The sequence below is a fragment of the Eretmochelys imbricata genome, chromosome 2, assembly GCF_965152235.1.
Source record: "Eretmochelys imbricata isolate rEreImb1 chromosome 2, rEreImb1.hap1, whole genome shotgun sequence".
NCBI classification, from domain to species: Eukaryota; Metazoa; Chordata; order Testudines; family Cheloniidae; genus Eretmochelys; species Eretmochelys imbricata.
Window position 1 is genome coordinate 113,957,342 of NC_135573.1, and position 60,948 is coordinate 114,018,289.

General features: G+C 42.9%; 1 protein-coding gene across 1 annotated transcript; it reads left to right on the forward strand.

Annotated features, from left to right (window-relative positions):
* The first annotated feature begins 2,127 nt into the window (after positions 1 to 2,127).
* Positions 2,128 to 53,153, forward strand: ELOVL2 (ELOVL fatty acid elongase 2). The gene is made up of 7 exons (XM_077809116.1): positions 2,128 to 2,185; positions 9,861 to 10,048; positions 32,062 to 32,139; positions 33,531 to 33,702; positions 40,837 to 40,961; positions 45,435 to 45,569; positions 53,025 to 53,153. The coding sequence occupies exons 1-7, from the start codon at positions 2,170 to 2,172 to the stop codon at positions 53,151 to 53,153; spliced, it is 843 nt and encodes a 280-aa protein (XP_077665242.1). The 5' UTR covers positions 2,128 to 2,169.
* The last annotated feature ends 7,795 nt before the right edge of the window (positions 53,154 to 60,948 follow it).

A 60,948-nucleotide genomic window follows, 5' to 3' on the forward strand; every position in this document is an offset into this window, starting at 1 on the left:
AACAAAAAAAAAATTTCAGAAACAGACTTCAACAAGAAACTGCAGAACTGGAATTAACTGGCAAACTGGACATCGTCAAATTAGGCCTGAATAAAGACTGCGAGTGGAGGGGTCACTACAAAAAGTAATTTTCCCTCTGTTGATACTCACACCTTCTTGTCAACTGTTGAGAATAGGCCAATTCCACCTTGATTGAATTGGCCTGGTTAGCACTGACCCCCCACTTGGTAAGGCAACTCCTATCTTTTCATGTGCTGTAATATATATACACTACCTACTGTATTTTTCACTCCATGCATCTGGTGAAGTGGGTTTTAGCCCACGAAAGCTTATGCCCAAATAAATGTGTTAGTCTCTAAGGTGCCACAAGGACTCCTCATTGTTTTTGACGTGGTAGTACAGCAGATGTACAGATCACTGATGGGAGCTAGCATGGCATTTTCCAAATGAAAATGGGCCAAGTCTTCCCTTTCATAAAACTTTAAACAAATAGGGGACTGGATAGCTCAGAGATACGATGATGGGCGAGAGTTTCCAATCTGCATCATTTGACTAAACTGTGGTGGCTCAGTAGTGATGCCTGTTTGAAATTAGTTTGCTGGTCTCAGAATAAATTTCTAGCAGACATCTCTCTGTTTCACAACCCACCAGCACAGCAGGTATCTTGCTGGCAATCTCAGCAGAAAGCCCCAGCCCAGGCTGGAACAATCCTCCAACTTCAGAGGTCGCTTCCAGCTCAGTGCAGGGAAAACTTTGGCTGCTGGTATTGGTATCTGTTCTTGGGAGAGATGCCAGTTTCTAGTGCCCCCCATCATCAAGCACCTTTCAAAAAGGCTAAACTTCTCAGCAACAACATTTGCCTTATCTCAATGATCCCTTTGATTGGAACCTTTCCCGTCATTTGTAAATATAAAACTAAAAAATGAAATTGGTTTTTGTTCTGGTTTTGTTTTACTGAGATCAGATGAACCACGCAGCATTCTGTAGAGATTAATTTCTTCACCCCCTTCACCCCTTCTGAGACATTTCCCTTAGACCTGGAGCAAGTTATGTGCAAAGATGGGTGCAGAGAGGTACACATTTATTCCCAATAACCAGCCAATTCGTTTTTAACATCTGGAGTAACCCAAATCCTGCCCGGTGATGTGCAAATGCATTGGCGGGTAGAGAACTTCGGAAGTTCTCCTCCAGAGTGAAACAATTGCGCAGCAGTACAGTATTGCTACGCAACAGTCAGGAGAATTCAGAGGGCACAGCAGGGCACTTTGGCTGGCTGGTCCCCTATTCTTTCAAGATTGTGATCTCTTGCAAGGGATTGGACTGCACTGCATGGGAGTATATGAAGCAATAGGTGTCTTTAGAAGGATGGCGTCTCATTAAGACAGTGCACTAGAACTCAGGAGAGAACTCTTCAATTCCCAACTTTGCCAAAGACTTCTGGACCGCCTGGGATAAATCAGAGTAGTTCTATTAACTTGGGCCTTTGGCAAATCACTTAGTCTCTCTTTGCCTCAGTCCCTCTCCTGGAAAGTAGAAATAATGAAACTCAGATGCTCACATTGTGGTGATGAGGGACTAAGGATGTGGAGTACAGAGATTTTGCAGGTGGAAAAAAAATCTTCCCTCTTCAACACAGAGCATCAGTACATTTAACTAGTACACAATCACATTGCTGCTGACAGCAGGTGGCTTCATAAAGCAGATCAGGGATACTGACTGCTCTTTTCTCAAATACAGATTTTAATGGGAAAACTACAAAAGCAAGCATTGCTGGGGTTTGAAGAAGGCCAAGGCATGCTTTCTACACAAAAAAAGGCACCTGCTACAGATTAGGTTCATTTAAAGACTTGCTCATTTTCATTTCTAAAATCTCCATCTAAATTGCTTTCCTCAGGGGTCGATTGTGGTAGGTACTGCTACTTCCACTAATGAGGTTAATGGGAGCTGTGGGTGTAGCCACAGCAGAATAGAGTCCTAAATCCTTTCATGTCAAAAGAGCACTTTTTTAAAATGGGGATGATTGTTGTCAGGTACCTTGAGACACTTGTGTGTAAAAAGGCTCTCTGCAGGTTTATTTTCTATGTGAGGCATGAGATAACAATTTGTCATGTGTCTTTGTAGGAGCAGCTGAAGGCTTTGGACTGGGAAATAAACACATTTGTGGATTATATGTTTGGAACTCGAGGTAAGTGTGCTTTTCAGGACTCAGAATGCATGATCTTTTAATGTGCAAACAAAAGCTGTTTGAATCATCTTCAGATGCAATATAATAACTGAAAATAAGAAAAGCAGTTGTTTTCCTGAAGACAGTCACCAAGATGTTCAAAGCTGACTAGAAATTTTGAATGCCTCACTGCAAATGCCGTAAAGAGGCCAGGCTGGATTTTCTGAAAGTGCTGAGCACCCACCTTCTGGAAAATCAAGCCCTGGAGTCTCCTGGATTGTCCTGGAGTCTCTGGGAATTAAGATTATGTCATGTGATAAAACCTCCAGGAACACGTCTGGCCAAAACTGGCAACCCTATCAAGCCCTGTGAGGTGTCTCAAGTGAGGCATTCCAGAATTGTCTCCCAAAATCACCAGTTAGTTATTTAAGAAAAAAGTCTTTAGCACATAGTGTAGTTAAGAAAGAAAACCAAAAATCTGTTGAAAACTCAGGAACTCTAAGTTAGTGTCAAAAACAGCCTTAATTTTAGCTCATCCTCTAGCTAATCACACACCACTTGTTTACACCCAGATATATCCCATTACGTCATCATCATCTGCATTTCCATTCTAGCCCACAAATAATATCCAAAGTGTTGCACTACAAACCACTTCTCCACTTATCAAATTTGGGCCACTGACCCCACTACAAAGTTTCCCTCACTTCAGCCATCTAATACGTTGGCCATATACCTAGGGTAAGCAGGCTTGAAAAGCACCTTCCTTCCACCCCTAAACACATCCTAGGACCAACCTGGCCCAGAGATAACTAAATCTGGAGGGAAAAAATGATTATAGAATAAACAGAACGTACTTCTGTTACTGACAGCGCTCCTTAAGTATTCACAGAATATAATATGTAGCTGTGTTTTCATGCACTCAGATGCTATGGTAATGAAAGCCGTATAAACACAAATCAGACACTACATATGAGTTTTTCCTGTCTCATTAATACTTGCATGGTATTGGTCACTCAGATTATATCGCCTCAAAAATGTGTATAATAATATGAGCTGGTCAAAATTTTTCTTACGGAATAGTTTTCCGTCAGAAAATGCCAGCATGGCAAAATCACTATGTTTTGTGAGAATGTGTGCATTTGATCTGAAGTTTCATGGAAATTAATGAGATGTTTGGTTTCAATACGGTCAAAATGTTTCATTTCCACTTTGTTTTGATTTGTCATATTATTTATAATAAAATAACTCAAAACATTTTGATAAAGTCAAAACAAAATATTTTTGGAATGTTTTTCATGAAAAATTCTATGATTTTGACTTTTCATCCTGAATCAGTATGAAACCAGACTTCAAAATCTCCAAATTTTCTGCACAAAGGAAATGCCATTTTTTGACCAGCTGTAATAATAATCCCATCTTCATGTGGTTCACCTAATTAACAAACTGATGAATCCTGAGAGTTGCTGACTGCAGTGAAAGTTATGGGCATCCAGAACCCCTCAGGATGAGATCCAAAATCTCAGCAAACCTGGTGTAGATTCAGAGGTCACTTCTTTCTGGTCTTTGGCTACTTGCTCTACTATCACCTGAGGAGGTCAGACTTGCTTCCTGAATCAAAATATGAAGACCTATAGCATAGTGTAATCATAAAGTATAAATTATATTATAATACGTTTTCAGATGCCTCATGCTTGCATTTCATCAGATTCTTCAAATCTTAACATTTCTTCCTTAAAGGGAAAACCGTTACAGGATTCTTAAAAACTGGAAAGTAGTATTTTTTTATTCCTCTGAGAGTGGCAATCACCTCCATCAACTGTGAAGCATATATGATCTTTGCAAAACTTTGGCTTGCACAATTTCTGGATTTCTACCTGAATCTATTTTAAAAATGAATAGAATGGCTTCCTAGAAAATACTTGTAAAATAGGTCTTTAATACTAGCAAGCTAATGCAGTCCAATAACCATATGTGTGAAGGTTTCGTTCCTTTTTACATACATAAAGGCTATGCCTTTTCAGCCTTCTCTTTCCAGTGCCTCCAGAGCCAAGTCTTTGAGATGGATGAATTGCGGTTAATATAACTGCATAGCAAATACTATAGCTCCACTGAGTCTTCAGAATGCACTTCAGTAAAACAAGTACTGCCTGTACCAACTCATTCAAAGAGATTCACGGTTGGCATTTGAAAAGCAAAGTCTCACAGGAATGACTGCCATTTGAAAGGAATTGAATGTTAATAGCCCAAGTCAACCAGAGAAACAAAACCCTTTGAAAACATGTGTAGTGCTCAGAGAGATGGGTCTAAAGACATTCATGCACAGACACACATCCCAAGGAACTTATTGGAGGAGAAATAAAATGGGACTTCAGTCCCTCAGCATGACAGGATCTAGTGTCACTCTACTTCCATGTCAGTTGCTTCAAATACTTTCCTGAGTTCACCTGTGCTCAAATGTCAGGACTTTTCCTTTTCCCTCATTTATTGCTGAATCGCCTCTTACCAGTTGGGAGCAGGACCTCAGTGACATCTTACTCTAGCTCTTGGGGCTGATCCTGGTCCTGACTATGACCAATTTTCATTGATCCCACTGCTCTAAATTGCATCTTTGGACACAGATTGGCACCCAGAGACACCACGATCAGGGAAGCTTAAAGGTAGTTTACAGCCTTCCTTCGCCTTGGCTGTGTTGGATGCAGAAGGGCCAAAGCCAAAGACACAGCCCTTTGACTTGGACATATTACCCTGTGTCCGACAGATATGCTGTTAGCTGTTTTTTTATAAATGTGCTGAGAGGCCTTCAGTTATGAACACCTCTAAGTTGAAACAATTATTTGCCTCTAAATCCCTTCAAAACTGGTATCTCTCCCTGTTGTACTAGTTTAACCCAGCAGAGGGTAAGGTTACAAGTTATTTTGAAGCACCATATTACTGAAGGAATGCTTCCATGTTGCTATTTTCTTCTCAGCTGGCAACAGGCTTACTTTTCATCTCCTTTTCCTCTCTCTCTGCTACTTACATCTGCTGGCAAGAACAGAACTGCAGTGTGTTCAACAGTGAAACGGCAGCCCAAGTGGTGCAATTTTATACTGTATTTCTGAATTTACCTGTGGCATTAAATTGTGCAATCATTAGACCAATTAAGCCACTGGACGTAGCTATGCTAGTACAATTACAACTAGAAACGAGTGGAATTACAAATGGCAAATTGTGTTTTAAAATACTCAAATACTATCAATTCCATCACATCTCAAACACTAGCATTGAAAATACAATCTTGTTTGTCTACGGTCCCACACAGTAGCATGCACTTTTGCTTTAGTGGCCTGTGTATGTATAATGACACAGTGCAGAACAACATGGCACCCTGTAAAATGGTTATATAGACAGATGACTCACAAGAAGTTGCTGGACTGACCCTGAAAGAGAAGTTCTGATGAATTCTAGTGAGCTTACCTAAAAAGGCTAAAATAACAAAGCATTACAGATTTCTTTCTATTAGCTATTTTCCACCATTATCTGCTCTTGGTTTGACAGCAGGCTATCTGAAATACACGACTACTCTGTAAATCCATCTTTTTTATTTTGCTTTATTTTTAGACAATAGCTATTTAGGTGACAACCAGGGCAGTTCTAGGGGCAGGTAAGCAGGGCAGTCACCCTGGATGCCAACTTCCAGGGAGTGCTGAACTGCTGTGCCACTCAGCCTCCCCCCCCCCCCCCCCCGCTCTGCTCCTGCTTGGTTGGATTTGGAGGGGCAGGATCGATGCACCAAAAGTGTTTTTTGCCCTTTATAGACCAAACATTACTTTCTAAAAGCAATTTCCATTGGTGATGTTGAAACTCAGCAAACACAGGCTGTGATCCTGCAATGGAAGGCAATGGAATCTCTGCCGTTAATTGCAATGAGTACCATCAAGCTCCTGTGTGGTTCTGTCTCCTGATGGCTACATCTCACAAAGCAGTTTAAATTGGCTGCAGCTTCTGAATTAACCCCCCTTTTGACTCAAGCAGTAGAATAATGCTTAGCTCTTATATAGCACTTGTCATCCACAGATCACAAAGCACTTTCAGAAGAGGGTTAGTATCATTATCCCCATTTTACAGAGGGGGAAATTGAGGCACAGAAAGGCAAAGGTGACTTGCCCAAGGTCCCCAGAACACCAGTAGCAGAACTGGGCATAGAACCCAAATATCTTCAGCCCCAGCCATGTGTTCCCCATCCACTAAACTGCACAGCCATGCTTTTAGATCCAGAGGTCCTTAGTTCAATCCCTGTATACCACACTGTTACAGTGAGGTGCTTGCCCTTATTTGCTTTAGATTTTCTTTGATGTATATCAAAACAGGAAAGGCTCTCTGCTCAGGACACAGTGATCATTCAGGTATAAGGATCAAAATGGGGCTTGCTCAGTTTGATCCTTTAAACAGGATTCCACCATGCCTCTCTAGTACTGCAGGTGCATTTATTAGTTTTTATGTTAAGGAGACGAGAAAAGTAAAAAAAGAAAGGATCATGACATAGCTATGTGTTGTGGAATGACACTGGTTGCAGGAACTACAGCCAGTGGTTTAGTTTGTTTTATTCATGTACAAAAACAAATTTAAATTGGCAACATATTGAGAGGGGATATAATTTTGGAGAAGTATGATGAAGTCATACTAACATACCCTTTATGATATGTATTTTGCCATTAAATATTAACAGCATCAAAAACCCACTCCAGAAATCCATACCCCCAGCCACTAAGAGATTCAGATTCTTCCCAGATACAAACAGGCCGCCACTGCAAGTGACTGAGTTAGAACCCAGAATATCTAACCACCTGGGTAAAGTCTCAGTGCCATTATTTTGCCACTGAGTTCAGTGGTGTCAGGATTTCCCTCCAGGGCTCTGGTTCATCACCATTTTTAATTGGAAGTGAGTTAGTTTGAGATGGAATCTGAGCTTGTGCACAACTCTCTCTCACCACATATAGTGTTCCAATGCTCTTGTAGTGCAGTGTCACTCACTGCTCTCGTCTGGGATTCAGTCGTTGGAATGATTCAGAACTGTCAAACTAATGGTATGTCACACTTTCCCTCGTAAGTGGATGCATTTGAACCTGTTTGAACATAAAGGAGCACTGGGAGTCTGACAGACGGTAGGCACTAATGTTAACTTCTCTTTCTCTTATTCTTTTTGTCAAATCCATACATTTCCCACCAACCCTCCCCCCAGTAATCCTGTGCTGTTTTTCTAAAAAGAAAACAAAATCAATCAAAACCAAGAGCCCCGCATTTATGGGCCCCCTTACTAAGAGGTAACAAGTGTGACTGTGTGCGCATAAGGAGAGGCAGTGGGAAAAAGGAACAAGTTTCAATTTCAAGAGGGAGCACCTAAAACCAATAGTAAGACTTAAAAATTATGTTTAAGTTGCCTGTTAATCCAGCCATAGGTCACTTTGCAGTTATTAAAGTGTTAGAACATGAGCTGTGCTCTTTTAGCAACAATGGGAAAACTTGCTTTCTGTGCTTAGAGTAGAAGCTGCTTTCATCACTTATCTAATTTTCCACTTTAGCTCAGCTCATCATGGGATTTCTACCAGTTACTTTTCCTCTAGTTGCAAAGGCAGTTTCTGGTTACCTTCTCACAGTCTCCTGTGGAACGCCTTTGCTCTGGAGACTGTATGCACATGTAAACTCTCTTTCAAAATCAGTCTTCCAAAGCAGGCAAGACTGGTGTTTTCTCTTTTTTCTAAAGGTACATTCTGTCAAGCTTTGTATGGCTTGAGTTTAATTTACCTTTATTTTCTTACGCCTTATCTCTTTTGTTTGTACTCTCATCCCATGCATTGGATTATGGCCCAAGATCATCGTGAATATGTCTGGTCATCTTCCAGAAGGACAGAGAACTTTTTCCAATACCGTCCTAACTGTTAAGACTCTTATGTTCTTGTATAGATGGTACTGTGTCTTCGTACAATATGCTGTCTTGGAACAGACAATGCTAGTGCCAGGAGACATGCTGGATATTTATTAATTACCACATCTAAGAGATCATAAACACATTTTCAGATTCCAAGGAAGGAAATAGCATTCTAGCTTGCTAACACAGAGTGATCTGAACTGACAAAAGCAAGGAAATCACAAAGTGTGCAGCTCCATTACTTTTTAGGCAGATTTATTCTGCAGCTCTCTCAATAGTGAGAATGAAGATGCTTCTTGGGAGCCAGTTGGGGGTGGGGGAAGACAGATGCAGAGTCTTCCAGCTTTAATAGATCTGGCTGACACAGTCTGTGCTTTGAAGAGCTTACAATCTAGTTGAAGACAAAATTCAACTAATGAATATAAAATAATAAGAGGGAAGCAGGGAGGAAGGCAGAAGGTGATAGGAACAATAAGAACACATATTTCCATAGGCTTGCTGTTCGCAACAGGATAGTTCTAAGTCATTTAAATTTTGTTGTTAAAAATAAGATTTTCTGATGAAAAAATGCATTTAACAAAACATTAGACAATATCTTCCCCCCCACCCAGAAAACCTTTTAATGTTTGATTTAATCATCCCCCTGAAGAATTTAAGCCCAGCTTTGAAGTATTGTGCAAGAGTGAAAAAGTGAAACCGTAAACTCACGTAGTATTTCACTGTCCAATTTAGCAAAACAGAAAAAGTAAACATGAATGGTGAAACAGAGGTAGTTTTTTTTAAACAAATCCAAATGATTAATAATGCAGTTAAGGGTTGTTTTAACATACTGTATGACTTTTTAAACCATAACTCATGTTTTAGATAGAGAATATCTTTTGGAAAATTGGACAGACTTGAAAGAGAATAGCATATATGATGAAGCAATTTCATTTACCCATAAAGTCTGTTGCTGAAGGGATTTTGCTGTAGTAAGATTGCTTTCCCTGGAAACTCAGTCTCTCCATTTGCAGATCCATTGGCAGGAGGGAAATTATAATTCTTTGCTGCTGGCATCCCTTTGTTGACCTGGAAAAGAATGATGCTGCAGATTTGGCATATGAGGCTAGATCATGCTCTTCTTATTCAAACAAGTGTTCTTATTACTGTAAATGAGATTACTTGTGTGAATAAGGCAAGCAGGATTTGGCCTGAATGCTTTATTTCAGGATCAAGCAAGTGTACCATGTGAGCTAATGAAGGAGCAAGCCTTTGGTTTAAACAAAAAAATATATTTGATAATCAGCAAAACACTGAAAAAGTAATGACAAATGAATAGATTTAATGTGTTTGAAAGTTTTCAAAAGCCCTCCAGTAAGTAAATAAATAACAAACGTGTAATAAAAGTGAAGAAAGTTGCTACTGTCTGTGAAGTAATAGTTTTTCAAATGTGCATTTTTGCATGTATAATACTATTAAAAATGCAGGCTATTTGTCCATTGAACAGACTATGATTTGGTATTTAATTTAATTTTCATTTTGTATTTAAATTTTAACCACAGATCTATGTTGAAATGAATAGAGCATCTGTCAACTCATTACCATACATAGCATATCCTTTGGAATGTTACCTCAGGTCATTTGCAATGTTACAGTAGCCATATTGGTCCCAGGATATGACAGATAAGGCAAGTCTTGGCACATTCCCACTTGTGCTTTTAGCAGACACTCTTCTGAATATGGGCAGCCTCCTTTTAGCAGTACTGAGCAAGCCATTTTTAATTGCTCACTGCATTTGTTTCTGTTCAGATTCCAGGGTCAGAGGATGGTTCCTGTTGGATTCTTACCTGCCCACGTTTTTCCTTACTGTAGTATATCTACTTTCCATATGGCTGGGTACCAAGTTTATGAAGAACAGGCCTGCATTCTCTCTCAGGGGTCATCTCATTGTGTATAACCTTGGAGTTACAGTGCTTTCTTTGTACATGCTCATAGAGGTAAGTTTTTTTTTTTTTTTTTAAATGCAGCACCACATCCGAGAAGGCCAAGTACTAAGTCATTTTTCACCACAGAAATATTTTAGTAAAACATACTTCCAAGGTAATCTGGGCTTTCAAATTGCAACCTCTTTCAGCCCGTTTAACAATTGATCTGTGAGACTATGTAATAATTTGATTTGTATAGCACCTTCTAGCCACGGATCTCAAAGTCATCATTAATGAGCTATTCCTCACACCTAGAGTTAGTCAATTTCTGCTAAAACAGAAAGTTTGCAAATATGCATTTGAATTTTCAGTGACTGCTCTGTTCAACTATGTCTGTGCCTTTTTGTTCACCATTTGTGAACATTCCCATGAATTATGCAGTGCAGTTGTACCATGTTGGTCCCAGGATATTAGAGGGACAAGGTGGGTGAGGTAATATCTTTTATTGGATCAACTTCTGTTGGTGAGAGAGCTTGAAAGCTTGTCTCTCTGACGAACAGAAGTTGGTCCAATAAAAAATTATTACCTCACTCACCGTGTGTCTCTAATTCCCGTGAATTGGGGTTTTTTTTATTTGCATGTACATCTCTGGAATGGCTATTTGTTCAAATACCCATAATTGCATGTGACTGAACAGATTTATGTAGAAGAGTATGTGCTAATCATTCATTATTTGCTATTCACTGTCATTTGTTTACAAACATGTTTAACAGGGTTCTAGCATCCAATCATATGCTATGAAAAGCAAAAGTTCAGCTTACTGTGAGAGTTTAAGAACCCCTAGCCTGACTGTTCGTTGACTACTTATCAGTAAAGAATACACTCTCAGAAATTATAAGCTATTAATGAAGAAAAGAGGGTTCAATTTGTCTGATGATTTAGTCAAAATGAATAATTCAACCAGCTCTGATGTGAAGTACATTAGTTTTCTTATTTTACAGATTAAATGACTTGCCCAGAGTCTCACAGGAAGTTTGTGGCAGAACTAGGGATAGAACCCAAGTAAGCCTGATCCACAAGGGCATTTACTCCCCCATTTAGGTGATGTTTTGAGAAAGTGCAGCCTTGCATTCTTGCATCCATGTTCACTCTGATCCCTTTTAGGAAACTACACTGGTTTAGAAAACTTCATAGTAACATATGTGTGGTTCCATTCCCAAATGTCCGTCAGTTGAACAAATTAAGATCTTGGCTTTAGCACCTAGTGCTGACCCTGGCTTGCTCAGGCTTGTGCCCATAATGGACACTACTGGGTGAGCAATTAGATAGATTTTGAGCAACTCGTCCTCCCTTGCCGGTTAGAACATGTGCAACTGATGAGAAATGGCAACAGCAGCATAGTGGCCCCTGCAGAAACACTATGCCCTGAGTTCATCAGAAAGGTAGAGAATAGGAGAAGGGTCATAAGTCTGAAGTAACAAAACTGGTGTTATTTGGTAACCACAGTTCTAAACTATCCCGCATTTAAGATGTGTTGGGTTTCCGACCAGTTAATTGTTATGGATAATTCCAGTTACTTGACCTTAGCGTTAGCATGCTAAAAATAATCCTCCCATGTTTGTTTGATAAATAACCTAGCCTGATGAGACAGACAGGCTGAATTATGTGCTTGTTTTTGGAGTGACCTCTGGAGGTGCTAGATGACATTCCTTGTTTAGACTACCCGCGCAGCATTCCAGGCTTCCCAGTGTCATGTAGGGTACCAGGATCGAGTCATCGACAAGAGAAAAACAAATACTGTTTGTTCTCTCAACAGAATGGCAAAACATTGCTTTGCTCAGAAGTCAAACAGGGCCTCATGAAAACTTTCAAGTTTTCGGGGAATTAATTTCTTTTGATCTTAACAAGAGGCAATTTGCCTGATCAAAACTATGGGCTCAGTTCTGGCTTGTGCAGACACACAAGGAGCTAATCCCAAGAGTCTCATCCCATTCAGAATTCACACAGGCTTCAGCAATTCTTCTGGGTGCTTGAGGAATGCAGGATCAAGCCCAAAACATGGGAGAAATGAGCACAATCCCCCTCACTGGATGGTTTGGTCTCTACACGACAATTTGGCTCCTTAATAAAAGTAACACTTCAGGGTTAACATTTAATTTGTGGTGGAGGCACACAGAATGTTATCCAAATAGTAAGGTTCAAAGAAAATGCAGCATAATACACAGAAAAATCAGAACCCTGCTCTCCTGTGCCTGCAGGCAGGCTCAGCCCTCCACTGAGCAGCTGAATATATCAGAACTTAGCAGGTGTAAGTTATACAGATGAAGTGCACGTATCTTTGCTGTAAATGCATTGCACAGACTTCCTTTAGGTTGCCTGATCTTTCACCTTCTGAAGATTGTTTTGCTGTACACAAAACTAATTTGTCAATGCCCCTCTGATTATTCAGCCAGGCCTCACTTCTGCAACCCATGGCTCATCAGCTTTTGTATCCCGTTCACACACATGATTTCTGTTGTTCATTAATTACAGTGACAGAGCTTACCGTTCCATGTTCTACATCTGTTATGGATCAGTTTGAGGACACCCCTTAAATCATTTCCCGTACCTTCTAGCCAACCCTGGTCCCAATGCCTCTTAGAACTCCACCTGGCCACTTCTGAGTTGTGTCACTGCTATAGGGTCCTTAACAAATACTACGCCAGAAGTTGCTCCACTGCACCCCCTCCCCACCTGTCCCTTCTCCCTGCTCCAGGTGGAGAGGGTACAGAGATGCAACAGAGGCAGCTTCCCTCCAACGGGAGAATTCTGTGCTGGGCCTTTGCAGCTGGATTGTGGCTCCGAGGTGCTTGCTGAGTGGTGCACAAGGCTCGTAACCCAGCTTGAATATCTGGCTCACAGTCCGAATTTCATCAGTTCACTAACACTTGGCTTATTTTTTTCTTCCCAAAAGATTTTGATTTTTGAAGAAAAATCCAAATGCTGATGGAAAGATTTTTTTCAGGAGTAGCGGTGGTGGTGGTGGTGGTGGTGGAGGAGAACCAAAATGCAAAACCTCTGCCCAACGCTAACCAGCATCCTAAATTGTACCCAGAAATGAATAGCGCGCCAGAGCAATCTGGGGAGCACTGCAGTAACATGCTGTCTCTGGAAAATCCCATTAAGTAGTCAAGTCCCCGGGCGTTGCACTGGACATAGATAACTCCAGCAAAATTCACATCAGAAAGAAACTGTTACAACTCTCATGCTACATAAAGACAGTAACAAAGACACTTTTGACTACAGACAACATTTGGTACTCCAGTAGCCTGGAAGCTCAAAACAGAATCCTGAACTGTGACTTTAACAATTGGAAGCTAGATTTCCTTAATAATGGGAGCAGCCATGAAATCTATCAAGTTCTTGAGTTGTTTCCCTCAGCAGTCAGTGCCATCTCTCTCCTGTTTAGATTAAACCTCACCCAGCAGGCTCTTATCCACATCCTATCTTGTTCAGGCACTGAGAAAACCGAGACACTGCACCACCTGGGTCAAATCAAGACGACGTGTAGAGCAGAGAGGTGTGTCATCAGTATATGGCTGCCATTGCAGCTCAGGCTGCCTATCTACCCTGTGGCTTCATACACTTATTAGTTCACCTGCACCAGTGAGGCATGTGAATTTTACGTGAGGGGAGGTAATAGACTAGACCACCATGCATGAGAACCCTGTCCTCAGAGTAACAGCTAACAGAGCCTCTTGGGATCTATCTGAGAGGAAAGAACAAAAACACACCTGAGCAAGCCTATCACGTCTTGCCAGTTTTCACAATTAAGTCAAGATAAAAGGTTGCCAGTATAGCTAAAAGCAGCCTATGAGCACCCTCTCTAGAAGGAGGTCATCAACCAGCAGGTTCAGTATTACAGACAAGCTTGAACCCAGATTGACAGGTATAAAGACAAACTGAGGATTCCCAATAGCACCAGGAGTTGCCTCCTAACCACTTTTTTCAGTTACTTTACCCAATAGAGGCAGAGCGGAGACAGAACAATCACGATATTGCAGTCAAGTCATAAGCCTTATTAGTTGGATTGTGTTGGTCTTTGCAAGCAAACTTTGGAATTACGATGACACCTCACAAATTGGTACTAATGAGCAGATAACCCATTAAAATATTTGAATTTGGCACAATAGTGAACAAGATAAATAAAAACAAAAAAGGGACACTGCATCACAAAATATATTTTGTTCATTTATTTTGGTAGCTGAAATTTTAATTATTTGCTTCAAAACGTGCTGAAGTAAATTTTGCAAGAATAAAGAGGCCTCTACTCCACCTAGCCTGTTAAATCTTTGCTGAGCAGCGGGGCAGGGGACAGCATTTTTAATACAGAAAGTTAAGAAGAGGGCAAATCTGTGAGGTTTTAGTGTATAAAAGACCCCATGCAGGCTCTCCTGGCACTTTAGTGAAAGCACAGTTCTAGAGATCAGAATTCGGATCTCTGTGGAAGTGCACTGAGCCTGAAATAGGTGAAACCTTTTATTAGTAGGTTTCGGAGTAGCAGCCGTGCTAGTCTGAATTCGCAAAAAGAAGAGGAGGACTTGTGGCACCTTAGAGACTAACCAATTTATTTGAGCATAAGCTTTCATGAGCTACAGCTCACTTCATTGGATGCATAAAGTGGAAAATGCAGTGAGGATGTTTTATACACACAGATCATGAAAAATGGGTGTTTATCATACACATTGTAAGGAGAGTGATTGCTTTAGATAAGCTATTACCAGCAGGAGAGTGGGGTGGGGGAGAGAAAACCTTTTGAAGTGATAAACACCCATTTTTTCATGGTCTGTGTGTATAAAACATCCTCACTGCATTTTCCACTTTATGCATCCGATGAAGTGAGCTGTAGCTCACAAAAGCTTATGCGCAAATAAATTGGTTAGTCTCTAAGGTGCCACAAATACTCCTTTTCTTTTATTAGTAATGAGAGGCCATCCCTTCCCCACAGCAGGTGACCAAAGCAGCTTTCACGGACTCTAGAGTGGTCTGAGGAAAGGGAAATGGAGGTCCCATTGTCACAAAAAGGAAAATTCCAGTATGCATTACATGACTGCAATTCTTTGTGCGAGGACCCAATCTTGCAAGCTGCTGAGCACTACTGACTGAAGTGGGAGTTGATAGTACTTGGAACTTTAGAAGAAGATCAGAGCCTTATGGAAGAGTCCTATATAATTTAATAGGGATAAAATTAATGGGGCTGTACAAAAGTTATTGACAGTCCTATAGAATTTGGAGGAGGCTAATATCCAATAGGGGTCTGATTGTCAGAAGTGCTGAGCAGCTACAGCTGCTATTGTCTTTAATTGAAGTTGTGAGTATTTGACGGTTTTAACCCCCAAGCATCCTATAAAATTCTATAGCAAAGGTCTAGATGTCTTTATTAAGTTCTACAGGATGGTTTAAAAAAACCCTATGAAAAGTTGCCCTTTTCCATTAAATGATACAGGACAGATTAACACATAGGTGGGGAGTAGTGAGGTGGGTAATAACACCTGGCCAAGAGAGATCTGTATCTCAGTTGTGCCTGAGTCCAGGGCTCACATAAACTGAAAGCTTACTAGGTGTGCTAAGCATAGCTGCTGCTAATTTCTCATTTAATTAATGCAGAAAGGCCTTATTCAGTCTTGTAAGAGGAGAAGCAGCAGGAAAGGGAGGAGGGAACCTGGAGAAAGCCAATCGAGCAATCTTTTGTAATTTGGAAAAAAAATCAAAGTTCTGCATTTAAAATCATTTCCCATAGTGAGTGAAAGGTCACTGAGGACACAACACAAAACAACGACATGCGAATGTTTCTATCGGGGCGAGAACCCTGCATGGTTACGGTTCCTTTCTCGGGCTGTTCTTTCTTGAGCTGAGTCAGGAGATCTCAGAGGCTGACTTTACTGATTTCAGTAGCCGTTGTACTAGCTGAACATGCCATCCTTATTTCTCTCTCTCTCGCAGTCCCATGTGAAATAAATTAAATGGGTTGTGTCTTTTTTACTGACCTTTTGAGCTCCATATTTTAGGTAGAGCATGATATTTACCCCTTTCCTCAATAAGGCAATGCTCAGATTTACAGACCAGCTCTTATTGATTTCAGTGGGAATTATATCAGGTATCCAAGGACAGATTTGATATTAAATCAAATACAATTAGCTTTTCAAATGCAGAATTGCTATTACTTTACCAGTACCAGAGAGTTGCATGTAAGATCTGCTACTCTGAATAGCTCCTATAACCATGAAGATGTAAACATTCATATAAGCACTTTACATCTTCAAGGTTACTTGCAAACATCAGCTAACTAATCCTCATTCCACCCCCCGTTTTAGTTAAGGCAATATTAACCCATTTTAAATGGGGGGAAACTGAGGTACAGCAAGGTTATGTGACTTGTCAAGGCCAGACAGTCAGTGAGTGACAGTGCTGGAATTAGAACTCAGGAATCCATGTCCCCCAGTCCGAGGCTGATCCACAGTGTTGCCTCCCTAGATAGTTTGCAGCTCTCCTGACAATAGAGTATTTGAGGTCTTCAGGACACATGAGCAGCAATCTTTAAGTCCTGACTGCACTGCTTCTCAGCTGCCTATGTAAAACCTTGGATTATAGTGTGATTCTTTGAGACTCGTCTAAAAATAGGCAACCTACATAGACACACTTCCATGGATAGCATAGGGTAAATTTGCATCTAGACATGCAGGGATTTTATTACACAAGTCTGCAGGTGTTGTACAAGTAAATTTTGCACCCACAAAGCATATCCAAGACCGTAAAATACATTTTTTGTTCATGATTTACTTAATCACAAAAGAGGGATTAAAGGTCTTTTCCCTGTTTATCTACTGAAGAGGCTTATTAGTAAAATGCAAGCTTCCCTCCATGCTCCACCAGCAGGTCTCAACCTCATCCTGATGATGCTATGTCTCAGGGTTGGAAGGTAGTTCAGTCTCCATGCCCAGTCAGTCTCAAGTCCCTGTATACAGGCACTGCTCACAAGAGTGTTGATTAATGTTGAACAATACATATCTCATTTTGAACTATTTTTCCTGTAGTTTTTGATCAGCTGATGGCTACACCATCTGAGCTCTCTCTTTGTTCAGGAACCACACAAAAAAAAATGTTTTTTTTAAAATGTATTCACAACCAATATGAGAAACTACTGTTCAGAAGACAAGAAAAACAGATATTTCCTCACCAAAGAGCCAGCATATGCTAGCTGTCACTTTCCTACCTTATAGTATGTCTGCATACAGTGTGGCTATAGTATGGATAGGCATACCCCTGCTAGCTTTAATCTAGCTAGCATGGTAACATGATGCAGCACCACAAGCTTTAGCCCTGGCTAGCAACCTGAGTATGAACCTCCTGGAGACCCTGTGTACTCCTACTGAGATAATTCAGACCTTACCTGCTAGATCCAATTGTATAGTGTGACAGGGTCGGGCCAGATGGCTATAGGAGAGTAACAGAAGGCAGATATATTAGCCCCAGGCTAAGTAGGTCCTTTTCCTTGGGTAAGGTAACAGGGAAGGTTCCAGAACAATCAGGAACCTTCTGGAGACAATTAAGACAGGCTGATTAGAACACCTGCAGCCAATCAAGAAGCTGCTAGAATCAATTAAGGAAGGCTAATCAGGGCACCTGGGTTTTAAAAAGGAGCTCACTTCCATTTGCGGTGTGCATGTGAGGAGCTGGGAGCAAGGGGCACTAGGAGCTGAGAGTGAGAATGCGGACTGTTGGAGGACTGAGGAGTACAAGCATTATCAGACACCAGGAGGAAGGTCCTGTGGTGAGGATAAAGAAGGTGTTGGGAGGAGGCCGTGAGGAAGTAGCCCAGGGAGTTGTAGCTGTCGCACAGCTATTCCAGGAGGCACACTAGACAGCTGCATTCCACAGGGCCCTGGGCTCGAACCCGGAGTAGAGGGCGGGCCCGGGTTCCCCCCAAACCTCCCAACTCCTGGTCAGACACAGGAGGAGTCGACCTGGACTGTGAATTCAGAAAAACAGCCAAGCTGAGGGCTGCCGTGAAGCTCCAAGGCGAGTAAATCCGCCAATAAGCGCAAGACCCACCAAGGTAGAGCAGGAACTTTGTCACAACTGGTGTCGGAAGTGGGATCTGGTGTCTACAGTGCGGTGGAAGAAGGAGGGTGTTTGAAGGGGGGGGGGGGAAAAAAAAAAGAGGGAAGAGGATCTATTTTTATTTTTTTTCACCACAATGGAGGAGGTACTGCAAGCACTGATACAAGCCATGGCTGCCCAGCAGGAGGCTACTCATGTCCAGGCAGCCGCCCAACAGGAGGCAGTGCGGCTGCAGCAAGAGACTAATCGCCTGCTGATGGACCAGGCTGCTCAAGACCGGGCTATGTTGCGGGAACTGGTAAACCAGGTAAAGGCCCTTACAGAGCTGAACCACGGCCATGATGAGACACAGATCATGCGGGCCAGCAATTGGCTGCAGAAAATGATGCAGGAGGATGATGTAGAGGTATACCTCCTGGCCTTTGAGAGGACAGCCCTGCGGGAGGCTTGGCCCCGAGAACAGTGGTCTGGCATCCTCGCTCTATTCCTGTGTGGGGAGGCCCAAAAGGCCTGCTATGATTTGCCTGAAGAGGCTGCAGCAGACTACCCCCAGCTGAAAGCAGAGATCCTGGCCAGATCTGGGGTAATGACCACAGTGCGGGCCCAGTGATATCATGAGTGGAGGTACCAGGAAAACAAAACCTCGCCGTCCCAATTATATGACCTCATCCATCTCGCACGAAAGTGGTTACGAACTGAGTCCCAGAGTCCAGAGGAAATACTAGAGGTTCTGGTCATCGACCGGTACATGAGAGGACTACCGCCAGACCTTTGCGCCTGGGTAAGCCAGAACGAACCCTCCACTTACGACGAGGTTGTCACGCTGGTAGAAAGGCGAAGGACAGTGAGGGAGCTGACCTGACCAGTTAAGGAAGAAGCACCCTGAGTTAAACTAGCAGCACCAAGCCCTAGAGCTCGGGTGACTGGGCCACCAGGAGAGCCCAGGTGGAAAGAGAGAGGGGCTGAAGGCCCACCAGTAGCCACAAAGAGTCGGAGCACTGAGGGGGAAGAGGATCGTGATGTTAGACTACCCAAACCAAGAGACTGGGGAATGCCTAGAGCTCCATACAGGTGTTACGCCTGCAGGGAGTGGGGACACATAGCTGCACAGTGTCCCAATGCAGAGGAGCCTATGCAGTGTAACCTGGGGAACTGGGCAGACCCATGCTCCCTAATCCACCTTGTGGGGGTCTCACTAACCCCACATATGTACACTAGACCAGTGAAGCTAAATGGGATGGAGACCACAGCACTAGTTGATTCGAGGAGTGCTATCACGCTTGTCTTGGGGAAGCTCCTGAAGCGTAGTCAGCTGCTGTGGGCTAAGCGTACGGGGATAACATGCATCCATGGGACAGTTGGTTATTACCCCACCATCCCAGTAAAAATCGAGATTCAGGGGAACACTACTGAGGTAGCAGCAGGTGTAGTCCCTAAACTCCCATACCCGGTGCTCATAGGGAGAGACTTCCCAGGATTTGGAGACTTACTCCCGGTAGGGGAATTGGAGAAAGGGGGAAGCCCTGAAAGTAGTGAGGCATCCACAGTAGACTGTCAACCCCAAACCTTCTCTGAACTATCCCCAAATTTGTTCTTCACTCCCAGACAGCGTAGAAAGACGAAAAGGGAAAGAAGGGCAGCTAAGGCCTTGGGAACCCGAATACTTGCCCAAAGCCAGAGGGTTGCTCTCGTAGGTAGGTGGACCCGAGCAGCTGAAAAAGAGGCCACCCAGGAGGGAGAAGCACCCGAGTCGGACCCACACCCTAATGCCTCCGAACCAGTAGAGGCAACAGAGACTGGCCCCCTAGATCTTGGGCAGATTAGCCCCAGGAGAGGAAATTTTGGACGGGACTAGGCAGAAGACCCAAGGTACGACAACATTAGGAAGGAGGTGACCAAAATAGATGGGGTCCCCGTGGAAGGGAAAACCCAGGGACCAGGACCCTACTTCATAATGAAGAAGAATCTCTTATACTGGGTTGCACCAGTACAGGGGCAGAAGGTACAGCAGATCCTACTACCTCAAAAACACCACAATGCTGTACTAAGTCTGGCCCATAGTCATCTTTTTGGGGGGCATTTGGGGGTAGAGAAGACCCTGGCACAGGTTCTGAGACGATTCTTCTGGCCTGGAGTACCTGAAGAAGTGCAGAGGTACTATGCGTCCTGCCCGGAGTGTCAGCTGCACAGTCCCCGTCCCCACTTGAGGGCACCTTTAGTACCCCTTCCCATCATAGAGGTCCCCTTCGAGCAAATAGCCATGGATCTAGTGGGACCCCTGGAGAAGACAGCCCGGGGCCACCAATATATACCTGTCATTCTGGATTATGCTACTCGCTACCCAAAAGCCGTCGTCCTGCGGAACACGGCCTCTAAAATGATAGCTAAAGAGTTGGTGGGGATCTTTGCCCGAGTGGGGCTACCAAAGGAAATATTAACAGACCAAGGTACCCCATTTATGTTGAAGCTAATAAGGACCTGCTCCACACGCTGCTCCATATACATACCCTGAGAACTTCAGTCTATCATCCGGAGACCGATGGGCTGGTAGAAAGTTTTAATCGAACCCTCAAGGCAAGGATAAGGAAAGTGGTAAGTTGAGACGAGAAGGATTGGGACACCCTACTACCCTACCTTATGTCTGCAATCCGGGAGGTACCTCAGGCCTCAACTGGGTTTTTCCCCTTTGAATTATTATACGGACGCCATGCCTGTGGCATACTAGATATTGCAAAAGAAATCTGGGAAGAGGAACCCAATGAGGGGAGAAATATAATTGACCATGTGTTGCAGATGCGAGAACGGATAGCTCGGGTCACCCCTATTGTACGGGAACATTTGGAAAAGGCGCAGGAGGCCCAGCGAACCCATTACAATCGCCAGGCAAAAGTCTGACAGTTCTAACCAGGGGATCGGGTGATGGTGTTGGTACCCACGGCAGAAAGCAAGCTTTTGGCCCAATGGCAGGGGCCCTATGAGGTGGTTGAACCCGTGGGGGAAGTAACCTACAAGGTGCGGCAGCCAGGACGCCAGAAACAAGAACAAATTTATCACATTAACCTCTTAAAGCCTTGGCACCAACGAGAGGTGTGTGTAGCCCAAGAGACCCCGATCCAGGGAAATAATATGTAGGAGCAGATCAGGATATCCACTGATCTGACACCAAACCAGAAGAAGGAGGTAACTGAGATGATCAACCGATACCAGGACGTGTTTTCAACCAAAACACTGAAGCATATCACCACGTTATCACAGACCCTGGGGCAAAGGTAACTTTAAGGCCCTATTGGGTCCCAGCAGCAAAAAGGGAGGAGATCAAAGCAGAGGTAAAAAGGATGTGGGAGCTGGGAGTCATCAAAGAGTCCCACAGTCAGTGGTCAAGCCTGATTGTGTTGGTGCCCAAACCCGATGGCACCACTAGGTTTTGTAATGGCTTTCGCCGGCTGAATGAGAGATCCAAATTTGATGCATACCCCATATCGATGGGTTAGTTGACTGCCTGGGCAATGCCCGATTTTTGACCACCCTTGATTTAACAAAAGGGATACTGGCAGATTCCCCTTGCCAAAGATGCTGTCATAAATATAAAGGGAAGGGTAAACCCCTTTGAAATCCCTCCTGGCCAGGGAAAAGCTCCTCTCACCTGTAAAGGGTTAAGAAGCTAAAGGTAACCTCGCTGGCACCTGACCAAAATGACCAATGAGGAGACAAGATACTTTCAAAAGCTGGGAGGAGGGAGAGAAACAAAGGGTCTGTGGGTCTGTCTATATTCTATCTTTGCCGGGGATAGACCAGGAATGGAGTCTTAGAACTTTTAGTAAGTAATCTAGCTAGGTACGTGTTAGATTATGATTTCTTTAAATGGCTGAGAAAAGAACTGTGCTGAATAGAATAACTATTTCTGTGTATCTTTTTTGTAACTTAAGCTTTTGCCTAGAGGGGTTCTCTATGTTTTGAATCTAATTACCCTGTAAGGTATCTACCATCCTGATTTTACAAGGGGATTTCTTTATTTCTATTTACTTCTATTTTTATTAAAAGTCTTTTTCTAAGAAAACTGAATGCTTTTTCATTGTTCTCGGATCCAAGGGTTTGGGTCTGTAGTCACCTATGCAAATTGGTGAGGCTTTTTATCCAACATTTCCCAGGAAAGGGGGGGTGCAAGTGTTGGGGAGAATTGTTCATTGTTCTTAAGATCCAAGGGTCTGGGTCTGTAGTCACCTAGGCAAATTGGTGAGGCTTTTTACCAAACCTTGTCCAGGAAGTGGGGTGCAAGGTTTTGGGAAGTATTTTGGGGGGAAAGACGTGTCCAAACAGCTCTTCCCCAGTAACCAGTATTAGTTTGGTGGTGGTAGCGGCCAATCCAAGGACGACGGGTGGAATATTTTGTACCTTGGGGAAGTTTTGACCTAAGCTGGTAAAGATAAGCTTAGGAGGTTTTTCATGCAGGTCCCCACATCTGTACCCTAGAGTTCAGAGTGGGGGAGGAACCTTGACAGATGCAAAAGAAAAGATGGCATTCTCTACACCAGAGGGTCTGTTTCAATACACTGTTCTTCCTTTTGGACTGCATGGGGCACCTGTCACCTTCCAGCGTCTTATGGACAAGCTCCTTCGGCCCCATACCAGTTATGCAGCGGCATACCTGGATGATATGATTATTCACACCCCCGACTGGGAAACCCACTTAGGAAAGGTGGAAGCGGTTCTGGACATGCTAAGACAGGCTGGCCTCACAGCCAACCCAGCCAAGTGTGCTATAGGGCTAGTTGAGGCTAAATACTTTGGCTACATTGTAGGAAGGGGCATGGTCAAGCCCCAACTAAATAAACTAGAGGCTATCCAAAATTGGCCTTGGCCAAATCGGAAAAAGCAAGTCTGGGCATTCCTGGGTGTGGTGGGGTACTACCGATGATTTATTCCCCATTTTGCTACCAGAGCAAGTCCCCTGACAGACCTGAAAAAAGCCCAGGGTCCAGACATGGTGAAGTGGACAGATGCCACAGAGAAAGCATTCATGGATCTACAGACAGCCCTCTGCAGTAACCCTGTGCTTATAGCCCCAGACTTCAACAAAGAATTCATTTTATAAACAGATGCAACTGAAGTAGGATTGGGAGTGGTCCTATCGCAGATGGTTGGAGATGAAGAACACCCAGTCCTCTACCTCAGCAGGAAACTCCTCCAGAGAGAGCAGAAGTATGCCGTGGTTGAAAGAGATCGTCTAGCTGTGAAATGGTCCATGGAAACACTATGTTATTACCTTCCGGGACGACAGTTTACCTTTGTGACCGACCATGCACCCCTCCTGTGGATGCAGCGAAATAAAGAGAAGAACGCAAGAGTGACCAGATGGTTCCTGTCCCTACAACCTTTCCAATTCACCATACAACACTGGGCTGGAAGCCACCATGGCAATGCAGATGGCTTGTCACGAGTACACTGCCCGATGTCCCAAGTTGCCCAACCCCGTAGTGTTGAGCAGAGCAGGGGGATATGTGACAGGGTCGGGCCAGATGGGTAGAGGAGAGTAACAATATATTAGCCCCAGGCTAAGTAGGTCCTTTTCCTTGGGTAAGGTAACAGGGAAGGTTCCATGCTGCAGGAACCTTCTGGAGACAATTAAGACAGGCTAATTAGAACACCTGCAGCCAATCAAGAAGCTGCTAGAATCAATTAAAGAAGGTTAATCAGGGCACCTGGGTTTTAAAAAGGAGGTCACTTCCATTTGTGGTGTGCGTGTGAGGAGCTGGGAGCAGGAGGCTCTAGGAGCTGAGAGTGAGAACGCGGACTGTTGGAGGACTGAGGTGTACAAGCATTATCAGACACCAGGAGGAAGGTCCTGTGGTGAGGATAAAGAAGGTGTTGGGAGGAGGCCATAGGGAAGTAGCCCAGGGAGTTGTAGCTGTCACACAGCTGTTCCAGGAGGCACTCTAGACAGCTGTATTCCACAGGGCCCTGGGCTGGAACCCGGAGTAGAGGGCAGGCCCGGGTTCCCCCCAAATCCTCCCAACTCCTGGTCAGACACAGGAGGAGTCGACCTGGACTGTGAATTCAGAAAAACAGCCAAGCTGAGGGCTGCTGTGAAGTTCCAAGGCGAGCAAATCCACCAATAAGTGCAAGACCCACCAAGGTAGAGCAGGAACTTTGTCACAATAGACAGCACTCTTCTGTGACTGCTTAATCCAGACCTGGAATTAGAGACAGTGTGGTGACACCAGCTAGCTCAGCCTGGGGGAGCTAGCACTCCAGGGAAAGTGACAGCGTCCTCTTGCCTCAATGAAGAATGACAGTTATATTCATTAGAGTCCTGACTCTCCTCACACGCAGGATCCCATCATTTGGATCAGACTAGCTGGCAGCAGCACTTCCTGTTGATAACTGACATGAGCTGCTGCTTTGGGCAGGGAGGGTTTCTTGTCTCCCTGCTTCTTTATTTTCTTATTCTTCTCTTTCCTTTGTTCTATCTGCTTCTCTCCCCCCGCCCCATCACCTTTTGCTTTTTCTCACCCCCTTCTTCCCAGACTCCCTTCCCTTTTCTCCTCCACTTTTTGTTTCTTCCTATCCCTCTCCTGCTAGACCTTTTTTCTCTCTATCCCTGTTCACTTTCCCCAGTACTCTTCCCCCCCCCCCATGGGTTTCCTAATGACTTTTTTTAAAAAGTAAAATATATATATATAAATATGCATAATGCTCCTTTTCAGAGGAAGCCGAATGGTGCTAAAGTAATCTTAAATTAAACTGAGATGTCCTTTTGTCCCCAGTGTAAATGCCAAATCCAACATCTGTCCTAGCTCATAATCACAGCTGAGAACATGCTGCAGGAGCCTGGGCTTTTAGAGGGGCTGTAGCAAGGAAAACAAGAAAACTTGTGCTGGAGATGGAATCTGGAGTCAGTAGTCAATGGGGAATCCATCTGATGGGAGGCTCAGTAATTATTGTGCTTGGATGCAATGCCTCTCTCCTCTCCTTATGTTCTGGCCCAGGGGAAGCAACCTGTCTTTAAACCATGATTTGAGGACTTCAGTAGCTCAGACATAGGTGAGAGGTTTATCGCAGGAGTGGGTGGGTGAGATTCTGTGGCCTGGATTGTGCAGGAGGTAAGACTAGATAATCATAATGGTCCCTTCTGACCTTAATATCTATGAATCTATGGCTGTTGGACATGTGCTTACGAAGCCACACATGGGAGGCTTGCAAGGTGTTCCACTTCTTACTTTCACAGTTAAAAGCAACTGTTTCGGTCCAGAAATCCAGTGTTAAAGTCCATATAAAAATCACAAGTATTGTAGTTCAGTAATTAACATGTGATTCTCTCTCTTCTAATCTAGTATTAGAGGATAGTGCACGAGAAAGTTGTGATTATGTGGCTGTAATCCCATCAAGGGGGATCCGATGATGTATTAAACTCCAGTAGTTACTTTGTTGCTTATTCTAGCATTCAGCCAGTGGAGAAATTTCAGCATCAGTCTCCAGCATGGCTTGATCTGCCTCAACAGTGAGCCTGTACTGACAGACCTAACTTTGAACTGTAACAACACAATTACTCTTTTTAAACAGGCAGGAGTAATATTAATGTGTGGCCTCAGCTGCACAGGAAGGAAAGGATTAGATCTAGTGGTGTAGTGAGGACACCTGGTCTGCTGCTGACTCACTTTGTAACATTGGGCACATCACATAGGAGGATAGCGAGGCACATAAGATAAGTCAAATAAATATAACGCTGGGTGGGAGGGTTAATTGAACCCCCAACTCTGCGTGGGCAGCTGCAGATTCAGCCCACATCCCCCTCACCCACCATACAAACTTTTAAAATATCCAGAAAGGATCCATTAGGTACTCCCCAAAAGGAGTCCCAGTCTTAAAAACTATGTCACAAAGCAGAATGACAGTCCATAGCTGAGGAGGCTTCTTGTCCATTCCCTGAAGGAGACAAGATGGCAGGCAGGCAACCTAAAAGCAGAATGAAGAGATCATCACTGCTACCAAAGCTAAAATGACAAAGTTTTTAACAGAGATTAAGGCACTCACAACCAATTTTCACTCCAAGCTGCTGGCTATTAAAAAAGGCTGACCTGGGTGACATGGACAGTGCAGCTGAAATTGGACTTGGGGGTGGGAAGATTGCTTGGTGATGCTATGTTGAAACTTTAGGCCAGAACCAAACAGCTGGAGAGACAAGAGCATATGATATGATCTAGAACAGGGGTTCTCAATCTTTCCAGACTACTGTGCCCCTTTCAGGAGTCTGATTTGTTTTGCATACCAAGTTTCACGTCACTTAAAAACTACTTGCTTACAAAATCAGACAAAAATACAAAAAAGTGTCACAGCACACTATTACTGAAATATTGCTTCTTTTCTCATTTTGTCTGTATGACATTTTAGTTTGTACTGACTTTGCTAGTGCCTTTTATGTAGCCTGCTGTAACACTAGGCAAATATCAAGATGAGTTAATGTAGCCCCGGAAGGCCTCTACATACCCCCTGGGGTACACATACCCCTGGTTGAGAACCACTAATCTAGAAAACTGATAATATGGTGAATTCTGCAAGAAGGAACAGTAAGAGCAAATAAAAGCCCCTGAGAACATGAAGAATGACAATCTTACTGCATAGTGCAGAATATTAGAGGGGTTTTGAATCTGAGCCCAGTAAGAAATAGGGCCCTCTTTCCCTTTGCCCTCTAGGAACTGTGGGGATTCACAGTATCAATGCCAAAAGTTCAAAAATCATGAGGTAGGTCCCAAACAATCATGAGGGTTTTTTTTTAAATTAACTCTTGGGTTCTTTGTCTTTCCCTAGTGGTTTCTGAGCCACTAGAGTCACATTTGCAAGATTTTCTCTACCATCAACAAGGCTAGAAATTTACTTTTACTTTTTTTTTTATTTGACAAAAGCTGAGACTGTCACATTCTCACTTGTCTCCAGGAGGCGGGGATTTAAGTAAACCTCAAATAATGCAAGATTCATGATAAAAAAGTCACAAGAGTTGGCTACATAGGCATTACCAAAGTGGCATAATTATAACAAAAAGATCTGCTGATGAAAAAACTGCACAGAGTCTGAATAGAGCAACTGGGAGACGCAGCAGAAGAACTAAGTGGGGAAAGAATGTAAGCAGCAGTAGGAGCTTTCTTCCCTTTGCAGCTTTATCTTCGGGCCAAATCTTGCAACTGGATCCTGGTTGGCCACCCTCTGACTCTAGTTGCAAGATCCCACTATTTTAGGAGCTGGGGGAGGGAGAGGCAGAGAAAAACTACTATTATGAGCAATAGCAATGCTTCCTTCCTTCTTGTTTTCATTAGCAATATTAGTGGTTGAAGCTTTTAGCAAAACTGGTTGCATTTATTTGACCCAGCCGAAGACATTCCTTACTGGAACTCCTAATGTCATCGTCAGTAAAGCGATATCCTATTCAAAATGCTTTGCTCAAATGAGATCCTATTACTCCAGTTCTGTATCTGTTGCCAGTCAATGGCAAGATGACAAACTGAGGTTCTTCCAGCATGTCTGAAATGACAAGGTAATGACTAATCAGCTGATCTAAGAAAGCTTGTTAGTAAGACTTTCTTGCCTATACAAAAAACGGAAGTACCCATTCAGGCTCCTATGCTCCCCTCTGCTTTGCAGAGAAAGGCAAAGCTATGGGAAACTGTTAGGAAGGGCATTGAGAGAGGCTGGACAGAAAGGCAACTAGGCACTAGCATCCCTCCCGCACCAAGTAATTGCCTCTGCCAAATGCCACAGGGGAGCTCAGCTCTGCATGGTCAAAGTGATGCGTAGCAGGGGGGACGATTGGTGAGTTAGGGAACCTCCGTTCAGTGCAGTAAATTCTCTGTTCAGAGGACTCTAATTTACTATCCATTTTGTATTGCAACTCCCCCTGTACTGTTTAGCACAAAATCCAGGAGGGGGTGGGATCAGGAAGGTGGTGGAAAGCCAGCCAGTAGCAGCATGCCAGGGCAGAGTGCTGTGATGGGAGAGAGGAACGCTGCAGTAGAGGGTGGGTCAAAGGTCTTCTACTGGTATTAGTTTTCCCACAGATCGAGGCCCAATCACAGCTGTGCTGAAAATGCCCCTGCTTTTTCTATGGTGCCGCCAGCCCCTCCACTTTAAGGGGGAAATGCAAAGCCACAGGTTGAATAAACCTGTTGAGACCTGGGGGTCTTTTTCCACCCTCTCTTCCACAGGAGAGGAAGTGAGTACACACAGGCCAGAGAACACAAATCCTGGAGGTTCATGGTAGAATGCAAGAAATGGGAACTGAAGCTCTTTGGCAGAGCATGTTGTGTGACCTCAGCTGCACCAGGCATTTGCAAAGAGTTCTCCAAATGAATATTCTAGGCAATGGTCCCATTCTGCCAGTTTTAGTGACCAGAAGCACACATTGTAAACAAAACCAGTGGTATTTGGACTGTTCTAAAGGAGCGGGGGAAATCTTCTCTCCCGCCGCCGCCCCCCCCCCTTTTTTTTAAACACAATACTGACCTGGAAAAGTATTTAATTATTGTCACTTCATAAATCCACTTCTCTAACACCCATCCTTGCAGCACCGCAGATGCTCTAAGGCTTGTTTTGTCAGGTGCCTACAGCCATTTTAAAATTAAAGGGACAGCATGAGACTTCTTTTCATATGTATTTATAAAAAAATATGTCCTATTCTATTTGCCAGTGCTTTAGATATATTAAAACTGAAATAATTCTAATTTAGTTTTCACTATTAATGGCACTGGTTTACATTTGAACTTCACTCAGTTTGAACAACGCAACTGGATTAGTTCCCCTCTCTGAGTTTCACAGCCAAAGCATAAGGTGGCACTGCCTGGGTTGCAAACTCTGCTGGAGGCTTTAGTTAACTCAAAAAGGTGTCGGTGGAGCAGGGGACACTCTGGTTTCACTGACAAGTCATTAAGATATTTCAATAAATTTTATAATAATTTTAGAAAGCGATTCTCTCTCTTTAAAATAAAATATCCTAAAAGTGTGAACTAAGACAGCTGAGAGTATCCTTAAGAGATTTAAAAGTTCAGTTTGCCTGAACCAAAGCAGTAGAGAGTGCTTTTCTCTTTTTCAGGTGAAAAGATGGGCTTGCTTGTGGCTAAGCCAAGGACCAGAAGTCAATCAATTTGAGTTCCATTCCATGCTCTGCCACAGACTTCCCTCTGACCATAGACAAGTCATTTGTGGACAGATTTTCAGAGGTGAAATCAATGGGACCTGCAGGGACTCAGGATAATGAAATGTGACCTCATAACTGTGACCACAGACACAGCGGACAATGAGGATGAAACCTGTGGCTTAAGGAGGACAAGCTGCGATCACTTGAGTTAAAGCAGAAATGCTTTAATTGGGGAAAAAGTAGCAAGCTGCTTAGCTGTTGGGTCCTGCGACTAAAGAAAGACATTTCCATCTATCCTAAGCCAATGTCTTTCGTTGCCACCTCTGAAAATCAAGGAACTAATCTCCCTTTTGGTCTATTTCATCATCTGCCTTCCGGAGCTGTTGTGAACTTAGATTCTCAGATAGAAGCTGAACGTAGTGTAAGGTCTAAGGTTTGTTTTCTTCAATTAGGCATTTTTACAGTTCTGTACTGGAAATAACAGTACCTTGTAGAAGAACTTGGGGCTCCACCTATTCTGCTTCAGGGATAAACTGTAGCATACAGAACACTGGCCTGCAGAGCCAAGAAATGTAAATGAAGGGTTTGCCAGAGAATGAAGACATCTCTTTTTCCCCTTATGTTTTCCAGTATTTTTTAAACCCCCTGTAAGGTACACAGAACGAGCCACTTGCATTTCTCATGCATAAATGGTCGCGTTATGATGAAACAAACAATTTAAAAGGACATTTTCACAAACTAACAACTCTTTACAGAAGGATGTTAAGTGACCCATTCTCACTCTCCACACAAAGATCTGTTCTGACTGAACATCATGGAACAGTACAGCTAAAAGGTTGAGATATCTTGTTTCTTTGCATATTGATTGAAGACGACATTAAGTCACAGTTGCTTGAATGTCCAATGGGAATAGCAATGATTTCATCCACAGACAACCTTTGGGTTGCAGATAGAATAGCTATTTAAACTTCAATGGCAAACTAATTTGTAAACTATGAAACCACTGTAGGTTTGCTGCACAGTATGTGTATTTCTGTTTAATAAGTATGATACACTTGTATGTATACACACTGTAGGAAACATTGTCTTAAGCCTTCTGTGGTGGGGAAAAGAGAGACTGGCAATCATTGAGTAGAGGGTTTCTCATGGGGCATGTCAAGGTCAGGTGTGGCAGCAAAAGTCAATACAGTACTCAGCAGTTCTTGTCATTGCACTACCTACTAGAGTACAGGAACGGTGGTTCCTGAACAGCACCTAAAGCTGATCAAAGGCAGAGATGACCTTCAGTAAATGGCAACATGCATCAAGACACAGACTTTACCTCAGCTCGCTCTTCAGAAAGAAGAAAAACAATCCTTTAGGAGACAAGCTACTGTTTTTTTCTCATCCTTCCTCCCCTCCTCCAAATACATATATAAATAAAACCAGAGATGCTTTTCCAAGGGCCAGATTTTGTAGACTGTGTCACAAGTCAGGGCAACCACACCGGTATCCCCCCTCTGCAGTACAGTAAGGACACCCTTTCTAGGTTTCTGGCTCCTCAGCCATCACCTCTCTTGGATTCAGACCCAAGACTCTCTCTCCACTGAGCAAGGTTTTTCCAGACTGCATAGTTCCTTGCCAACACTGCGAGTTCCCCAGCAAGCCAAACCACCTAAACATGTTTGTGTGTTTGCACTTTGCTTTCTCCTCAGAGGCTATAAACAGCACAGTTGCTCACAGTTATAAATTACCACACAAGTACATTTATTCTTAAGATGAAAGTTTTACAGAGCAAACATAGTAAGAATAGAAGACCCTACATGCATGCTAATAAGCTTAACAGAGATCACCCCAGTAAATCTAACAAGGGCTCTGGTCAGTGACAGTCCTTCTAATCCTTCCACAAGAATTGGACCCCCTCCTTTTGACAGGTGGTTCTGACCATTTTCTGGAACAGAAAGAAGGCCTTAAATCAGTTTAAATTCAGGCTATTTATCCCAAAGTCCTTTGTTTGATAGTCTCTGGAGAATCCAGTTTGAACCAGTACATGCAAGCCTCTACAGGTGGCTGTACCTCCCTGGAGGTGTTACAGCCTGTGTGGATTTGTCTAGTCACCCCCATTGGTCTTTGATTCTGGAAGAGCTGTGCTTACTTTCCCCTGCGTGGACTTCCAGAGACCCACAAAATAATCACAGCGATACCCTTTGCATTGCTGAATTTGTTTTGTAGCGTTGCATGGTGTTAACCCATCATGTATTCACGTGACGCTTTAATGCAGCATCAGGATACTCCTATGGAATTACTTTAAGTCTCTTTGCCACTTCATTAGTACAATATGTACTCTCGTCTCCTGGGAGATTATATATGTAAATAAATGATATGGGAAAACATATATTCTCTCCTTCCTTCCCCAGCCCAAATACACTTTCAGTTTATTTGGAGGAACAGGGAAAGATATTGGCTGCACCAATAATCTGTTTAGCACTTCTCCTGCTGCCCTGCGTGTGTCAGATAGAACAGGTCTACTCAAAACATAGGATCTCTACAAAAGATGCACATGACTGCCTAAAGAGCTGCAGGTTGAGCAGCACTGTTAGAAATGACAGCCTATCTATGATAGGTTTGAAGTTTCAAGTCCAGCAAAATGAGAAAGGCCGGGTTTGTTGCATTGTGTATTTCCATCACCACCTTCTAACCTTTTAATTCCAGAACAGAACCCTATTCTGATATATGGAAATAGACTATTTTAATAGCATCTGTTCGTGGGATGAATCGGCAGTGGCCCAAATTCTGTGCCATTTCCACTGCAATGGTGAGCAGAAGCACAGAGGAATATGAATGAATACTTTTGCTGAGTGATTTTCTGTCTGTTTTGTTCCAGCTTATTCTCTCCAGTTGGGAAGGAGGCTATAACTTACAGTGTCAGAACCTTGCCAGTGCAGGAGAAGCTGATATCCGGGTGAGGCAGAAACAGCAACTCAGTAACGAAAAGATGTTGTGGTCTATTTCTCTATAGGCTTGGGTGCTATTCCCTTGCATCACTGGCCTATTTAGATTTTAGGCATTAGGATTTTTTTTAAACAATATTTTTATTTCTGTTTGTTACACAGTGGGATATGTATGTGCTGATCCAGGTTGGATGTGTCCTCATTCCCCTCTATAGGGTGGAGAACCATGTGAGAAGTACATTTTTGTTCTGGAAAGGCTTTTACAAAAGTTTATTTCCAATATTTCTGGCTCATCTGGCGTTGCATCATTAATTATCAGAACAGATGCCAATACAAAATGGAAATGTTTTCTATGGAAAACATAAATCCTTTAATTAAAAACCTATGGTGAAATTGTCCAAGCAAATTTGGGTTCTTATGGGTCCAAACCAGTGCCTGAACCAACCTGAACTCCGGGAATGCTTGGATCCAGATTTTGCATCTTCGGCTCATCTCTAGCCTTGACTCTTATTACACACCTTAAAATTCAAAGTTTTGTCCTTCTACTGTTCCAAATTCTCCATGAACTCTCTCACCTGATATAATTAATCACTCTTCCTTTTCACCCCAAGACTCACTCCATTCCTCCATTTTGGCCCCCTTTCTCCTTCTCTAGGACTTTCCACATTTTGGCTTGCAAGGGTCACTCAGACACATTTTCCCACCTATATGATGTTTTTGCTGTTCCTCACTGGGAGATACTACTACTATAAAATTTTTTTGCTCCCCCTTGTTTTATAGACTCTGTGAATCTCACTGCCATACCCTGCTTTAATGGTCCTGTAAAATTAAAATATTATTAATTGGCATACCTCCCTATGGAGGATCTGCTCCATTGTGTCCAGGGGGCTTTGATAATGGATTATGCTGACTGCCTACTTTAATTACTCTTTTGAGAACTTGTATATTACAACACTTAAAATATTTAGTCTTTTTTTTTCAGATCATGTTTGAAAAAGTATTCCAATAGCAACAGTCCAAGCCGGTTGCTGTTCAAGTATCCCACTAGTTCATTGTGCTTCACATTCTTCCCACTCCAGTATCTGCCTGTAAAGCCCCCTAGAAAAAGGCTATTGTAACTTTTTGATACAGATGAAGAGCAATTAGAAAGCCTTACTGTGGAAGTTTAGATCAGAAGGTATTTTTAACTGACATCTATTCAGAAAAATCTATATTACATGCAAAACAGATTAGAGGTCTAAGTGTACTTAGGCAATAAGAAACTTTTGGCCAAATCCTGCCATCTTTCATCAATGGGAAAATGACTTCAGTGGGAATTTTGTGAGAGCAAGGACTGATTAAGGGTAGCAGAATTTAGCCCTTTACGGACAGACCTTTATTTCTCTTTCTCTTGCTCATACAGGTGGCCAAGGTGTTGTGGTGGTATTATTTTTCCAAAGTAATTGAATTCATGGACACTATTTTCTTTGTACTGAGGAAGAAACACAGTCAAATTACTTTCCTTCATGTATATCATCATGCCACTATGTTTAACATCTGGTGGTGTGTTCTGAACTGGATCCCTTGTGGACAAAGTAAGTGGTTCTGTCATTTTCTCATCAGTATGTTAAGGGGGTAGATGTAGGGAATTTGCACACAGCTATGCAGGTCAATCATGTTAATAGTAATAATAGCTATCTGCAGAATTATTCACAAATCCCTATAAAAGTCAAGGTGAGTAGAGAGTCATATGGGCTTATTTTCAGAGGTGCTGAGCATTGAAATAAAAAAGAATTGTGAGTGCTCAGGATCACAGACTACCAGGCCACCAAACTATTGCTCCATGCTCAGATACTACAGTGATGAATAAGGCTACAATTTAGTCACAGGTATTTTTAGTAAAAGACCTGGACAGGTCAAGGGCAAGAAACAAAATTCATGGCCTGTGACTTGTCCGTGACTTATACTATAAATACCCGTGACTAAATCTTGGGGGGGGGGCATTGCTGGGGAGGCACTGCTTAGGGGGGTTCCCTAGGAGACCACTGCTGCGGGGGTCCACTGACTGGGGGGGCACCCTGGGGCCAGTGGCACCAGCTGACGGGGGCTGCTGAGCAGCGGCTGCTCTGGCCACCCCCAGGACCGCTGCTGGGGGGGCCAGGAGGGTGCTGCTTGGGCAGGGGGCTGGGGCCAGCGGCCAGCGGCACCAACTGTCAGAGGCTGCCCCTGGGACCACTGCTCAGGCCGTCCCTAGGATCAGCTGCCCAGGGCCTCCTGAGCAGCAGCTGGTAAGGCTGTTCTCAGGGTCGCCCAAGTAGCTGGCCCTGGAGCCAGCTGCCTGGGCAGCACAGAGCTCAGCCACACTGGCCCCTGCAGAAGTCATGGAGGTCATGGAAAGTCACAGAATCTGTGACAGACCCGGTGCCCTAGTAATGAGCACAGTATAAAGTGCCTAGACTGATAGATAGGACCCGATTCTCCTCAAACCAGTTTTATGCAAGTGTATCTCCCTCAAATAGCATAATTGAGAGAAGAGTCTGTCCCATAAGATACTTAAGGCAAAATAATGAAGTCAATGGGAATTTCACCCCTGCTGTATAGCACAACGTTCAAATGCTTATAAATTTTTGCCTTCTTGCACTAGCAAGATCTTTCATTTATAAATGTGTAACTAAGCATCTGTGACCAGCATAACTGATTTGAAGACATTTAGAAGTACGCAGGCCAAACTGAAAAAAAAAAAAAAAAGTGTACTCAAAACCACTATATAGCAATAAAGAGAATATTCAAACTCCATCCAGGGTAGGCAAAGCCCAGTTTGTTTGCTGCTGAGGAGCTGCTATTACCTTAGTGAAGGTTTGTGCTTCCCTCTCAAGTGTTCCTATTTCTTGTGAATATTTTAAAAAGTTATTTAACTTTTCAACTTCACACACTACTGAGGAATCGTAATTGCATTTGTCACCCAAACTTTGACAAGTCAAGAACTATCATATTCTCAAGTCCTCGTTTTGAATAGGTAAGGGCCTGATCCTGCTCCCCTTGAAGTCAGTAGCAAAAATTCCCACCCATTTCTATGGGAAGAGGATTCAGCCTTAACTTCATATGAGGTCTGGACTGTTAGGAGAGAAGGGGACTAAGTCTGCTCTCACTTACACAAAAGTAAATCAGAATTAACTCTACTGAAGTGCAATGGAGTCACACTGTTATGAAACTGATGAGAAATCAGTATCAGAGTACACCCTGTACTTGGCAGTGTAAATGTGAAGGCTTGTCTACACTTACATTTTATAGCGCTCTAACTTGCTGGCTCAGGAGCGTGAACAATCAGCAAAACAAGCAGGACCGCGCTCGCACTTCAAAGTGCTGCCGCAGGAGCGTTCCCATGGCAGCGCTTTGAAGTTTCCAGTGTAGCCATGCCCTAATACATTCACGGTCTCTTAAAAACATTCCTCTCTTTGAATCACAGACCCTACATTCATGAATTTGGCTTGTTTTAAAGTCCTATTTTGAAGACCTGAAATGTGACTGCATAGTTGGTAGGAAGTCACAGTGATGCAGAGTAATGTGCATTTTATCCAAGTGAAACCAGACGTCTTTGTGACGGAAAATTGGCCTTCTCTAGCTCCCTGCACATCAAAAGTCAGGTATAATAATTATGTTGTGGAATATATCTGCTATTATCAGATCATGTTCATCTTGACTGGAAATTGTCACTGTCTCCTCCCATACCCAAGGGAAATAGTGATAGTTAGACTGCTCTCTCTGCATTCTGGATTAGAGTTGAAAGTGGAGAATTATTTCTAGCATCAAATCAAGTACGATCTTGTTAGTGGGTAAATTGAGTGAATTTTTTCTGTAGCCTTGTCATCTAAGTTGAAAAGAAAATTAATGTTTTAAACTTAGTTTTTAAGCGTTGGTTCCCACATCCCTCAGAAAAGAAGTTATCTCAACCTATACAAAATTCAGCAGCTCTATTTTTAAAGTAATGTGTTAAGTTCTTATTTTTAATAGTGTAGGACCCAAATCTCCACTGCCTAGTGCAGTCACTTTGATTGTTTGAAGTAGGTGTAAAATGCTCCCACAGACCCTGTGGAGAATTGTGATTTGGCAGTGATTTACACATGCTTTGTACAGGTATCAAGGACTGCTCATGGGCGAGGCAATGGACATGCCAGCTTCTGTGCTCTCTTCTATGGCTAACCCACAGGACCTGATTCTCCCCTCTGTTCACTTTTACAGCAGCATAATTGCAACACAGAGGAGAATGGTGATGCTTCCCGGGCTACCACGGGTTTTGAGGCACCTCACTTTCACCTGCCCCTCACGTGAGGATGCCTTGTCCGTGCCTGCTGGAAGTCAGCTCCCCAGCTCCACCGGCCACATGCAACACAAGCACTTGCCTCTAAGCCTCACAGGCTCTGCTGTCTCTTTACAGGTTCATACGGGGCACATTGCAACCCTTGAGCCCCCCACCCCAAGCATCTCCCTGGAATGTCTAGCCCGTTCCGCTGGACACTCACCATATTCAGATTCACTGCTTAACTCTTCCAGCTGAGATCCCCTCTCCGCTTAACCCACAGTGCTTTGCTGTAACTTTTCTGCCAGGTGGAGTCTGTAACAAGACAAGGTTTAACATATAGGGGCGTTCCTCTTACCAGTACAAAAGAGAACCATGCTCAAGCCCCACGCAGTAACCTGGAAAAACTAACCACCCCACCTAAGAGGCAGTACTTCCCCACTCGCAAATGCCAAGTCTGTGTGTAACAAAAGAAAAAACTTATTAAAAAGGGAACGGCAACCCAGCATTCATTTGGGAAAACACAGCAACCACAATCTGAAAGCATCTAACCCTAAGCAAACACCCACCCCGCAGTATGTTGGGTCATGTCCTTTTCCTCAGTTTCCCACCTAACAGGAAACAAATGTCCCTTTAATACACTACTCCCCTTGTCCTCTACTGCACTCCGCTCACAATTGGTTGTCTTTGGTCAGCTACTGTTATCTCTGCCGCAACTGGCCGCTCACTCCCACCTCTGCTGCTGTCGTCTGCCACCACTCAGCTCTGCTGCTGCTGTCTTTGCTGATACATGCCACTCACTACCTCTGCAGTGTTGCATTCTGAGGGTCCACCACAAAACCCAGCTCTTAGTGATCTTACCGAGTAGGGGGAACTCAGCTGCTCTCTCTCTCCATTATCTTTCATTGCAACACTGTCTCCACACCAGGTCTAAGGCTTAGCCCCTAGATCTGCTCATTAGTGATTTCAACTCTAGTAACTACTGCACAGAAACAAGGACTCTCAGTTGAGTCCAATCAGCTCTGTCCTTAGACCCTGAAGAGGAGAGGCTCAAAAGGTGTCTAGGACTTTTTAGGCAGAATCTGTACCATCAGATAGGAACACCCATCCCACCCCCATCTCATTTTCACTGGGATTTGACATCCTTAGCCCCTGCTTAGCAAGTGAGTTTCAGTTTAGGGTGACCCCCTTAATCAGGGCATGCGAAGTACAGTTCTGCTGCCCTTTAGTATTATCCTTATTGTATGAGTAAAGTGAATTGTAACCCCAAACCAGCCAAACTTGATCACTTTAGCAAAGCAGCTGTCTGCTGAATACCTAGGGAGAGTGAGTGTGTCAATGCAAATATGGTCTGCTCCTCAAGGCTTTTCCCCCAGTTCATCATTGGATGTCAGGGGACAGCTCACTGAGACCCTGCTTACATAGATATCAATGTATCAGCGCAGCAGGTCTCTTAGGTGAAGGACCCAGTGTGTTCTTTGCTTCCTAAGATATCCAAGTCACATCCTTTGTTTTCATTCATAAACAGGACACCTACTGGTACTTTGTTTCTTCCTGTAAATTCTGTCTTGTAGATTTTACAACTTACAGCTGGAACCTAAGCTCAAAGCAAGTCTATGCTACCATGCTACGTGAGTGCAGCTGTGCTGGTGTAGCGTGTCTGGTGACATGCGATGCCAACGGGAAAGGGCTCTTCTGTCGGCATAATTACTCCACCGCCACAAAAGGCGGAAGCTATGTCGCTAGGAGAGCCTCTGCCGCTGACATAGTGCGGTGTGGACACTGCTTATGTCACTGTAACTTGCGTCGCTCAGGGATGTGAACAGGACACCCCCCAGAGCAACGCAAGTTACATCCCTCAGACAAGCCCTCAGTCAGCAAATAGGTCTCCATTGTGAGGTAGACAACACACAATACACTCATCACCAGACAGGGAGGCGAGTGTCTGTTACCGCCTCGCTGAAAGGAACGTGTCCGATGCATGTCACCTCCTGGAGACTTGCCTTAACTCCAAGACCTTAAAAACACAATTTTCAGTATAGACATAAGTCCTTAAATATTACTCCTACATGCATTTTGCAACGATTACGTCAACCAGTGGGCTACTGGCTCGCGGTGAAGATCTTACGTGTCATCCTTTAGTGAATTATTATGCGCATACATGACTAAGGGAATTCCTGTAAAACCCTATGTAGCCCCTGCACCCGTGGCCAGTAGGCACTGAGAGGGCCTTGTGTCACAAGAATCAGACCGATATGATCTCTGACCAAATGTTAACTTGTTCTGTAACTGCTGAACATTCTACTAACAGAATGAACACATGTAACTCAGCAATATTGCTACTTCCCGCTCAACTATCTCGGCAAAAGCGTACACGGTAATTTATCCACATCATACAGAATGCTAGAATAATATTCAGTTACTGCAATTGATTGTAATGGTGAAATATTGTTTAGACCCAAATTCTGCAGTCCTTAAGTAAGCAAAACACTCACTGAAGTCAATGAAAGTTTTTCCTCAATTAAGGCAACAGAATTTGCTCGAGTATATGAATTGTAGTCAGACACAGAGTAAAGCTCTCACAGCTGTGTTTAATAATGGGAGTTGTGCATTTTCTTTTATCTTCCCGGGGCATTAGGCTGCTGTTTATTACAACATAATAATCTAAAATAGCTGAGTGTTTAGAGCTTAGAATGACAAGACAGACAAAGAATTTTTAGAACAAAGAAGGGATGGCCTACAATATAGAAAATAAAAAGGAAGAAGGGAGAGAGGAAGTACAGAGTAAAATATACAGCCTATGACATCAAATAAAAAGAAACTAAGGAAAGAAGAAGAGCTGGGTGTATAAGGCACTTCTCAGGGCATCCATGGCCGAGTCACCTTGTTCCCACTCACCTCCCGCATGAGGGAGACTTGCCTGTGCCAGCTAGGCATTAGCTCCCCAACACAACCAGCCTGTCAGCCACTCTAGCACTCTCCTCTATACCAGCCCTGCAGGTTGACAATAGATGTACCCCAGCCTCTGAGTCCCTTCAAAGTGTCCACCTGTGGTAAGCAGTCACTGGATACCCCCAGAAATCCCAGAGCCTCCATTCTCAAAGGAGCAGTGTGCCCCAATTTACCCATTTTACCTTAGATCACTGCTTCTGTACCAAGAACAGCACTTGAGTTCAGTTACAGTAAAACAAAAGGAAACTGGTTTAAGAAAGGATAGAGATTCAAATCAGAAGCAAGTATAAGCCATGGAAACAAATGGTTACACACACATCACAAAATCATAAAACACAAACTAGGGCCTACATTTATTCATAGTCCCCTTTACTATTTAATAGAGTCGATTCTCACCCTAAAGTTCAGTCTTTTGCAACGCTTGCTAGTTCCAAAGAGCCACGACCCAATCTTTCAAGAAGCACCCCCACTCATAAAGGTACCTCCTCAGCGAGTGGATCCAGCATATTTCTCCATCCTGTGATATACTCAATCAGTTTTTATTCACAGAGAATGTGATCCCCAGGCTGTCACATTGTTCCTTTTCACTTCCAAGTGCTTTCAATGTTTATAGTTTATCTTTGATGGTTTCCATTGACTTTTCTGTGTTGGTGCAACGATGGACAACGAAGCAATGCATTACATATTAGCCTGGGAGGGGTGACAACCAATGGTCCCTCTAATTTTTGACAGGCCGTGTGTGCAAAAAATTTCTTCTGTGCAAATTTTGGACAGGCCGTGTGTGCAAAAAAGGTCTTCTGTACAAATTGTTGTGCTTCTGTGCAAATTTTTGTGCGTGTGGTGTTTCGCCGTGTGCGCGGGGTTTAGGATCTGTGTGCGCGCGCTCACGCACACAGCTTAGAGGGAACAGTGGTGACAATTCCCTCCTGCTTAAACTGGTCATCACTGAGACCTTCTCCTTGTAAACCACTTTCATTCCAAGACCATAAGGGTGTAATTTTCAGTATAGTTACATTGTTCCTTAACTATTCCCCGTACACACATCCCACAATGATTATGAGTATCGATAAATTACAGGCTTTCAGTACCGATAGCACATGCTAGACTTCATGGATAACTACAATGAAAGCACTGTGTGTGCCATGTCTGAGACAGGAGTTGCTTGCAAAGAAGAGTGAACGCTTTGCTAGCTGGTACCAATGGAACGTGTCACAGTAAGACTTTTTTGTGGTGGGGCGGGGAAGGGAAGGTGAGCAATCCCTAGTGTTGAATCCAGTGCAAGTCCAAGACCAGAAGTGAGAAAAGAAAAAGAAAAAGAAAAAGGTACAGAGGATTATTACTAGATGCAGTGGTAGAATGCTAGTGATCAGTAAAAGTCTACCAGGAAACATGTTCTTACAATTTACAGGGAGGGAAAGTCCTTCGCCCCACCCCCAGTGATACCGCTGAATAAAATGTTTTCTTTGTTGGATTCTTACAGGTTTCTTTGGACCCACCTTGAATAGTTTTATCCATGTTCTCATGTACTCCTACTATGGATTTTCTGTCATTCCTTCCATGCGCAAGTATCTGTGGTGGAAGAAATACCTCACTCAGGCACAACTGGTACATTTATATTTCACTCTCTCTTTACTTCGAATAGATATTTTTTGTCCAAAGAGGTGGCATAAAACTGTAACCTTGAATATAAATCTTTTGAAATGTGGGAGAGGAAGGACCTCTGATTCAAATTCCTGTACCCAAATTCAACCCCAAAGCCTTTGTTTCCAGATCGGATCCAAAAGCAGCAATCTGGTGGAAAAAACCTCAGAGGGGTTCAGTATGATCAAATTCAAATTGTGCTATCAAATCCAAATTCAGCCTCAAACACTAGAATAAACTTAATGTGGATCAAGATCTGAACAGGGTCTACAGAGCCAATTTTCATAAGGAATATGTTTATTCAATACTATCTTAATTCATCTGAACTGAACTCACAGAGTGGAACAGGACTGAAGTACTTAGCAAGTTATTTAAGCATGAGGCTAGAACATCCAATTACTGTGGCTTTTAAAGTGTGGTTCTTCTCTGCAAAATAACTACATACATTAGACTTACTCCCTCAGTTTATTCAGTTACAGCTGCTTACTTCACTGATGATGTTTTTATTGCTTTTTACTCCCGTTAGAGCTGCAAAGTCAATACAGCTCTGGCTCACACAAGACCACTAGGATTGTTAGCTAGGTTCTACTGTAGAATCCTTGTTGTTGGTAATACATGAGCCAGTGAGAATCCAGCTTGACCTATCTGTACTAACAGAAGTTAAACACACACACACACACACACACAAATGAACAAACATCCTTTTACTTGTGAAGTTTTCAGATACTATTTGGCATCACTGAGAAACAGTCAATGTGCCCTCCTCCCCTTGTGCCATTTTTAGAGAGTAACTTTTAAGAGAAGAACCATTCTTTAAGTGAAGCATGTTCATAAATGCAAAAAGGCAGACATATTAACTTGACTTAAGAGGTACAAAACCTTACTATTAAGGCTAAGGATGTGAAATTGAGTTTTGCACCTACCTTAACAGCCATTTTCATTCCAAGTTTTTTGTTGTTGTTGTTGATATTGTTGTTTTTAACATAGCACATTGATTCTACTTATGGTTTAATTCTGATTTTAATTGTTTTAACCTTGTAGGATTACTGTCGGAGTCAAGCTTTTTAAAAGTGGACTCTAACTTGTCAGCATAAAAAAGATTTGCACCCTTTTTTTGGCTGCCAATCTCTTCTTTCATTTAAAAGAAAATCTGGCCTATATTCTGTATTTGTTTAAGGGTAAAAATCTTAGGATTCACTTGGAAGTAAATACAATGGGCCTGATTCTTGCTATCAATAGAAGTTCACTGTGTGCAGTACTTTCCAGGATTGAGCCAGTAAAGATTCGAATGTAGCAACAGTGCAGTGCCGTATACTTTGACAGTCTCATGTTTGGGGGCACAATTAAGACCAGTGTGAGGCTGTGTCACCACCTGTCCTGTAACCCTGGGTGCCTGAAATGCCCTACTGCTGTGCCTCACAACCTGGATGACAGCAGCTAGCATACAAGCACGCAGCTCACATCTTAAGCGTCTGTGTGCCATACATGCCTGGATCAGCAACTCTGACTCTCGCAGCCAGCCTGCAGCACAACAGTCTCACCATGGCTTCCACCAGCCTTGGTTACTACTAGCAGACTGACCCGAACACACTCCCAGTCCTGTATTTTCCCAAAACCATGTACCCTTTAGCGTCTGGCCCTTTCCAGAACCACTCAGAGAAATAAAGTTAGTTGATCCTTTAAAGACAGACAAAAGCACATTGTAGATTAATTTAACTGGGGTAAATAACCCTTCCCTTCAAACAAATTACTGAATTGGTTTATAGTAAAAATAAAACAGATCTAAATGGTTACATGCAAATAATAGTGAAAACATGCATCTAAAACTCTAGAACTTAGTTTAGTTAGGTATAGACTTTATTCAAGATAGTTGATCTCACCAAACTGTCCTCCTTCCCAGCCATGGCTGACTTTTCCTCAGTCAGGACTTTCCACAGAAGTACAAGATGTAGTCTCCCTAGGTGAAAGATCTTTGCCTAAGCAGCTCTCTCACCTATATTCAGTTCCCAGAAATTCACCACCCTGCTGGTCAAAGGACCCATTTCTAATCAGCTTGCAAGAGAGCTTGGGTCTGTCTAGTGATGAATACCAAAGATGGTTTCGGTCTTTGCTTAGATCTTTCAAAGTTCAGTGACCTAGTTTCAAGAGGCAGGACGAAGTAGAGAGTTTCCATTGTTTTGATTCTACAATTCTTAAATTTACATAGGAGACAGGTAAATAGCTCTGCTGATCCCACCTGTCTGGCAGAGACCTGTTTCTCCCTTTGATTGGACACAGACTGTGAAGTCTAATATCAAGGAGTATCCATAATTCCCTACAGTGTGTTAATATATATAAATATATTAAGCACCAGTGTGTCATAGGCTTTCATAAAACAGCTTATTTGATGAACTTTGTATACATTACTGTATTATTAATTAGTTGATTCAGTTGCTTGTCACTTGAGGTTCAGACCCCATCCATATAGCTCAGATAAAGTTTCTCTTTCCTTCTAGAGACTATCTGCACCGGATTGTTAGCTTGATAGCTTTGTTTACCTAATATGTAAATGGACCTTCACTCTCTCTGCCTGTTGACCAAGCATTCCTTTGTATAGGGCAGACCTATTTGCCAACTCTCCCTGCCAGACCTGGCTTAAACACATTTTAGTCATTGTTTCAGCATATAGCCATCACACTTAATACACACCACATACATTACTCAAGAATATTAATGATGTATCAGTGAGATATTAGATTTCGAATGATACATTACATGCTACCTTTTAAATAAATATCATGATACCATTGTGTGAGGTGTAATAAGTATGTCAGGCCTCACAAGTGTTGCTTTCTACAGTGTTGTTGTAGCTATGTCGGTCCCAGGATATTAGACAGACAAGGTAGTTGAGGTAATATCTTTTTACCTGGTGAGAGAGAAGCTTTCGAGCTCCACAGAGCTCATCTGTATAAGCTCAAAAGCTTGTCTGCCTCACCAACAGAAATTGGTCCAATAAAAAAATTTATTATCTCACCTACTTTGCCTGTAAGAGTTGCTAACACAGGATAACGAACCACAAATGGGCTTCTGTGTCATGAACAGTACACCTTATTACTCAGTGAGGGAAGATAGTATTCAGTAGTGATTCTAGGAGACACTCAATAGGTCGTAAACCCTCCCCCCCCATTATTTATGGCCTTCTTCATAGAAAATGGACACTACTAAATCATGGGAAATGCACCACTGATTAAAAAGTCATAAAAGCTATTAATTATTAAAATGATATACAGCTCAGTCAACTTTCCTATAGAGCTTTAAAATTGTATGACTTGAAAAAGCTTTGCATCAGCTACTGAGATGCATCAAAGTCTCTCCAAAGCAGGAAATGTAACCATAGTACAATAAGAAAATGCAGAATCACAGAAAGATGCAAGAGCACGAGACAAACATTCTCTGATTTAGAAAAATCTGCTTTAGGCTTTGTGTACTGGATCCAGACATGTGCCCTTTGTAGTCAGCATTAATACATCGAGAATTATGCTGTTTCAAAAACATATATCATGCTGTGCTCCTTACTGGTAGAAGCATGTACTCTACATATTTGCATTTTAAAAAAGGCTTCTTTATTCTTATTTTGGGAACAGACACTAGCCAAAAAGCTCTAAAATGGTCTTGTGAAAATGTGTATTCTTGGAATCAGGAGTGCATCTTAGGTCTAAGTAGCTGATGCAAAGCTTTTTCAAGTCATACAATATTTGTTTTCCTGCACACTTAAAACAGAAGAATGCCTCATTCTAAATAAACTATATACAGTACATTGGTTCCAGGAAGTACCGCATAATTCAGTTGGTTGGACAGGGTCATATGATCCAGCTAATTAGGCCGTGTTTGGTAATCCAAAAAAGTGAGATCTTTTGCAGCTCCCCTCCCCATCTCATTTCTGCTTTATTTGCTGTCTTCTTACACCTACAAACACAGTTCTTTACCTGACCCAGACTTCTAGTTTCGCTTTTAAAATGGATGTTCCATTTTTAGCTCAGTCTTCTGAAATGGCTTCCTCAGGTCTCAGATAGTCCTCAGGTTTCTCTCAGGTTCTGCTTTAAAGATGATGCTGTAGGTTGCACAAAGTGTTCTAGGGGACATCACAGCCCCATTAAAAGAGAATAGCTACCAGTTTGCCAGCCAGTCCTGTAAGAAAACTTGTGTTTTCAAAAGTATCTATAAAATGCCAACCCTTAATTCTTTAGACCTTATATGAAAATAATTCTTACAGCCTCAGAACAATGCCCCCAACATAATGCTCACAAACTAAAAAAAATAATATGGAGAATGCATAGGAAATACCTGATTAAATGATCACCATCCTCTTTCCTGAAAATGCTCAAATAGTAATAACCCCCCCCAAAAATAATCTCATCTAAATTTATATAAATAAAATGTCTGATCTATCTTTTACAGATTCAATTTCTGCTCACCATTATCCACACTCTTAGTGCAGCTGTGAAGCCATGTGGATTTCCTTTTGGGTGCCTCATGTTCCAGTCTTCATACATGGCCACACTGGTTATTCTGTTTATAAACTTTTATATTAAGGTAAGTTGGGGAACGTAAAAATCATACACTGAGGTCTGATTTCAGGTTATATTTATTTATCAAGCTCCTGATTTGCTGATGAGTGCAGCTTTCTGTGAATTTACACCACCATGCACTGTGCTACCAGAAATCAGAGATCTGGAATGTTTTGCCAAATGGACTGATATATAATATAAGAAATCTTAATACAATCAAGTTTTGGTAGCATTTTATTAAAAGAAAATGCCAGATTTTTTTGGTTTTGGTGGGTGGGTGTTTGTTGTTTTTGTTTTTTTGTTTGTTTGGGTTTTTTTTTGCTATTATAGCAGTTGAGAAATATGGATGTTGTAAACTATGTAAAAAGATATACCTTCAAAAATTAAGTGATCCCGAGTTCAGGGAGATGCCCTTTCCTTTCTCATTAAGTGCCCAATTCTACAGTGTTCTGAGCACTTTCTGCAAGCTCCTTTCTGTCCTCAACTGCCAATAAAAATAGCAAAGGAAATACAGTGACAGATAATAAGTGTTAACTTTTGAGCATTAAGGGCCTAACTGAAGTCAGTAGAAGGACCTCAGCAAATTCAGCAGGCACTGGATCAGGCTAGAAGGAACTAATCCTTCCAGCCTTCCTTGTGCAGTTAGCCCCATTGACTCCATCAGAACTACTAACATAAGGTTTATTCTCAAGAGTGAAGGCAGGCACTATCAAGCCAAAAATACAGATGCAATAGGCAATATGAAATGTCATAGGCAATTCTAAGAGTAATGAATAATGGTCATGGATTTTCTTTTAAACTTTATATTTGGGGTGGAGTGGTACCTTTTTTCATTTTTATTACCTTTTTTTTTAAATATAAAGAAAAATCAAGTACATGCAAATAAGCAGTAGGACTTATTTATAATAGATGTAGAAAATATGCAGGAATATCCAAAACCCTATACAACTTTGATGGAGAACAGAAGATAATTCTCGTGAAAACAGTAGCATTAAATGGAGAATTCTGTATAATAAACTGCAAAATACATTTTAAAACAGAAAAAATATATAGGCATTCCTAACCGAACCATTTATATTAATCAGTTAATCATAAAGTGTCAGATTTACCTTGATAAATTGTCTAAGTATCTATCATGGAATCTGGCCCCATTCAAATCGATGGCAAAACTCCCATTGGATTTCAGTGAGGCCAGAATTTCACCCCTGCATTTGTTTTTGTTTGTGTTTTTTTTTTTAAAAACTGTTAACACAACTTTTAACAGATGTTTGGGATTTAAACCAGACCTTCTTTCAATGTATTCTGTCCAACTAGGTTAAATGCAAGAGGCCAAATTATGTTCTCAATTCCACTAATCATCATTTTAAATTCAGAGCAATTCTACGGAGGTCAGGGGGGTACTCTGCATTTTCAACCATGCAGAAGAGCAGAGTTTGGCCAAAAGGAGTTAGTTATGCTTAATATAGCCTTGCTTATAAAAAAGAAAAACAAACAAAAAAACAAACAAGAAAACCAGGCAGTCGCTGCAAAATGCAAGTTCCAGCCTCAAAGACTGAATTTGGTGCTCTTTTAATACAATGAGCCTTTTATCACTGGATAACCCTGTTGTAATGGCTGCAAATTAAGAAAAATTCAGGCAGAGTAAGTGATGTGTATATTAAAATGCCTTATCCAATACCCATGGAAGAATGGGGCATCAGATGGAGCCAACAATGAGCTGTGTCTCAAATTACATCCTTGTAGCCAGTTGATCAGATAAAAAAAAAAATTGGACAGACTTTCATGCAAGATAATAGTTTAATTCAACTCCCTAGTAGGTCTCACAACCTATCCATACAATTTAAACAGTGTTCAATGTGTACTGAACAGGTTTTGAGGCATTACTTTCATTTCTAAATGCATGCTTGGAAATATCATCCTACTGTAGAAGTGAATTGAAATAAATTTCTTATTTTTTCCCATCCTTACATTTTCCCATATAATTTTTAAATTTTGATATGCTGATTCAGGGTACAAAACTCCAAGAAAGAAAGTAGAATTTTGATATAATTTTACACGTTTCCGCAGTCTTAACACAAATGAGTAGCAGTGTCTGTTTTTGGAAGCTTTACGTTTAGGTCTTGTCTACACTGGCAAGTTTCTGTGCAATAAAGCAGCTTTTTTCAGCGTCACTCCCGAGGTGTACACACGGCCAAGCCACTTAGTGCGCAGAAACTGTGCAGTTGCAGCACATGGTACTATAAAAAAAAAAGTCAACCCCCCCCCCCCCCCCCCCGACGAGAGGCGTGCAGCTTTCTGCACCAGGGCTACAGCACCGCGGTGCCAGTGTAGACATCCTGGTTGATTACAGTGCTGCAATTGGCCTGTGGGAGATGTCCCACAATGCCTGTTCTCACCTCTCTGGTCATCGGTTTGAACTCTACTGCCCTGCCCTCAGGTGGCCAACCATGAGCCCCCCGCCCCTTAAATTCCTTAGGAATATTGAAAGTCCCCTTCCTGTTTGCTCGGTGACGCATGCAGTGGTCTCAGTGCATCTTTCCAGGTGACCATGCCTGCTCCACACACCAGGCGATCCCCCACTTGGAGCAATGCTAAGCTTCTGGACATCAGCATTTGGGGGAGAGGAGGCTGTCCAGTCCCAGCTGTTCTCCAGCCATAGGAATTAAGATACCTACAGACAGATTTCACGATGCATGACAGAAAGAGGCCATGACTGGGACACACTGCAGCGCAGGGTCACAGTGAAGGAGCTGCGGAACGCCGACCACAAGGCACCAGAGGCAAACCGCCGCTCTGGTGCTGCACCCACGCGCTGTCGGTTCTACAGAGAGCTGGATGCAATACTTGCCAGCAACTCTACTTCCACTGTGAAGACCATTGTGGATACTTCGGAGGTTCATGTGCCAGTCAAGAGTGCACCAAGCCAGGAAGAGGAAATCTTGGACGAGGAGGGGGAGGGGGACCCAGAGGCAGAGGACAACTCGGAGGCCAGAGATGCATGCAGCCAGGAGCTCTTCTCTATCCCGGGGGAGGCTAGCCAGTCACAGCAGTTGGAGCTTGGTGAAGCGCAAACAGGAGAGGAGGCCCGGGGTAAGTGGCTTTGATTCTGGGAATTGCTGAAGCGAGTTGTTGGGGACTGGAGGGTTGAAGAAAGCGGCCTTGTGTTTGTATGATGTGCGTACCACCACATGCCTAGTCTGAGCAGCGGAACAGGGTGTTGATTGACTCGCTCACTTCATGGGAATCTGCCTCACGGATCTCCACAAAACCCTCATGGAGCCACAGTCTTGGAGAGGACCCTCCCTTGATTCCCTGCTCACCCTCAGCCTCAAGATATCTTCCATAAGGAATATAGCCTGTGGAAAATGTGGGGACAGGAATGATTAAAAGGCCCCCCACACACAGTGCTGGCTCTCCCCAAGAGCCACATGCCCAGTGTACAGCAGGGTCCAGGAAGAGTGATTTCTCCTGCCCCTGCAGTTACTCACCATTTTGGGGGTTTTGTGGCTCATGTGTGCTTGCCTGGGGTCAGCCAGTGACAGGTATGTGAATAGTTGCTGTGTTTTAAATCACCGAATCAGTGGTCTCTGTGTTGCAAACAACACTGCTTCTGTAAAACGTTGCATTTTGGCTTCACAGAGATGACCTTGGGTGCCCATATTCCCTCTTTGTTATTGTCAGCTGAAATGCTGCACAGAATTAGAAAGCAGCCACGAAAAACTAAAGAGGACTTTCTGCGTGATGTCATGATGCACTCTGCGGCCAAAAAACGTGAATTGAAGGAGTGGTGGGACAGAAGGAGAAGGTTGTGGCATGCCAGAATGAAGCCACGGAGCAGCTCAAACATTATGGAGTGTCAAGCGGACACGTTCCAGGAGCTATTAGCAGCTCTGCGCCTGCCCACCCCTGCAGCTGCTGTCACAAAACACTTTCCTATGCTCCCCTGGACACTGCCAACACACTCTTATCAACCTCCTGGCTCCAGTCTGTACCTGCTGCATTCCACTCCAGTCCCGTCATAGTCCAGCCCTGTGGACTTCCAGTACCCACTGCACTCAACAGCCGTCCCTCTGTAGTTGAGCCCTGCTGAAGAACAGTACCCGCTGCATTGTACTCCAAAGGACAAGGTTGCATAGGATACCTGGACATACACAAATCTTTAACCGTCCCGGGACCCCACCTCCTCTTGGGACCTTCCCTTCCCCCATCCTCCTCAGCAGGGATGTATTTTTTTGTTCGTCTCTCTCCTCCAGTTGTTTTTTTAATAAAAGAATTGTGTTGGTTTGAAAGCAGTCTTTATTCCATCAACTGAAAGCAAACAGAGACCTGAAAAGCAACAGGCAATTTTCTTAAACCTTCACAATGAATCATCTGCACCGATCACAATCACCTCTTAGCATTACAAGCACTGCACTCCCAAGCATAGCAACAAATATTAGTGGACTTCAGCTTCAGATTGCTGCCTCAAGGCATCCCTGATCCTTATGGCCCCATGCTGCGCCCCTCTAATAGCCCTGGTCTCTGGCTGTTCAAATTCAGCCTCCAGGCGCTGAGTCTCAGTGGTCCAGCCCTGAGTGAAACTTTCACCCTTCCCTTCACAATTATGATGGAGCATACTGCACATGGCTATATATTGTCATTGGCCAGGTCCAGCCTCCCATGTAGGCAGCACCAGTGGGCCTTTAAATGGCCAAAAGCACACTCAGCATTCATTCTGTGCTTGCTCAGCCTGTTGTTGAACCACTCCTTTCTGCTGTCAAGGTTCCCTGTATATGGCTTCATAAGCCATGGCATTAAGGGGTAGGCGGGGTCTCCCAGGATCACAGTGGGCATTTTGACCTCCCCTACAGCGATCTTCTGATCCGGGAAGAAACCCCCTGCTTGCAGTTTCCTGAACAGGCCAATGTTCCGAAAGATGTTTGTGTCATGCACCTTTCTGGACCAGCCTGCGTTAATGTCTGTGAAACTCCCACAGTGATCCACAAGTGCCTGGAGAACCATTGAGAAATACCCCTTCCGATTAATGTACTTGGTGGCTAGGTGGTCTGGTGCCAGAATTGGAATATGCATGCCATCTATCGCCCCTCTGCAGTAAGGGAAGTCCATTTGTGCAAAGCCATCCACAATGTCACGCACTTTGCCCAGAGTCATGGTCTTTCAGAGCAGAATGTGATTAATGGCCCTACAGACTTCCGTTAACACGTGTCCAAAGGTAGACTTTCCCACTCCGAACTGGTTAGCAACCGATCGGTAGCAATCTGGAGTAGCCAGCTTCCACAATCACCACGCGCTTCTCCAGCAACAGGGCAGCTCTCATTCTCATGTCCTTGCGCCGCAGGGCTGGGGTGAGCTCCTCACACAGTCCCATGAACGTGGCTTTCCTCATGTGAAAGTTCTGCAGCCACTGCTCGTCATCCCAGACGTGCATCATGATGTGATCCCACCACTCAGTGCTTGTTTCCCGAGCCCAGAAGCGGCGTTCCACTGCGGTCAGCACCTCCGTGAATGCCACAAGCAATCTCGTGTTGTAGCTACTATGTGTGGCGAGATCAATGTTGAACTCCTCTTGCATTTGTAGTGTAAGGAATAACTCCACTGCCCCTCGTGACATGTTGGTCAGAGCAAGCAGCAGACTGGTCTGCAGTGCGGGATCCGTTCCTGTAGCCCGAAGAGACAGGGCGCGCAGTACACAAACCGTTGAAAGATGGTGCCAAATGCGGACGGAAGCACAGGGATTGCTGGGATGCGAAGCAATGTATCACGGGGCATTGGGACAGGACCCAGGATGCCTCGCGACCCCCTCCATCTTCCCACAACTCTTAGCGGCGGAAGAGGAAGAGATGCTCTGTGGGATAGCTGCCCAGAGTGCATTGCTCTGAATACCGCTGCAAGTGCCGCAAGTGTGAACACGCTATTGTGCGGGCAGCTGTCAGTGTGAACACACAACAGCGGTTTCCCCTCAGGGCTCTCCGAGTGGCGCTGTAACTGCCCACAATGTAACTCTGCCAGTTTAGACTTATTTTAAGAGATTAGGTAAGGCAAGTCAAAGAATAATAACCCCTGATCTTGTTGAAATCAGTATTTAGACTGATTATTGATCAATTATTGAAAAGAGATTAACTACTGATCAACATAGATGCCCACTTCAACTTGTCTGCATTTTCCTCAGTAGGATGCATGCCCATTAACGTCTAGTTTCTCATTTACCAGTTGGGATGTGAACAGGCCTGTTGAGAGACAAACTGTTTTATGTGAGTCAAAGAAATATGGCCATACATCGGCAAACATTACTAGTTGTAAGTAAAGGACTCTGGCTAGAAATTGTAGAGGAGGATGAAAGAAAAGGAACCTCTATCAATTTTTAATATTTTGGGGAGGCTCACATAGAAAGAGCATTATTAGAAAAAGTCAACAGGCATTGGTGCTTAGCTCTAAAAGCGAGCATCAAATTGAAGAAGTGTCAGGTGCAATTTACATTTCTCAAGTTTGTAAATGGAAAATAATTTTAGAAATTATAGGTGACAGGAAAGTTAACACATATTTTAAAATATCAGCTCTACAGTATGGGGTTTGGAGCCTGTTGAGGTCTGTTAAAATAAACAGGTTGAGATTTGCCGAAATAAATCGGTTAGTCTTTAAGGTGCCATCAGACTCCTTGTTGTTTTTGTGGATACAGACTAATACAGCTATCCCTCTGATACTTGTTAAAATACATGTTTGCTTTAGATAGATTGGATGGATAGATTAGATAGATCAAAAGGGAAGAAAATTAAATGAGACCCACAAAGTACAGTCAATGAAAGACACAGTGATGTGTCTAGTACTCAGAACACAGTAGCTCAAGGGTTCTGGTCTAAGCAGAAGTGACCCATCATCCTGTTCTATTAGGGTTCCTATCCTGCACTCATCATGGTGGTATGTTACAGTCATTTGGTGGCCTTTGTGAAATGTTTTACTTCCCCCCCCTCTTGGTTTTTATATAGTTCTTATCACTCCAGCTTCTGAGCTCCTCACAATCATTGATTAAATTAACCCTTACAATAGCCTTGTGAGGTAGTAAAGTATTAGGACTATGACTCAGATGATCTGGCTTTGCCATAGACCTTGGACAGTGCCTCGATTCCTCATATGGAAAATGGGGATAATAGCACTTCCTTTGCCTGTGTTGTTTATTTCAGTCTTTGGGGCAGGGGCTGTTTCTTACTCTATGTGTACATACAGCGCCTAGCACAATGGGTCCTTTGTCTCAGTCGAGATCTTTAGGTGTTACAGTAATACCAATAAATACATCCTATATTGTACATAGGACAGCTCTCTTAGTTCAACCTATAAGCAGATACGTATTTGCCTCTAGAGAACAGCTGAGAGCTCTAGTCAAACTTTTACAATTAATTGTAAGAAGTACATTGGTGTGAGGGGGGAGGGGAATGCTTCTACTAAATTAAATCAGTTATTTACCTTGGGATTTTGCTCTTTATAGACATACCAGAAAAGGCCTTCAAGAACCGATCTGAAGAAGGTCCCTCCTGTGACAGAAATCAGGAATGGTTTCCATAAAGACTACGTTGCTGCAGCCAATGGGGTTCTGAACAATAAGAAAGCACAATAAGTACAGTAACTCAATACTACATTGTAGTATTTTTCACTTTTTCTAAATAAAAAAAAGAGACTGAGTTACAAGACAGTTTTAGTGTAAACTCTGACTCAGTTTGGTTACATTTGTCAGGTCTTTGTACCAAACATTTATTAATGTTTTGCTATTTAGATTTTAACAGCGTGTAGCTTTAAGTGCTTTGTCCAAGATCCAAAATGTCCAAAATGAGAGAGGCCATGAGAGACATCATCCCCTTCCCACATGCAAAGGTACATTTAACAGTCTCTAATGCTGACACAATGCCTTACAAAACATTTCACTGGGAAACCCAAAGAGCGGTCACATTTTTGTGGTAGCCTTCAAAAGGTAGGGTTTTATTCAGACTAAAAGGTTTTGGCACATCCTGTGTACATGGAGGGTCTCCAGAGTGTCATATTCCTTCGCTGACTTAAGCTAAAAGGCAGCTGAGTGGTCAACCTGTTTTGACTAATTTAGCCGAGACCACCTATGGAAATCAAACAGGATAGATAATTCATATCAATGCCCAACTCCATTAGCACCCCTGTTCAGCCCCTTCACAGCATCTCTCAAAACACACTCCATCATGTGTCAGTCCTGTGTACATCAATCCTCCCTCCATCATCGTAAAAATTATTTTCATTTCTGGAAAATAATGCAACTAATGGCAGAATTATTGTCATAGTCCCTGTGCCCCACATTTACAACTTCAGCATGCACAGAAATATGCACCACACATATTTGCTTTATGCCTAATCCAAAACTCTTTGAAGACAACGGGAGTCTGTTGACTTTGGTGGGTTTTGGAACAGATTTACAGTCTCTTTGGCCTTGTCTAGATTAGGATTTAAAGGTGTGATGTTAGATGCAGTTACCTAACTCCATTTAATTAACTCCTTTGAGAACTCTAGTTGAGACAAAGCAGTTGTACTTTAGAGGGTGCTGGTTGGTCCAGTTAAAGCTAGGAGAAATTTCTGCGTAAATTCTTGACCACTTGTCACCAAAGCAGAGTTGACAGGAAATCCCATGATTTTTAATTTAATTTAAAAACATAACCTAGTGAGGACAAGCCCTTAAAAGCCACAAAGAGTCTCAAATGCATGTGAAAGAAAATACCAATGCACAAGCAACATGTGAGAATCAAATTCGCATGCTATATGAGAAAGGGCTCTGGAAAAGCAATTGAAACTTAAAAGGAGTGAATCCAGGACACATCCTATAGGAATTGCCATATCAGAACTGATCAGTAGTCCATCGGTCCAGTTTCCAACAGTCACTTATGGAGAGTGCACCATATGAAGATGTAAAAAAGTACCAGGTTGTGCTACTGTATTCTGTAAAGAGGGATGGAGGAGAAGTTGTTTCCTATCTATAGCTATTGAGCTGGTTGTGCCTTGAAGTAAGAAGATCATTGGCCCTTGTAATTTTATCCTTACAGATACTATTCTTAGTCAAATAAATGCTATTAGTCAATTTTATTTACTCTTACCAAACTATTCACCTCAGTAACATCCTGCAGCAGTGAGTTCCCTAGGTTAACTGGACATTCCTTTTTAAAAAGTATTTCCCCATATCCATTTCATTTATTTATTTTTGCATTTACCTGCCTAGTCCCATCCTATTCCTGCATTATGAGACATCTCCTCTAATTCTCTTTTTCAAACTAAGTAGTTCTAGCTTCTTCAAACCCCTCTTATATGGAAACACTGCTAACTCAAAAAAATCTTTCTAGTAATTTTTTACTGCCCTTTACTAGATAATGAACATAAATCCCATCCCAGCAGCTCCCACAAGTTCCAAAAGCTTTGTAGAAATGCTATTGACCGGCCCTCTCTCTCATTGGCTTGTTGAGGTGAGCACCTGAGAGAGCAGAGGTACCGAAGGGATGGAAGAACTTCAAAATCCCTGGCCACAAATTCTCCCAGACTGCCTGGTGACTCCACTCTCTCTTCTGACTAAGCCCATGGCCCCAGAAGTAGCACATGTGAAGAGACGGCCAACTGCCTCAGGAAATAGCATATGCAGGCAGACACCAGGTTAAGTGAGTAGAAATATTAGTAGAAGGAAGAAGGGGCAGACACACTAGGGACTTGGAAGCAATAAGAATAAGAGCAGATTGAGGTGATGGGATAATACAGGAGAGGATGAACATTTTCGATCAGTGGGAAGAATGTGAAGGGGTCATTTCAGAGTTCAGTCTGAATGCGTGCCTGTAAGCCCATGGACCTGTCTGAAGAGAGGCAGATCCCTGATTTGAACCTCTTCTAGTTATGACTGACTGCTTGAATGCAACCATTATGCTGAAGCAGAAGATTGAAATCCCCACTGCAGCATAGACAGCTCACTTAAGCAGCCTTGTTACTGTGCAATGTCTTAATACATCAGATTACCAAAACTAGCTGCAGTAGTCAAGTATTTAAATAAATGACACTGGAATATCTTCTAACTCCTGCTCATTGCATCACACAGTCACATTCTTGCTCCTCCTTGAGCTGATGTCTTCATTCTGTCCACAATGCAAGTCTCACCCTTCCCAGACACCTTTAAAAAAAAATACAAAAAAACTAAATTCAGAATTAATCAGCATCGATGAATAGCTTAAGTTGGCTCTTCAGAAAGACCTTGCTTGGCAGTTCTCTCCAATAAACATTGTAAGAATCCCAAGAAGTGAGCAACTAGACAATTGGATTCAAATGGGAAGTTAGAGACAAGGTGGGTGAGATAATATCTTCTATTGGTGGGAGAGACAAGCTTTCAATCTACACAGAGCTCTTTTTCAGGTCACTGAGACGTCATCCCATCCATCTGGTCTCTTCAATATCCTGGGACCAACATGGCTACAACAACACTGCAAACCTCAAATGGGAAGTGAAAGTTCTTTAAATGTGTGTAAAACTTTGGAAGACCTTGCAGGTGTAGATTTTGTATGAGAAATGTCTCCAACTGTGACGGGCACAGACAAAAGCAGGTCAACTGACTAGATGGGGGAGGAGGCAGCTGGTCAATGACTAGAAGTAAATTGAAATGATGGGTTATTAGACTTAGGAGCTAGTGCCTAGGCACCACCTGTCACCAAAGCAGCTGACAGGAAATCCCATGATTTTTCATATAGTCAGTTGTCACTCTGCCTCTCGGACACATTACTAGAAGTCATTTTAGCCTCATATCAGGAGCAAGATTCCAGAGTCAGAAGGCATAATTATTAATTGGGTTGTCACGCAAGTTAATCTCAGACACACGATATACAGGTGGGGCAATGAAGAGGTTTTGTGGCCCAACATGGAATCCCGAGTTTAGTCTGAATAGAATCCATAACCTTTGGGTGCAGAGAGCAGGAATATGTTCCTAAACATTCATTTGACTGGCAGTCTGGAAAACATCAGCATTCTAATGGTTAAAGTTTACTCAGAAAACCAAACCCAGATAAGTTTAAAGGTTGTCTTTTGTTTCATTGAAGCCTAATTTTAAAAGGGGGGAAAAAAAAAAAAAAAGGATTACCTTACTTGAAATGTTTAAAGGGCTGAAAAAATATATATACATAAATGCGTCACCTTACCAATCCAAACCACCAGGAAGACTGGAATCAGGTATATTCTGAGTTCTTCACACGTATTTTAACACCAAAATGCTGCAACTTTGAAAAACAAAAAAGGTGTCGACTTTTTAAACTGATTTTCCTGTAACACTTAACATGGTAAATAAACAAAAGTTTTACAATCAGTCTTTTCTTTGTTATTTGAGGCATAAATAGCTTGGGCGGGGGGGGGTCAGACTATCTGAGGCAATCTTTTCCTGGAACTTGGACAGAGAGAACCCTTTGACGGACATTCACCTGGGTGTAGATGGTCTGAAAAAAACCCTCCACAGCTTCAAGTACCCCCTGCCCTCAAGCAAGTTTCACTGAGCAAAGGTTTTAGGGCAATTGCTGGCTATGCTTCCCCTTGATGTCAGTTTTTCAGGGGAAGCTACCATTGAAACTGTGAATGGGTGGAGTTTCCAACCCCACTCTGCACACATGAATTAGCATTCAAACTAAGCACACACACGCGAGTGTCCAAACAGAGGGAGAGTGCATCTCAACACTCTGCATTCTGAGTTAAGCCTTTGCTGGGGCATAAGTGCTGGAACTAGGGGTGATGCTGAACCCCTTGGTTTGAAATGGTTTCCATTATATACAGGGTTTGCAGTTTGGTTCAATGGCTCTCAGCACTCCCACTATAAAAGCTGCCCCAGCAGCCCTGTCCTGGAGTTTTCCCTTTTCTTAGGCTGAACTTCCACCCAAACTGGACTGCTTCCAGAATTTTTTCCATTCGATTCCCTGCTGTCTCACGTTCCCTAACCCATCTCCCTGCTTTATAGATTCCCCACCTTGCATTCTCTCAAGTTGGAGATAGTGGGACCTATCTGACCCAGATGACATGACACACAAAAAATGAACAGCCTTGAGATGGTCTCAGTGAGAATTACATTATGTATTGCACAGGAGGGAGAAGGTGAACCACCACAATCCAGTTCATATTGTTCAAGCTTATTCTAGCACCTATTTGAAGGATTGTAGCTTTTTTTTTTTTTGGGGGGGGGGGGTGGGGGTAGGGGGAAATGTATTCTGAATCAAGTTCTATCCTAACTACAATCTTCCTTGCCCATTTAAATAACAGAGCTCACAAGCATATTTTGCCAGGCACTAGAATTTGAGGGTGCTGTGGAATAACTTTGCAGCATGGTGATATAGCTTTACAGTTTCTCTTACTGTTAATAGGATTCACAGAACTTGATCCTCCCCCTGAATTCATACTCTGGTAAAGGAGAGTTATGCTAGTTTATGCATTCATTTGGAGAGAGCTGGACAGAGATGGGCCTCAATCCAGCTTCCGTTATTGCATTTGTAATTAGTTGTGCCCACAGTTCCATTATTTGAAGATTTACCTACCCAATTTAAGGCTGAGGCAATTTTAACTTACAAACAAAACAAACCAACCAACAGCCAGAAGTTTCTGGAACTCCAACCCCCCCCACTCCACTACGACACAAGCAGCTGGATTTTGTGTACCCAATAACAGTTCTCTCAATAGTCACGGTTTTCCTTAGGAAAGGGTAAAGGGTACATAGGCTTGAACACCCATTTCAAACGGTTTCATTCTACTCTAATTTAGTGGCTGAAATGAAGTCATGCATGGGAAGTTTCAGCCACAAAGGAAAAACTGTCAAAGTTGTGAGCACTCAAAAAGAGGGCGCTAATGCTCAGAGATGCTGAGTAGTTACAGTTTTCAAAGGCCATGGCAGTTATTGATGCTGAACACCCATTAGGGTTAAACCCAGTCTGAGAGTGATCTCAAGCTTAATTACAGCAGCTCTGAATGCTACCCTAAGACTCTGAATTATTATGGGAAGCAGGAAGAGCCCCGACGACCGGGTCATGAAAGAAATACTTCAATAGTGTTCCTGGAAAAAGCTAAACAAATCAGTGCCATGACCACCACTGGTTACAAAGAGGATTCAGTTTGGCAGACTGCCCCTGCCAGCAACCATAACATGGCTTTACCAATAAAAATGGAACATGTCTCCATTAGTACAGTATGGGACACACAATGCCATTTTCACACAAAGCGGTGATATATTGCAACATTGTCATCTGCTCAAAGCTTGTCAGTCTCTGAACATCCTTCCCATCCCCCACCCCCATTATGGTAAATTCATATGCAATTAAGTAAGTTCTCCACCTCAGACCAGCTGAATGTGAAGTCTGACAAGAGCAAAGAGACCCCAGACCCATTTAATTTGGCAGTGCATTCATCAGCTCCATGGGAACAAGGGAAGGAGATCTTCCCCTCACCCCCAAACACACTACAGAGCAGCAACAGTGTTGTTTCTTGTCACTAACCTAGCCTAAAGGTTCTACAGCCTCTCTCTCTTTTCCACTCATGGAGGAACAACTCTAGATCCAACAATGGGCTTCCTTGCTGGGAGCTCCCATGGTGTGCAGGGGATGCCAACCACCTGCATGAGCTCTTCCCATCCAGCCTTCCCTCTACAACGGAACTGCCATGATCCCACTATGTCTGAGGCCCTGCCCTCCTACAGAGGATTTGGGTCTAAGAAACTGCTTTTTCTTTTTTATTGTCAGACTGAATGAGCCTCAGGAGTAGACAAGTGTCCTGGTTAGATAAACAGCTGCCATAGCATACCTCAGTGTATTGCAGTTAGGAATAAGTACCACAGTGGGACAGTCTTTCAACTCACTTCATAAGTCTTTTGTAATCTATGCCATTCATTTACTACAATCATTTCCCCCTGCATTTGTGGTTACCTGCTATGATACACATTGCCAAAAATTAGTTAAATTACTCCAATCCACTAACATATCAAACAAGCCAAGCAAACCTGGTGTGCATTCACTTATATTTTTAATCTCTAGTGTAACTCTTCGCACACTTGAAAGGTCTTGGGAGAATTTACACAACAACAAAGCTATTGCTGGGGAAAAAAAAAAAAAAGCCTCAAGTTTGGCTGGCCCAGCTTTTCTTCTAAGCTCCCAGAGGAAAATGGCCAAATGTATCCATCTGTAAAGGAACTTGAAATTTTAATAAAAAAAGTTACCCTCATCCACCAATACAAGACACAACTAAACTGAACACAAACAATGCTTGCTATAACTCTGCTGAAGCTCCTTTAAACGAACACAATCTCTGAAGGTGGACATATGATCTGATAAACATAGATGAGGTTATTTTAAGCTATCCCTGCTGTATCTACTGTGAAATAATTCATGCAACACATCCAATATTTCTGTCGCTGCCTCTTGACAGGCAGCATTACCCACTAGAACCCTAGCAGGCTGAAAGCTGTGGTTTGAAGGAGAATCCTCTAATACCAGAAACAGACACATGAGGAGGATGGAACCACAGTCTTAACTTTTTCACTCCTGGCTTTTGGTATTTCTAGGTGTGTATTTGAAAAGACTAAATCCTCCTTTAAGAGGCAAGTTTTTAATCAGAGGATGGTTTCTATAACTTTTGGGAATGGGTCAGTTTGCATTTTCTAGCCTCAGATACAGTCCCAATCAAAAAAAGTCATTGAACCAAAAAGGGTGCAGTGTCATTTATAATATTTATAAGATAGTCTGGTCCTCCTGCCTACACAATTCATTAACATCTGAGTTTACATTGTACTGTACTGTAGCTCTGCAGGCACTTTCAGTCTCACAGGAACTTTGAATTCCCCAAACACTCCCTGATTATAGGCCTTGTTTAGAGGACAAGTTTTTACAAATGTTTAGTTAGTTTTTTTATTTAAATTGGTCCTTGTCTGTTGGCTGATCCTTTGATTCCTGCTTTGATTTCCCATTCTTCCTCCCCCACCCCAGGAATTCCACCAGTAGGTGTCTGGTAAGAAAACCAGATCAAATATAATCAACAACTTCAGATTCAAAATTAAAACAGAGGCAGGTATGCAAGTGCCTCTCCTATCTTTCACTGAAGTGCATAAACCTCTCCGTGGGGGGGCACAGCAGAGCAAGAGAAGGAAAGGACATGACAGAGAAAATAGTGGATAGGCAAACCCCATATAACATCACTTTCACATGTTACCAGCCTTCAGGGAAATTAAAAACATTCATTTCTGAAGATACTCTATTCTAAATATTAATTCTCCTTAACATTTAACTACAACCCAGAGGCCACATTCACCTTCTGCATGCCAAGTCTGTGAGGATAGGCTAAGGGAGAAAGGAGAGAGAAGATGGTCCTCCACTTATTAGGGTCCTATAGAAAACAAAACACACAAAAAAAATATC

Excerpts from the sequence above, each read along its gene's own strand:
- ELOVL2 (XM_077809116.1), top strand. Across the intron at positions 10,049-32,061 it reads CTTTGTACATGCTCATAGAG|CTTATTCTCTCCAGTTGGGA; the intron begins GTAAGTTTTTTT and ends GTTTTGTTCCAG. Across the intron at positions 33,703-40,836 it reads CTGGATCCCTTGTGGACAAA|GTTTCTTTGGACCCACCTTG; the intron begins GTAAGTGGTTCT and ends GGATTCTTACAG.